Source organism: Coptis chinensis, chromosome 7 (genome assembly GCF_015680905.1).
Source record: "Coptis chinensis isolate HL-2020 chromosome 7, ASM1568090v1, whole genome shotgun sequence".
NCBI classification, from domain to species: domain Eukaryota; kingdom Viridiplantae; phylum Streptophyta; class Magnoliopsida; order Ranunculales; family Ranunculaceae; genus Coptis; species Coptis chinensis.
In genome coordinates this window covers 20,708,204-20,780,292 of record NC_141462.1, presented here as the reverse complement: position 1 = coordinate 20,780,292, position 72,089 = coordinate 20,708,204, and the positions used below count along the sequence as shown (strand labels likewise).

At 36.4% G+C, this 72,089-nt stretch overlaps 3 protein-coding genes and 2 long non-coding RNA genes across 7 annotated transcripts; all 5 read left to right on the top strand.

Moving 5' to 3' along the window:
* Positions 1-25,618: 25,618 nt before the first annotated feature.
* Positions 25,619-26,077, top strand: LOC147486551 (uncharacterized). Its single transcript, XM_086573768.1, has one exon. It carries the CDS (start codon positions 25,619-25,621, stop codon positions 26,075-26,077), a length of 459 nt encoding a protein of 152 aa, XP_086429894.1.
* Positions 26,078-32,012: 5,935 nt separating this feature from the next.
* Positions 32,013-36,193, top strand: LOC147486550 (cucumisin-like). The gene is made up of 10 exons (XM_086570983.1): positions 32,013-32,163; positions 32,939-33,027; positions 33,169-33,263; positions 33,347-33,590; positions 33,706-34,219; positions 34,300-34,400; positions 34,560-34,778; positions 35,020-35,131; positions 35,224-35,437; positions 35,553-36,193. Exons 1-10 carry the CDS (start codon positions 32,074-32,076, stop codon positions 36,089-36,091), a joined length of 2,217 nt encoding a protein of 738 aa, XP_086427109.1. The 5' UTR covers positions 32,013-32,073; the 3' UTR covers positions 36,092-36,193.
* Positions 36,194-45,046: 8,853 nt separating this feature from the next.
* LOC147486549 (DNA replication licensing factor MCM4-like) lies at positions 45,047-47,144 on the top strand. 3 transcript variants are annotated; one of them, XR_015201507.1, is made up of 7 exons: positions 45,047-45,211; positions 45,289-45,382; positions 45,838-46,015; positions 46,109-46,229; positions 46,326-46,462; positions 46,550-46,600; positions 46,689-47,144. XR_015201507.1 is itself a non-coding variant. In XM_086571631.1 (3 exons), exons 1-3 carry the CDS (start codon positions 46,337-46,339, stop codon positions 46,761-46,763), a joined length of 252 nt encoding a protein of 83 aa, XP_086427757.1. In that variant the 5' UTR covers positions 46,328-46,336; the 3' UTR covers positions 46,764-47,144. The 3 variants fall into 3 exon arrangements, 1 of the variants encoding a protein (XP_086427757.1); XR_015201508.1 differs by lacking the exons at positions 46,109-46,229; positions 46,326-46,462; positions 46,550-46,600; positions 46,689-47,144 and having other exon boundaries at positions 45,655-45,975; XM_086571631.1 differs by lacking the exons at positions 45,047-45,211; positions 45,289-45,382; positions 45,838-46,015; positions 46,109-46,229 and having other exon boundaries at positions 46,328-46,462.
* Positions 47,145-63,710: 16,566 nt separating this feature from the next.
* Positions 63,711-65,588, top strand: LOC147486548 (uncharacterized). The gene is made up of 3 exons (XR_015203229.1): positions 63,711-63,827; positions 64,067-64,098; positions 65,217-65,588. It is a non-coding gene; the product is annotated as an uncharacterized LOC147486548 (long non-coding RNA).
* Positions 65,589-65,716: 128 nt separating this feature from the next.
* LOC147486547 (uncharacterized) lies at positions 65,717-71,617 on the top strand. Its single transcript, XR_015201652.1, has 6 exons — positions 65,717-66,096; positions 66,290-66,330; positions 66,495-66,606; positions 70,600-70,668; positions 70,750-70,802; positions 70,919-71,617. It is a non-coding gene; the product is annotated as an uncharacterized LOC147486547 (long non-coding RNA).
* The last annotated feature ends 472 nt before the right edge of the window (positions 71,618-72,089 follow it).

Here is a 72,089-nt window from a genome sequence, read left to right as displayed (position 1 = left end):
TTTGATGTTTGACACGCTTCTCGAGGGATAGTACAATGATGGCTCGAACTGCGTGTACCAACTTTTCGCCGCACGAAACCAACTAGCCGTCACTCAATGGTGGCTTGCAACGCCATTGGAACTTCAAAGACGCCCGACGTGAACAAGACATTCTTGCACCCTGTGGATCCTCCGGAGAAGAAGCACACTTTCTGTATGGTCCATTTTCTGGGCCATATTCTACGAATCGCGGCGTCAAATGTCAGCTCCTCTTGCGGTACTTGTTACTCGGCTTATGCTTAATTTAGATTCGATCCATTACTCCTTTCATTCCAACTAGGTCTTTCGAGAATTTCGAATTTTCGAGACTTGTGTTCGGACCATCGGGACCCAAAGAGCTAGATATGACATTGAGCGTGATAACGCACTACCTCCTCCCCCCTTCACCACCGGTTGTTTTTAATGAGGCTACCATGCACCAATCAACACTCCCATGGAAGCCTTGAGACACATGAACACTAGTATGCGCAGGATGTTTCTTCATCATCGAAGAGATGATTACTTCCCAAAATGACTTTCAAGAAGAAATGCGAAATCGCCAAAGGTCGTTTTCAGAGAATGATGATGGCAAATCAGCTTCAATTCAAGATCAATTGCTCTGATCTATAGGCCACATTCCAAACCCAGTCAAACTCAAAGTTAAGTTCGTGTCGATGACGTAGAAACCCCGGGTTCATCTTCTACTAACGAGGAGGATTCCCAAGAATCGTTTATTTCCCTTATGCATTGCATTTTTAGTTTTCTTGTGATAAAAAATATTATATATCGGTTGATTTCTCATAATTTTGTATCTCCGCGGTTTGAATGAGAAATTATTTAAGTTATGCAATTATTGTAATTCCTACTATATTAGTTGTCCTTGATGCATTGGGCCTACTCTCAAAGCCCACGCCGGAACCAAACGGATTGATTCCAACGGTCGGATGCCCAACGGTCGAAATCAAGTTATAAATACAACTCTCCTTTTCCACTTTCACTCATTCCCTTCTCTCCCTCTTCACATATTCTTTTTCACATATTCTCAATTTCTTGAACATAATGAATCAAATAGAAGCGATGGGAAAAGGAGCAACGCTGAATGGGCTATCACAAGATTCGCGGAAAACGGTGTTTATCATTATTCTCCTGTCACTCATGCATAACATGATCCAGAACATCTAGATCTATCTAACCATCTCTTTTTCTGATTTTCATTTTGTATATTAGTATGGTGTGTTAAATAATTCTCACACATTTTAATGCATTACATTATTAAATGGAGAAGTTCAGATTAAATATTTGTGTATATTAGTTGTCTTTTCCTCTCTAAAAAAAATATATAATAATAATAATAATAATAATAATAATAATAATAATAATAATAATAAATAATAATAATAATAATAATAATAATAATAATAATAATAATAATAAAATAAGTAAGTAAATAAATAAACAAACCATAACAAAGAAAGGCCATCCAAAACTCACCAAAATAATTAATTGATACATATGGTGTTCGAGAAGAAGACGCTACAAAACGCGATAACACTTGTCACACACATGCTCGATTATAAAATCCATATTCTATTACTGAGTTATGATCATCATTTCTGAAATTACGTGTAAGTCTAACTACCCTGTGAAACTTTCCTCCGTATTTTTTAACATTGAACCATCTCATTAATTGTATTTGGATATATCGACATGACAAGACTTTATCGTGGATCCCCTATGATCTTCGTTCATAATCACATGGGTCATTAACTACACTTGGAATCCAGATTGGTATGGACTCATAGATTGGTTATAAATCTCTTCTTTTTCAGCCATTCTTATTCAAACAATTTTCACTATCCTTCCCTCAGTAATACTACCAATGGATCAACCAAGAAAAATAACGACAGAGAAAGACTACGAAAACTTTCGAAGATGGCTGGTTTTCTCCTTATTTTGACATCGAAATCTTACGTCCGCGGATGGGCCTTCTTCTATATCATTCAAGAAATTTGGTTATTCCCGAGAATTGGTTTTGATGTTCTACCAATTTAGCGGATCTGAAAATGGAAAATTCTACTTCAATGCCTATGGACAACGTTCGAAATTGACTAAGGAAATGATCTCCGACATACTTCAAATCCCAGTGAATACCCAGGGGTCCCTTTTTCAAGAGTCATCATTTGATTCCAAAACTTTACTACGAGCTATTATCTCATGACGAAGTCGGAAATATACATCACATTGTTCTTCAACGCTCTTTAAAACAGAATCAACGTGTTGTACTCCACTGGTTGGGACACAATGTGGTAGGTACATCACACCAATCAGAAGTCACAAAACCTCAACTTCACCTACTTTGGATTTTGCAGACTCAAAGAGATGACTTTTGTCTAATCCAACACCTCTGGAACGTAATCACCAAGAAAACAAGAAGGTCAGCACCACTACCCACTTTAGTAACGCAGATTATGATGCGTTGGGGTTATCCAGTAATTTCTCTAGAGACACCCCTTCAAAGAGCACAAATAAAAGTACTCCAAACAGATTACTCGTTGGTTTTGGACTCGATACTCGATAGAGGAACGTAGCGACCAAGCTCAAATTGACCATTTATTTGATGAAAATGTCATCTTTGAACATTATTAATCCCATGGAAGGCATTAAACTTCTTCATCATGGTTTGAGGGAACTACGGCTCGTCGAGGAATATCATCATCACAACTCTTCAGATTTCCAAGATCGTCAAGCAATGCATGATGTTTGAGCGAAGGAGATCTTGGAAAATCATTCTCGATCCTTGCAAAATCACGCCTCCTAATGGAAAATCAAACTGTACTCTCTCGCCAAGGGGACATTCAGATGCAACTTGGCCAACAAATGGAAGACCTAAACGGTCGGTGCACAATATGCGTTTCCAAGATCAACATAACAATTCATAATTTTCTACTATTACTAAGTCAATAAATAAATACTCATATATGTTATTACATTTTTCGTTGTATTATGAATTTTGTCTTACTTTTGTGTCTTCTTTTGTATGAAATGCTTAATAGGATTGTCATCATTTTGCGTTGTGACTAATATAATTTAACATGTGCTTACGGGGAGGGTTTATATTCTCTTACATACTCATTTATCCATCCGGTTTGCCTTTGTCGTTACCTATTTCTTTACTTCATCCACTATGGCGTCTTCATAAATTGCATCTTCATCAAACATGGTACCTCCCAAACTCATTCCTGAGCAATCATTTAAGTCTATGATGGATTCCAATACCTATGGCCATCTCTTCCGTGACTACATTACAAACATCGGATGGTCTTCCCCTAATTCTTCAACCCGACCAAACTTATTCTCCGAAGTTTGGTTGCATACTTTATGCTAATATGGAAGACACACCAAGATGCAACCATGCGCATGGTTTCTACTTAGAGCGGGTTCACAATCCAAGTTGGTGACACACCTCATATCTTTTTCGAACAACAACTTGCAATAACTTTGGATCTTCCATATCACGATCTGTTGCATCATGGCATTACATCGATCATAATTTTACCGTGCCTTTTCGGTGGCAAAGCGTTTCGTGAAACTTACGGTGATGGTCTTGAGATTAAACGAGAAGGAAATGGCCATGTGGCATGGCGTGACGTCACCATTCCCTTGGCAAGCATGACCATGAACATGGGGACTGCGATGTTATTTGTACTCCTGAACATTATGGGAGATTGGCATTTTTCTACTGCCAATGAGGCTGCTTGCGTTGTATTCGGTGCCCTAGCTCAAGGTCATTCATTATTTAACATCATACGTTGTGTTATCTCCAACCTAAAATGAGCTCGCACTTTTCAGGATCAGTATATACTTTTACCGGTCACCGCTTGCCGAATCATGAAGACACATTTCCCACAGTTTGCAGCTACTTTTCATGACTTGGTCAAGGTAGATTCTATGTGCCTAGCAAACAGAATCATTCCTTCATTGAGGTTTAGGCAATGGAAGTGTCCCGCTCGGTACCTGAGGCATGTTCGTTGTTACCCGAAGGATGAAAATATGAAGACACATTTGAGGAAAGCTGGAAACGAAGAATGGGCAGAAATTTGGCAGACTATTATCTTTTATTAGCGATGCTAAGGAAATGTATTTCCTTCAAGAGGGCCTTGAGAACTTCACATCCTATTTGGATGGTAAACTTGAGTTTGCCATTGTACATATATCTAGCTAAACCTTATGTTTGGTGTGCTATTGTTTTTCATGTTTTAGTATGCTATTGTTTTTTATTTAGGTGGTGCTATGTTTTAGTGTGCTATTGAACATTTTCTTGTTCTTTTCTGAATAATATATTATGTTCTCCAACCTTTCTGTTCCAAGCAATCTAGCCCTAATTTTTCTCCACGGTTCTCGTACTTTCTCTCTTTAATTATTGATACTTCGAGGACTAAGCATCATTCGATTGGGGGTGCTTTAACTCTATAGCAAATATTAGGCAAATTGCAACCTGTATATAGTTTTTATTTCATGTTAATAATTGTACTTAGTGACAAAGTCTTCTTTCCTTTTCAATGATGAAAATTGTCTAGAAATCTCACATTGGTATCCGAATTAGAATTTGTTTTTTAAGAAACTTAAGATAATATGTATGCAATAGTTTATACATCTTTTCATGAACATTCATGTACTAAGTATCATTGATTGTACATAGCAGTAAGTTTCTGGAATCAACGGTTAGTTACTTAAACTATAAATCCTGTGAGAATCTAACCAAAAACCTTGACATGAGTGATTTGTGTGTGATGACACAGAGGAGTAGTTTTCGATTAGAAAATCACGATCTACTTACTTGATCACCACCCAACCCTAGGTGAGAATTTAGGCCATCTTTGGATCGACATAGCTAAAAAAAATTCCATTTACAAATTTTACCGCTAGTCACTCCAACTGAACCTTTCATCAAACCTTTCACTTTCACCAAAAATTCCTTACCCATCTATTAAACCAAATAAAAGAACCTACCTAAGTGATGAGTATGAGAAATAGGATGAAATGCAGAAAGAATAAAGAGAAAAATTTGTCCCAAATAAAAGTCAATTATTTACTTCAGGAAAGAAAAATAGAATCATGTTCTTAAGCCATCTAAAAAAAAAAAAAAAAAATCCATTAGAGGCTTAAGAACAAGGTTGGAAAACTCAGTTAGAAGAAGGAAAGAAAACAAAGATTTCTCTAGTGTAAATATATGAAGACCCTATTCTCTCATACTCATAAATTTTAATTATCCATTTCCATTTTCTTGTACACTATCACCTAAGCCCCACAATACTTAAGGAAGACCTCTAGCTCAATTAGGAGTAGGGTGGTGTGATAATAAGTAGTAGACGTGATTGATCGACATCGGCTCCTCTGACTGTCATTGAGATGTGAGGAAACGTGTGCCCACTACACACTGGAGTTAACAAAACCTGAGTAGAAAAATTTTGAGTGAAATTGTATTTTGACATATACCTGTGAGAACCCATTTAGGTACACTCTCCATAGGATTCAGAAACAACCCTGCTAGTACATTTCAATGAAAAGTTCACTGCATGCGTAATTATATGTAGATGTTTTAATTATTGAACACATATTAACTTGAGTTTCAAAGAAATCAATCCTCGTCCCCTGCTAAAGAGATGTATGGATATCCGAGATTAATTTAGGAAACGAAGTTTACGTCACAAGTCGTTGTAGTATAAATGAAGTTTGTGAGTATCTTCTCGGAAAACTCTTACGAGACTATAACTCGTCCACTAGGGAATTCCTAGTGGTTTAAGGCCTTGTTGCATATGGTCAATGCAACCGCATCTCTGTAAAACGAGAATTAGTTAGGACTACACATTTTGGCCACTTATTTGTTTTAATGTCTCTTCTTTGCTTGAGGACAAGGAAAGTGCTGTTTGGGGGTAGTGTGATAAGCACCCAAAAGTGTATTATGAAACCCCGTTAAGACATATAAATTTGGTTAACTATGTGTTTAATAATCATGAAATAAATATGTTTTCATACTTTTGCAGGTATTCGCAGTAAACATGGAAATATGGTTTAAACCTGCAATAAAACACAAGGAACGACATGTATATGAATTCTTCCAAATCCGCACAGAAGCATCAAACTTCCAAAGCTCCTACCTCGTGAACCAGGACTCCGAATGCGACAAGTGAGCTGCCCAGACGATCAGAGCGATGAACTCTACGCATGGGCGGGAAGTTGTAAAATTGGCTAAAGACCAGACCGCCACTAGACTGTACATAGGACCCACTATGAGGACCCACAAGATTGGATGAGTCATCAATCATGGAGCATGTCAAGACAAAAATGACAAATTATTGGTGCAAAGTTGACACCTTGCATGTAATTAATTAGATTAGGTGTTAATAGTGAAAAAAAGGCAAGGTGTCACTTTGTTTTAATGTGGTGGATAAAAATGAAGTAAATATGGTTTGATATTTCACATGGGAGGAAATGAGATGTCTCTCAAATGAAGAAGAAAACAAAACAAGGGGGGGGACACTCCATTTACTCCCTTGACTTCTTTTCCTTACCTTGTATTATTTTAGTTCCTTAGTCATTCTTATTATTTAGTTTTTAGTTTTGTAAGAAAAAGCTTGTAATAGTTTTAATGGAGGAAACCTTGGTTTTCTTCTAGGAAATAAATAAAAAGCAAGTGAGTTTAGTTAGTTTTTCTTCTTCCTCTTTCTCTCTCTTTTGTTCTTCTAACTTGTAATTCATCATCCCAAGGATCATGAGCTAACTTCCCTTTTGGGGAGTTAATCCATCTCATGTGAGGGAGCATATTTGTGGTTGGCTTGGTAGGTTGTTAGGAAGAACAACTAGACCTACATCCTATCCCAAAATGATAGATGGTGTAGGGTCTAGTTAGGAATCAAAGTAATGAGCTTAGAGATAAGTCATTGCTTGGTTCCACTTGCTAGCATGTATGAACTCTTTAATGAGCCATACATGTTAGGGATCAAGTTTTCTTCCATTAGGGCTTGTCTATGAGTCTAGGAAGAATCAAATGAACATTTTCAAATCAACAACTAAATGTTATTTTCACATGAGGAGGATTAGCTCTCCACCTTTTCTTTAGTAAATTGTATTTTGTATTAATTGCATGATTTCAAATCTTAATGTTTTTTCTTTAATGTTTGTATAGAAAAGAAACCTAGCATTAGTAGTAAACTTACTCACTAGTTCCCTAAGAGTAACAACCAATTTGTAGTTGTCCTAGACTTTAGGTTGGTTTGAATCCTTATTCCAAATTTACAAAACGAAGATCGTGAGTAAGGAACTTTGAATTCGCTTTTGCACCAAATTAGATAATCAATCTTTAAACGTAGTAAAAGTATAATATCAATCTTAAACCATGAAAACTATATCCTAACACTAACATTAAACAATATGGCTGAATATGCACGTGACTAGGGCTGAATATGCATGTGTATAGTGGCTGAATGAGAAAATTCGAAAACCCCAAGCTTAAACGACCCAGCTAGGTCGTTCGTTGTGCACACCAAATGGTCTGGTCACACCGTCTGGACTGAGTCCAAATTGATGTGGCCATGTCGTTTGGGATTTGGACTTAGAAAAATCCCTAACGATATGGCCACACCGTTTGGACTAAGTCTCCAATGATATGGTCACACCGTTTGGACTAGGTCCCCAACGATATGGCCACACCGTTTGGGATTTGAACTTTGAAAAAATATAAAGTTCTTTTTTTTGGCCTCTTGACCGGTGTGGGCACATCGTTTGGATTAAGTCCTAAACGGTGTGGCCAAGTCGTTTGGGACTTAGTCTAAATGATATGACCACACCGGTAAGTTTTTTTCTAAATCCAAATCCCAAACGACATGGCCACATCGTTTTAGACTTAGTCCAAACGATGTGACCAAACCGTTTGGTTTGCATAACGAACGACCTAGCCGGGTCGTTTAAGCTTGGGGTTTTTGAATTCAACTTTTTGGGACCAATGGCACACTTGTAATAATTGTTTTTTTTTGGACTTTTTGGGACCAATGACACACTTGTAATAATTATTATTTTTTTGGGTCTGCCCAACACAATATAGGCAGACCCAAAAAACAAATACCTTAATTTATTTGGATGTAGTAAGGGATGGTTTTCGGTATTTCGAGTTACTCTTTATGATAGTTTAATTAATTTCTATTCTACATGCTCATTGATTTTGGTTATTTCACTAACCTTGTTACCTATTGTTCTTATATAAATGGTTCAATGAATGTTTCGCTTGTGTATGATGTGACGGAAGGTTGATACACTATCGGAAGTGATATTTGGGTATTGATATATCATAGTGTGATGTTATGTGTAGTGAAAGAATTATGACAGATGATTTAATGGATGGAATTGGTTTCTTATCCTGGATATATTGGCTATATAAATATAGGATAAGGTTATATGGTAAAATGTGATTACGGTATATATGGTTTAGTGGGAGGTACTTGTGTGTGTGCTTGCGGGGCCTTACCTCTCAACTTTCAGGGGGGGGAAGATGCCCGCTTGTGAGGCCATAGGGCGCAAATGACCCCTGAAAGCTTTGTAATATTTTAAGGAGGGTGTATATTATTGTTTGTCACTTGCGAGGCTATAGGGCATTACCTCGTTAGAGGCTGCAAGTGTGGTCCCTGAAAATATCTAGTAATATATATATATATAAGTTAGTATGTGTGGATGATTGGTTTAATTTTATTGCATGGTGGTTATTTACTTGAAGCTATGTTATTGTTTGTTGAGGTTAAGACCTATTTATGAGGCATGATACTATCTATTCACTTCTTATATGTGTTGGGCTTTGGTTATTACTATTGAGACTTTTGTCTGCTTAAGGTAAGTATTGGAAATAGGGTATCACTTACACGAGCCTGTGGCTTATGTTTGTTGTTTTATTTCTTTTTCAAGGGAATTTGCTATAGATGAATGATGGAGTGTCGTGAGTCCCAAAAGTGTTGAAGTTGAGGGGTTGTCTATAGTTCTTTTTGTGTAAATGTGGTTTGGGTTGGTAAACGTTTTGCTGGAGTTGTAGTCATGTATCATATGGAAGACAACATCTTTTGTTGTTTATAAATGTATACTTTGTTTTAAATATATTATGTTATTGTGAGTGCCTTAGGTTATTGTTTTGATTCCATTATATGTACATCGTTTGCTTGATTGTTCTGGCAATTGTAGAGACACTCAAGTAAGCGAGTGCTTTCCAGCTTAATATATCCTGGAGTGGCCAGCTAGGTTATATCAAGTTGGAGGGCGTTACAGTAGTGGATTTCTTACTATAAGAAATCTTCTATATGACCAGGGATACAATGGGCACTGAAAGAGATGACGCCTCACATGGGATGGATTGTGGGTTAGGGTAAACACATTGACCTATGGCAAGACTCCTGGGCTGGCGTAGCTATTGCAAATAAAGTTTAAGGAGTTAATTAGAAGGATTACACTTCTAAAGTGTCAGATATAATAGTGAACAACAACTGGAACATGTTGGATGTGAATAAAGAAAACAACGAAGAGACAGGGACAGTAGTAATAGGCAACAACCAAGGCACGGATTAGGTTGTCCTTAAGGAAAGATTTCGCCCCTTCCAGTGGTGCAGAAAGGCAACAGTGGCGTCTTCTTCACAGGATACAATGAGTTAGCAGGCTGACTTGCACTCAATCAGGCTACTCTCTAGAACGGCGGTATAACTCTCTCTGGTGGCTAACAGTAAGAAGAGAGGAAGAATAGGCTAGGGTTGTTTCGCAAGTTCTGTTTCTCTAGATGTGGAAGTGCTCTATATGGACGCACAATCCTAATTATATAGAGGTAAGGTCGGTCACAGCTAGTCGGTTTCCAAAATAGATAAGGAAGAGAAACTTACTAGGAATAGAAGTCCGAAACTTGCTGCTGAAGCAAAATAATCAAGTTTAGGCAATTGGCCAAGCCACTACCCACTATCTAGACACACACAGTAAGCCCAAGCCCGAACCCGACACGGCTCGATGCGGGCGGGTGCACGCACATGTGGCTTTGTGTGAGTCCTCCCTCTTAACACAAAAGTCTTTGCACCCTAAGGCATGCCCTTATGGTAGAGGAAGTCGTCATATACTTTCATAGCTAGTGGTGGATAACCAATGTGGGACTATCTTCTATGCACAAAAGTGGAGAGAACACTCTATGTTCTTCTCCTCCACTTTGCACACACACACTTAGTACTTTGAAATACAAGAGATTCCAATAATCCACCACTATTTCAAAATACTAATAGTCCCCCACTATTTTGGAATAAGATATTACAAAAGAAATGGGTTAACGAAATGCCAGAGAGAAACAAAAATGCAATGCCTAAGATACTGGTACTTTACGGGCTTAAACCAGTCATAAGGTAACATGTCTTATATCACGTGAAAGTGGTAGATTAAAAAATCTTTGAACCAACATTCTCTTGTAGTAAAATAGATGACATGCACCCACACTGCTTTTTCATTATATGTCAGTTCTGTGGTGTTGCACTTTTTGGCTATCCACTACCTGTGTTTCATGAATGCTCTAGGATACAAGCCTAAATATCCATAAGAACCGACCCAGTTCTACATTCATATAGGTGGATATCCATCAAGTATACATTGCAGTTAAAATACACTATCTCATAATAAAATGGACTATGGATTCCAATAAAAGTAAAATAACTCATCCTTACTCATTACAATTCAAGTTATACAAAGTATATACAAAATACTATCTCGTCATAGGGTGGGACATCTAAAAAAAAGATGATAGTATATCATAGCTATTAGGTGACTTGTTTTTCCCTTTGAACCAACTTCATGGGATCTCCAATCACATAGGTAGGGTTGCCGTCAGTGTCTCCCTATATCTTAGGCAAAAGTCCCATCCCCCTCGACGTTTCAACCACTTGCCTCCTGCTAAGTAGTTTTGTCAAAGGATCGGCCAAATTTAACTCTGACCTCACATAATCTAGAGCCACAACTCTAGATTCCAGCAGCTGCTTTATAGACTTGAGTCTCAGACGTATATGTATGTTTTTCCCATTGTACAGTTTGCACTTTGCCTTTGCTATTGTGGCCTTACAGTCACAATGCATAGGTACAGTTGGAGACAGTTTTGTACCAATAGGAAGATATGCCAAGAGGTTTCTAAGCCACTCAGCCTCAGCACTTGCTTTATCTAAAACAATAAGCTCGGACTCCATAGTTGAACGAGCTATCAAGGTCTGCTTAGAAGATTTCCAAGCGACTGCACCTCCACCAAGGGTGAATATATAACCACTAGTGGACTTGATATCATGAGAATCAGATATCCAGTTTGCATCACAATAACCCTCTATCACAAGTGGAGTTTGTCTAAAATATATGTCATAATTCATTGTTCCTCTCAAGTACTTGGCTAGTCTCTCTAAAACACTCCAATGTTCCTTGCTAGGACAATGAGTGTATCTGCTTAACCTGCTAACTGCATAAGCAATGCCAGGTCTAGTGTAATTCATCAAGTACATGAGACTACCAATAATTTGAGCATATTTAGACTGATAGATACTATGTTGATTATTTTTCTTAAGTTCATTATTTGCCTCATAAGGTGTCGACACATGCTTACTATCATAATAGTTAAACTTTTTCAAAAACTTATCAACATAATGCTCTTGTGAAAGCATATAGCCATCACTGTTTCTGATGATTTTGATTCCAAGAATCACATCAGCTTCTCCCAAATCCTTCATTTCAAATTGGGAGGATAAAAACATCTTGGTGTTTCTCACAACATCAAGGCTAGGACTCATGATTAACATGTCATCCACATATAGATAGATAATCATATATGTATTCACATCAAAAAATTTAAAGTAAATACATTTATCAACAACATTAATTTGATATCCATTGGACATCATGACACTATCAAATTTTTCATGTCATTGTTTTGGCGCTTGTTTCAACCCATATAAAGACTTAACTAATTTGCATACCTTATGCTCATTCCCTAGTACTATAGTTACCTCAGGATGCATCATATATATTTCTTCATCAAGATCACAATTCAAAATGCAGTTTTTACATCCATTTGATGAATAAATAAATTATGAATAGCAGCTAGAGCCATTAGAACTCTTATAGAAGAAATCCTAGTTGCAAGAGCATAAGTATCTAAATAGTCAATGCCTTTTTTTTTGGGAGAATCCCTTGACTACTAGTCTAGCCTTGTATTTATCAATGGAACCATCTAGTTTTAGTTTGCTTTTGAAGATCCACTTGTAATGTATAGATTTCATCCCTAGGAGGTAGATCAACTATCTCCCATGTGTGATTAGATATAATCGAATCTAGTTCTGAGTTTATAACATCTTTTCAAAAAGGTGCATATCCATAACTAATTGCCTTATTATACGTCACAAGATCATCATCAATGAGAAATGTGTAAAAGTCATCACCAAAATTGGTGGATTTTCTATCTCTTTTACTCTTCCGAATTTCTTGTTCAGAAATTTCAGGATTTGTTGATTGTTGTTCACTAGGAGTAACCAACCTCTCAATGCCAATTTTCAAAGGAAACATATTCTCAAAGAAATCATCATATTTACTCTCTATAATAGTGTTAGCATCGACAAGGTTATTATTAGATTTTACTACTAAAAATCTATATGCAGCACTATTATGAGCATAACCAATGAACATACAATCAATAGTTCTAGGTCCCAATTTTCTCTTTTTAGGTTCGTTCACTATAACCTTTGCAAGACACCCCCACATTTTGAAGTATTTCAGATTAGGTACATGACCTTTCCATAATTCATATGGTGTCTTATTCCTTATTTTCTTGTTGGGTATCTTATTCTGTATATGGCAAGCAGATAGGATTGCTTCCCCCCACAAGTTCAGGGAAGCTCCAAAACTTACAAGCATAATATTCATAATCTCTTTTAGTGTTTTGTTTTTCCGTTCTGCTACTCCATTAGACTTAGGAGAGTATGGTGGAGTAGTCTCATGAAAAATGTCATTCTTGTCACAAAAGTCCTAGAAGGGGTTAGACTCATATTCTCCACCCTTGTCAGACCAAAGTCTTTTAGATTAATCTTACAGTTAAGCTGGTTTTCAACTTCAGCTTTGTACTTGAGAAACATCTCACCTACCTCATGCTTGTTTCTAAGTAAATATACCATGGTGTACCTAAAGAAGTCATCTATGAATGTAATATAATAAAACTTCCCTCCTCTAGACATGATACTTCTGAACTCATCCAAATCCGGATGAATAAGGGTTAATAATTCAGTTTTATCTCTAGAAACAGTTCTGCAAGGTTTCTTTGTGGCTTTAGTCTCAGCACACATTTCACATTTATTATTAGAAAAATCAGAAATATCAGACAATAAACCACATGCTTTCATCATTTTCATATACTGAACATTCACATGTCCTAATCTATCATGTCATATATTAAAAGCGTCAAGCAAGTAAGCAGAAGTAGATTCATTCTCATTAATAATAATGTTGTTCATCAAGTACATTTAACATGAAAAGACCATTGTTATTACAATAACCTTTTCCAACAAAACTCTCATTCTTATTCAGAACGAACTTGTCACTTTCAAAAGTGACCTTAACGCTAGCTTTTCCCAGTAATGACACAGAAATCAGATTCTGACGAATCTCAGGAACATGGAGAACATTACTAAGTGAAAGGGTTTTCCCTGAAGTTAACTTCAGAAGAATCTTGCATGTTCCCTCAACAGGAATAGACCTTGAGTCACCCATATAAACCTTTTCATCTTTTACTAATATGTAGTCTGAGAAGGCTGCAACATCACCACAGATATGGCGGGTGGCACCAGAATCTAGTACCCAATTCTTCTTCCCAGTGGCCATGAAAACCTGTGACACTACAGCAGCCATGATGTCCTCTCCCCCAACTAAATTAGCGTTGGGAGGATCATTAGTGCCCTTCTTATGCCTGCACTAAAAAGCCCTATGTCCCGGTTTACCACAAACATAACAATTTCCATTGCCAGTACCACTCCTTTTAATAGAAGTGTCTTTGACCTTGAAATTCTTATTTTTGTTGTACTTTTGCTTTTTAGAGTTTTTGTTGGATTTGCTAGGATTGCCTTCAACGATATTGGTTTTGGAATTGAATTCCTTAGACAACACCTCACCCCGAGTCTTGTTCTTTTCCCCTATGTGAACGTAAATGATCACATCCTCAAGAGTCATCTGTTTGCATTTATGCTTCATACTATTCTTATAGTGTTTCCAAGACTTAGGGAGTTTCTCAATTAAACATCCAGCAATAAAGGTCTAGGGTAAATCAATACCCTCAGTTTTCAAATCATTAACTAGCATATGAAAATCATGGATTTGAAACTTTACATCTCTATCCTCTCTCATCTTGAACTTTAGAAAATTCCCTACAGCATATTTTTGAGTACCAACATCCTCTATTATGTATTTTTTGTTCAAACTCTCCCATATATCATGTGCATTCTTGTTTGAACAATAAATATCAAAAATTTCATTAGATAAGGTACTCAAAATAGCATGATGACATACCTTATTCCCATTGAGCCCTCTATGAATGCGTTATCAGTGAGATACTTTGCATAGTTGAGTACATCTAGGGCTGAGAACACCCTTTCTCTCCATCACTTGAAGTGTGAACCGCTGAAAGATTCAATCTTTGACACATTGGGTAAGTTACGAGCATTCAGTAGAGGTGCAACATCCCTCATATTCAAAGTAACCTCCATGACTCCTTAATTGATTTCTTTATTCAGTGTGTATGGTGGTGTAGACATCTCAATTCTTTCCTTAAGATTGTTGGATGCGAATAAAGAAAACAATAAAGAGACAATGACATTAGTAACAAGGAACAACCAAGGCGCGGATTAGGCTGTCCTTAAGGAAAGATTTCGCCCCTTCCAGTAGTGCAGAAAGGCAACAGTGGCGTCTTTCTCACTAGATACAATGGTTTAGCAGGCTAACTTGCACTCGAACATGCTGCTCTCTAGAACAACGGTACAACTCTCTTTGACGGCTAACAGTAAGAAGAGAAGAAGAAGAGGCTAGGGTTGTTTCGCGAGTTCTGTTTCTCTGGATGTGGAAGTGCTCTGTATGGACGCACAGTCCTAATTATATAGAGGTAAGGTCGGTCACAGCTAGTTGGTTTCCAAAACAAATAAGAAAGAGAAACCTACTAGGAATAGAAGTCCAAAACTTACTGCTAAAGCAAAACAAGTTTAGGCAATTGGCCAAGCCACTACCCACTAGCTAGACACACATAGTAAGCCCAAGCCCAATCCCGAACCCGACACAAATCAGTGCGGGCGGGCGGGTGGACGCGTGTGTGTGGCTTTGTGTGAGTCCTCCCTCCTAACACAAAAGCCTTTGTACTCTAAGGGCACGCCCTTATGGTAGAGGAAGTCCTCATATACTTACATAGCTAGTGGTGGATAACCAATGTGGGAATATCTTCTATGCACAAAAGTTGAGAGAACACTCTATGTTCTTCTCCTCCATTTTGCACACACACACTTAGTACTTTGAAATACAAGAGATTCCAACATAATATACCTAATGATGTCTCTGAAGTCTTCTCAAGAGTAGGTATTGATGTGAATTCGCTTTTTCTACCATCTGGAGAGGATCTGGACACTAGGATTTGGATGTCGGCTTAAGATGGGGTCTTTCTTGTGACTGATGCTTTTGAAGTAATCAGAAAGAAGGAAATGAAGGTCAACTAGCATAAATGGGTGTGGAATAGGCATATACATCCAAGGAAAGCAGGGCTTGTGTGTAAAATAATTCAAAATGCTATTCCTATTGATGATAGGGTCAGAAAGAAGGGCATTCAGATTGTTTCTAAATGCAGGTTATGTGGCAAAGATGAGGAAAGTTCAAGCCATATGATGTGGGAATGTGAGTTCACGAGGACATTGTGGTGCTGGCTTTCTTAGATTTTCAAAGTGGCATTGCCTCTACTGGAACTTCAAGCGGTAAGAAAAGCATGCAATCATCAGAGTCCAATTAAACAAGAACTTTGGAATGTAGCATCAGTGGAACTAATGGTGGTGGTTTTGAAAGCAAGGAACAATATTTTCTTCAAGGAACAAACTCTCAACCTAGCGGTGATTAAGAAAGACATTCTGCAAGGAACTACAAGGCGGATTGCTAGCCATAGGAATAATGTTAAATATAGTGGATAACCTGAGTTTACTTTCTCAACTGAATGTGAGAGGCAGAGCTAAACCCGCAGCCAGAATTCAGGAAGTATCATGGATACCACCTGACATGGATGTGGTAAAAACAAACACAGACGGTGCATCTATTGGGAACCCAAGCAATGGTGGAGCAGGGGTAATATTTATAGACTCAAATGCAGCACTTCTAGGATTCTTGGTCAAGGTTTCGGGGTTGTCACAAACTTTGTCACAAAATGACAGCAGTGATATTGGCAGTGGAGAAAGCAGTTCATATGAACTGGAAGAAATTGTTGATTGAGTGTGATTCAATGACAGTTGTACTAGCAATCAAGGGTGAACACCTTCAATTCCATGGTCATTAAAGCCTACGTGGGTCAGAGCAATTCAAAAACTTCAGCAGTGGAGGATAACACACACACTAAGAGAAGCAAATTTTGGTGCAGATGCAGATGCTGCAGCAAAGAAGGGATCTCATTTGAGTTGTAGAGAAACACTATGGAGCTTAAACAGGCCTTCCTTTATCACATCTGTTGAATGCCTGTTTAGGACATACTATCGATTTGACTGGGAACCTCCTGTAGTTAGATGAATAGTTGTAATTCACATCTCTAGCTATAACATTCTTTATATTATAGATTAATAATATATCCTTACTTCTGTCCGAAAAAAAAAGGAGGAAAATCCTTTCGACAAAGTTACCATAGAACTGTTCCTAATGTTGACTCACCATTTTCAACCTATAAAGCGTCTCTGACTGCTCCATCCAATATGGAGGTAAGCATTGTACCTAGGGGTCCTAACATTCAAGTTGATAGGTGAGAAACAATATTTTGTGTTGACGGTTGGAGCCACAAATAGCTCTCTGTTGTATGCTTCATTAACGTGGCACGATGGGGTGCATTATGTGAAAAGCCCCATTATTGTACATTCTGATGGTAACTTAATAATATGAAACAACATGCTGTTGCATATTCGACAAAGATGTAAAACATGTAAAATGTGGTAGAGCAGCCGTAGACAGGTCTGCTTCAGATTATGTTTGTTTGTCAGTATTTCGTTTACTCATAGATCTACGGTTGTAACGATCTAAACAAAGGCATGAATATTATGTTTGCATAAAGTAGTTAATGATGACATGTGCCCATGAAAGTATTTGCAATGTGATAATGTGATAGTCCAACACACCCTGCAGCGTGCAGCGTATCACTTCCTCTGATACATTGATCGGGTTGTCTGTGCGTTTTGCCTTCTCCAAACCCTGCTGCCAAAATTAAATCTCGCTACAATAATATGTATGCATTCTAGAACAAGCCCAGCTGATATACCTCTAATGTTTCTTAGTCATTACCAGTTTACCACTCTGCAATACGATTTAACAGGAGAAAACATAGTATGTCTGGCTTGTGCACTTCATTCCCAATTAGGTAATGGTGACAAAATGGAGTCAATAGTCATCAAAATCTACACCCACTTCACCAAGTACAAATTATTGACTGATATTCCATCTTGTTCTTACACCATCAATAGTTGGGCCGCGGCCTTGACTGAATTTCAAAATTATTCTAAGGCATGCATGGACAATATGTTGATGAGACCTCTCCTTTTGGAACTTTGTTAATTTTGAAGGACTCAATCTTTTCTTCTAATTAATGTTTAAAAGACTGTTTAACCCCTAATGGTTTGTCCACTGGATATGTTCTAATGCGGTAGACAACAGAGTTTATGAATTTTTTTCACATCCTTAAGGATTAAGAGCTAAGGCTAGTTGATGGGGGTGTTGAAAAAAATGGATACGAGGTGGTCTTGTTTGTCTTTGTATATATTTTCTATTTTCAATATATCCATATGCACTAATTGTTGAGGAATAACGATACCAATCGATTCCCACTACACAGATAATTTGTACTTGAACCAACTATTACTCCAAACAAATTCTAAATATCCACTAGAACTAACCTAGCATGCCCAACTCTCTAAACAACTATCAACAACAAATAATAATGCAAAAAAAATAAAGCATACCACAACACAAAGATATACCGTGGTTTGGCCAATGATGCCTACTTCCACAAAAGCTAATCCTTTTTTAACGTGGGAAAGAATATTATAATCACTCCTCTTAAGTCTCTCCACCTTACTAGATCACTCCTCTCTCTTTACAGGCTTTTCTCTCTGCAAAGATTTTCTCTCAATTTTGATAGCTCTCAAAATTGGGTCTCTATTTAAGACTTAGGTTTTCCAAAATCTTGTTTCTGTTTATATAGTAAACCGCAATCTTGCGGTTACTGTAGAAAAATAGAAACTGCGAAATTAGACATAGGCGCGAGCGCGCTCTCGACAAGGCCAATGTCGAGCGCGCGCGCCCTCAAATGCCTGTTTTGTTTTCCAGTACCAAGGGCGTGGGCGTGCCTTGGATTTAAACCAATCTGAGCGCACGCGCTGTCACAGCCCGAATTTCTAAATAATTAAAAAAAATGAATAATTGAAATATAAATATCTCAACCATCACTTGGTTCAATTGTCTAAAAACCCAGGCTATGACGGGGTGGATACAACACATGTCAAAACCTAAAACCCACATCATAAAGAATCTTAACAACAAAAATCTCCAAATTCCTCAACTATCACTTTATTAAAAACTTTCTTCCATCCCAATACAAACATAAACAAACTTTAAGAATAATAATTTCCAACATCGTATTCTCATGTCATATGAAAATGTAACCTACGTTATTACATACTTCCAAAAGATCAGACCTAATAAACTAAACTCCCAGACTGCTCCAGGCGAGAATCCAAATCAAACGCCGAGGTTCCACTGCCTTCCACCTATGTTCCCAAGAACACACCCACGTTGCCAAAACAAATCAAACATGGGTCAGCAAAATGGAATTTGCTGGTATGAGTAAACTAACCACATATAAACATTATCATACTTTAATTATCCAAACAATCACTTTATATTTTCCCATAACTTAATCATTTACAGCTTAGAAGACAGGTAGTTCCGTCATTTCAACCGGCATAACTTCTTCCCAAGCAAAACTTCCATCTTATTAACTCATTCTAATAACTTGTTTTAATATCTAAATCATTGAATTAAAACTTACCGATATCCACTGCTGTATAAGGGTAGGACCGCGTCCCTGCACAAAATGTTATTAAGTCCTACCCTCCTGCAAAAGAAAGTTAGAACTTCTAACATTTGTCGATATCCTATAGGTATTCAGAAGTAAACCCAAACACACTCGCACAATCAACTTAATTTCTCTTATTAATTAATCAATTTCTTTTCTTATACACATATTTCACAAACTATGTACCTTAGGTCATTCCCGCCACATTCAAGGAATACCTATCATATCACTAACGGGCCATTCATGATACATTCAATGAATGCCCTAGGTCATTCCTGCCACATTCAAGGAATACTCAATCCTACATTCCCGTACACTCAAGGAATACAACTAACCCGCAAGGCGAATACCTTAGTTCCTCTTTAGGGCAGTCCACTACAATCTGGTCATTCATGGCACATTCAATGAATACCCTTATATAGCGCTAACGGGTCATTTATGGCACATTCAATAAATGCCCACCTAACATATGACATCATCAGTCATAACCTCAATTCCAAAACTTGAGGCGTGGAGAGTTCTAAAAGAGTGCGGTAAATTTGTTTACGCATTATTGAACTTTATTTTATATATCATTTTAGAGAACGAATGAGTATCTTGATTCCTGTATTTTTTGATTTACGCGTTATTAATTTCAGGGATGTCTTAGTGTCATAACGTTGCATATCATAAAATACTGCAAAATCACATAGTAGTTAATACACATACACACGTATATATAGAGGTCTTAGCCTAAAGTCAAGTATGCTAATAGTCTTAGACCTATCTTAATAACCCAAATCATAATCCGAGTTAAAAGGTCAAATTGGGTCAACTGGTCAAAGTCAACCCTGGTCAACAGTCAACCCTGGTCAAAGTCAAAGTCAACCATCATGGTCGAAGTCAAACTGTCGTTTCCATGTTCAACAGGTTGGGGTCATAGCCATGGTTCATGGCTAAGGTCAATAATGCATGGCTCAAATGCGCCATGACTAAGGTAATGGTTCGGACCGCTGCAAGCCCAAACCTTAGAACCCGAAAGTCTAAAACCAACTTATTTATTCCACGACCCAATTGGATCTATATTAAGTCATATATGCCCTAAGCAATATTATTAAATTTGCCCAAAACCTTTTAAACTGAATCGCCCAAAACACAACCGAAGTTCGGCCCGAAAATTAAACTGAAACCGGCCCAACAACTAAAATAGAATCGGGCCTAACATAAAATATAAAGTTTTGGCCCAACAAAACTAAAACATTTCGGCCCAACTAACAATAAGGTTTTGGCCCAACCAATTTAAACTTGCTAAGGCCCAACCCAAAATTTACTATTCATCTTCTCCAACAGCCTCCACCACCAGCCCAAATCGACCACCACCAATTCCAAATCGCCACCCAAAAAAATAACCAACCGATTTTTTTTGATTCAAACCCCTACAACTTTAATAAAAGCTAATAAAACCTCAAATCCTTAAATCTAGATCTAGAAATTTTTACTGCCGCCATTAATAGTTTCTCCAAGCTTTTAAACTGCCCCTTTACTTTACATAAAGACTCACTCACTCGCTACCACCAACTATAACGCCACCACCACGAAGTTCAAACAAACAAAAATATAATAGTTCAACCCACGGTATCCACGAGTGGGACGTTTTTCTGGGGGAGGAGGAGGTTTGGGGCTCGCGCCTCCATTGACGCTCCCTTTAAGCTTCCACAGCCCCCTCCAAACCAACATTCAATCACCAAACAACAAGTTCCAGCCCAACACAAACCACCCACGCACAGCAGTTAACATAAACGGTACTGACCACCATTAACACATTTATACAAAGCTTAATAATACAACCTCCATTAACACATTATCTTGTTTTATTGTCTCTGGCCGCCATTAACACATTATTCAAAGCTTCCAACAGTTAAATCCCCATTTCCGATATTTAGCGAAGTTTAATAATACGACCGCACGACGTAGAATAAAACAAGATAATAAGTAGTATCCCTATGCAGAAATCTTATACAGTATACCCCGATACACGAAAACGATAACTTCGGTGAAATAGCAAGAATAGCTACTCACCTTTAGCGCGCTCCTGTTCCCAGCAAAATCTCCAGCAAGAAACTTCTCTCTTTCCTATCTGTGAAACTCTCTTTTCTGAAAAACTCTGCGATTTCTTGACCAACCTATATTTTTTTTTTTTACGTTTTAAAAAACAACCCCCGAAATAGGGAAGAAAGTTTATCCCATACCCACGTCTCCTATTTCCACTAACACTTATCCTATTTTTATTATATCTATTATCTATTATTATTATCTTTATTATTATTATAGAAAAAAACAAAGAATAAAAACACGGGGTGTTATACGGGCTCTCAGACCTTTTTCTCGCAAACAGAACTTCTTTCTCATCCTCATGTGAGGGATAACTCCAATATTAATGCCATCAACAACAAAAAATTTACATTTTTAAGGATCAAGAGCTAAGGCTAGAAATAAATATAGCGTGCTGAAAACAATGGATACAAGGTGGACTTATTTGTCTATGTACATATTTTATTTGCAATAGAGATCCAAATGCTTTATCCAAAGAAATAGTATTTCTACACAAGTACTTGAGGAAATGAAAACAAATCCAAGCGCCAGCTTAGGATGGTTATGTCTGTTGGCGTTGTTAACTATAGGAAGCTAGATCAAGAACATAATGGACTTCGATTGATTAGCACAACAAATAAATTCACTATTATAATGATGCGGAATAAACGAGATTTAGAAGAAAATATGCAAAGATCTTCAAAAGGGAGGATTGATTTAAGGAGGAAAAATATTGAATAGAAGAATTGTAGAAATTGAGAGAGAAAAGTATAATAGGTTTTGGAGATTTGATAGTTTGATAATTGAATGAATGAACTAAACTACAATGACCTCTTTATATAAGACATACTTGATTAATAAGGAAACTAGACTTCTAAATCTAACATAGACTTCTAAAACTAATTAAACTCTAAATAGAAAATAATAAATATTCCAAATTAAATAATAGGGTTAACTAGTATTAACACCACCCTTCCTGAGCCAATTAGGACCCCCATACTTGATTAACAAGGTAACTAGACTTCTAAATCTAACCTAGACTTCTAAAACTAATTAAACTCTAAATAGAAAATACTAAATATTCCAGATTCCTAATAAATAATAAATAATAGGGTTAACTAGTATTAACACCACCGCACAAAAAAAAAAAACACACACACACACACACAAAATTCAAAATTGAGTTGACCGTGTTATTTTGTTTTTTTTGGGCTTAACCCTAAATAATAATTTTAATTTGAAAATAATAATCTTAGCGCAAACAAAAGGAATTATGGTAAGAAAGAGGGGCTAGTAATCCTACATCATTCTTCCCTTCTTTTGAAAAACTCGACCTCGAGTTGATGATAAAAAAAAAAAAATAACATTGTTTTGTCAAAAACAATATTTTCACAATCTTTCCAACACTTCTTTCGACTTCTTTGGTAAAATTTTTGTAGTATTTTGTTTGAAATAAACACATGTCCAAAAGAAGCTTCAAATGAATTTTCAATGAATTTCTTTCGACAACACTTCTTACAATATCTTTTGCGCTTCTTCAAATAATATGTAACTATTGGAGAAGAGAACAACACAAACAGATCTTCATAAGATAGAAAGATAAAAGTTGGTGTGCACTCTCCTTCTTGAAAAAACTCTATCTTTTGAAAAATCTCACATTTTTGTCCAATTTGTAGACTTCGAAAATTGGAATCTTCAAAAGCAATGTGTGGAGTATTCTTTGTAACTTATGGAGAACCAACATAAGAAACAACATCTTCTTCGTTCATAGTTTTAACTTCTTGGAGAGTATAGACTGGTGTTGGTGGATGTGAGATTGGAGGTATAATTGGAGTGGTAAGGAAATTTTTCGATGGGTATATAGGAACAATGGTCTTATAGATTATTGCAAAGGTGCTAGGGTTTGCAAAAGTTATAGTGTGAGGGAATGGTTCTTTGAACATATTCATAAGTCTCGTCTTCAAAGCTTCAAGCTTTGAATCAATGCTCAATTCTAACTTAAGATTGTTGATAGTGTCGTCGATAATGTCTACTAGTTCTTTCTTCGTAACATATTCAACCATTGAGAGAAACAATTTTGGGGGTTTGTTGAAGTGGTGGTGGTGGATCGCTTTCTAGATTAGAATCTAAAATGTGGGGCTCTTAATACCAATTGATGCAGAATAAATGAGATTTAGAAGAAAATATGCGGAGATCTTCAAAATGGAGGCTAGGATTGATTTAAGGAGGAATAATATTGAATAGAAAATTTGTAGAAGTTGAGGGAGAAAATTATAATAGGTTTTGGAAATTTGATAGTTTGATAATTGATAATTGAATGAATAAATTAAACTAAACTACAATAGCCCATTCCCTGTGGACTTTGAATGATTGATAATTGATAATTGAATGAATGAACTAAACTACAATTCACATTATATCTGAGCTTTGATCTAGACTTTCTAAGAATTATGGTGAGAAATTCGGAAATTAGGGACCTTCAATGCCCATTCCCTCTGGGTGATGGAGCCTCGAGCGAAGACAACTCGCGATGGAAAAGGAGAAACACAAGAAGAGAGGAGAAGATCAGTAATGAACCAGAGATAAGGCAAGCACTTCTGGAAAATAGGGTAAGAAAAGAGAATGCAACTGAAGATGACAAAATTTCGGTGGTTAACTATGGAAAGGATGATCGCCATTTTAAAAGCTTGGATTTCACAGGCAAAGTAGGATCTTTACAGGACACAAAGGTAACAGTGATTAATCTTCTCACAAGTGATGAGAAAAGCAACAGTGAGCCTGAAGAGGACAAAGGACAGACAGAGAAGGACAAAGGGAAGAAAGTTGTGGAAGACCTTGACACCTGGATGAACCAAGAAGGGGAGTGTGAAAAGGATGAACCATGGGAAGATTGTGAATCTGATAATTTCCGGTGTAGTGGGGATTTACTTACCTCAAACTAAAATAATTGAAAAGATAGGGGAAGGGAGTCGCAGGTTGCAGTGTGGAGGGTCTTTTACTATGTCTCTAGGGGAAGAGGAGGAGGATGATAAGCAATCAAGGGTTCAGTGAAGTATAAGAAAGGAAAGAATAAAGTTGGTTTTGTGATGAACTTCTCAGATGAAGAGGAGGCAGATTGGGATGACAGTGGTAGGAAAGATAAGATATCAACTTTTGCTTCACCAAGTGTGGATCATGGTCTCGCGATGGCTGTTCCTCAACAACCACCTCTATTTTAATGTTAGCATGGAATTGTCATGGTATTGGCACCAACACGGCGGTTCGATCTCTAGAGGGCCTCATCCGAGAACACGAACCAGATGTTATATGTTAAGCTGAAACAAAGGTAAATAGTAGGAGGATAAAGGGAGTAGGGAAGATGATTAAATATGGGAGGAGCTTCTATGTGGATGTTGATGGTAGTAAAGGGGATTTGGCAGTTTTCTGGAAGGAGGACTGCGACATCGAAATTTTGGGAGGTATAACAAATCAGATCACAGGTAAATACAATAATTTCCATTCTAATATCAGTTAGTACTTTACTTTTGTATATGGGCATCCTGTGGCACATCATAGAATCAAAGTATGGGATGAAATAAGGGATCTTGCTCCCTATATTCCAGACCCTTAAGTTATGTTTGGTGATTTTAATACTATCACATGCCTAGATGAGAAGTACAGAGGTAGAAATGTTTATACCAAATATATGCATGATTTTAATAAGTTCATTAATAATCTCAGTCTTTTTTACTTAGGTTTTTCTGGTCCTAGATATACTTGGTCGAATAATAGGGGGCTTAAGAATCATATTCTTGAACGCCTGGATAGGGTTTAGCTAATATAGACTGGTTGATGCTTTTCCCTGATGCACATGTTAAGATTCGATCCAATGCCTCATCTGATCATTTGTCTTTAACAATAAATTTGCACAAGCATGTTAAATTACCTCCTAAACCCTTTAGGTTCTTTAAAATGTGGTTTGCTGATGATTCATGCAAGGAGGTGATCCATAAAACATGGAATAAAAAGGATTTACCTGCTAGCTGCAGTAATACTTTGTATAAGATCAAAAATACCTCTAAAGATGTTATAAAGTGGAATAAATAGGTGTTTGGTAACATTTTTAATAATATCAAGGCCATTCAGGATAGGCTTGACAAAGTCCTCTCTGAAAACATGGGTGAGGAAAATTATGCCAAAGCCCAAGAGCTGAAAAAGGAGCTGCTCATGTGGACAGAGAGGGAAGAAAGTTTTTGGCAGCAAAAATCCAATGAACACTGGATTAAGGAAAATGGGAGGAATACAAGATACTTCTACCTTTCTACTCTCTATAGGAGGAGGAAGAATCTTGTGACCAAGCTTAAAGGTGACAATGGAGGTTGGCTACAAGGAAGGGATCAAGTGGGAGATAACATTAACCACTTGTTCACTAACTTGTTCACTTCTGACTCTCCTGACCCTAATCAGGATGTTCTGTCTCTTTTCCAACCTTGCATCACAGAAAGGGAGAATAACTTACTTATTGTTATCCCTAGTGAGCAAGAAGTATGGAAGGTTGTCCACAAGATGGGCAAAACTAAAGCTCTTGGACCTGATGGTTTTCAAGAAATCTTTTACTATGAATGTGGGGAGTGACATTACCCAATTTGTCAGAGATTTCTTCATGTTTGGGTTTATGCACCCTAAAATGAATAAAACTTTTATCACTCTTATCCCAAAGATTAGCAATCCAGATCAAATCTCTAAGTTTAGGCCTATTAGCTTGTATACTTTTGCATACAAGATTGTATAAAAAAATACTTGCTAATAGGCTTAAACCTTACCTAAACAAAATTGTTTCACCATTCCAAGGTGTTATTGTTAAAGGAAGAAATATTGGGGACAATGTGGGTTAGCAAGTGAGATGTTCTACAATATGGATCATATGACAAAGAAGAAAGATGGGTGGATGGCTCTTAAAATTGATATGGCTAAGGCATATGACAGAGTGGAGTTGAGTTTTTTGGATAACCTTTTTGAACAACTTGGTTTCTGTGGGAACTGGATGGGGCTGGTTTAGAGCTGCCTCTCAACTGTATCCTTCAGGGTGTTACTGAATGGGTCCCCATTGTCACATATTATCCCACATAGGGGTATTAGACAAGGAGACCCATTATCACCCTATTTTTCATTATTGTCACAGAAGCCCTGTCAAGACTGATTCTTAAGAAGGAGAATGAGGGTATTATACATGGGATCAAAATCAAAAGAAATGCTTTCTGCTTTATGCAGATTATCTTATCATCTTCTCCAAAGCAACTATGGATGAAGCTGTGGCTTTGGAAGATATTCTGGAACAATATTGTAAGGCCTCAGGCCAGCTAGTCAACAAAGATAAGTCTAGCATTTTCTTTAGTAAGAATGTGCATTTGGATCAACAGAGGCATATCAGGAGGACCCTTAATATGAGGAAGTTCTCTAGAAATGATAAATACCTTGGAGTCCCCATCATTCTTTCTAGAAAGAAAACTAAGGATTTCAACTATTTTGTGGACAAGGTCCATTCAAAGATTCAAGAATGGAGGGCAAATGTCCTTTCCCAAGCTGATAAGACAGTGCTTATCAAGGCAGTGGCTCAGGCTATGCCTTTATATGCAATGTCTACCTATGTTATCCCTCAAGGGATTTGTGATAAGATTGATGCTGCTTGTAGGTCTTTCTAGTGGCAAGGGTGAAATCCAAACAAGGTTATACACACTGTGAGATAGGACAAGTTGTGTAAACCTAAAGACCAAGGAGGGTTAGGGTTCAAGATGGTTAGGTAGATTAATAACTCTCTGCTATCAAAGCTGAGTTGGAAAGCATTGACTCTCTATAGTATAAACTTTCAAAGCGATCTATCATAAATGGTGGCCAAGGGGAGGTAGAAAAAACCTTCCTTATTCTGCCTCACCCTTTTGGAAGGGATTTTATAAGAATTTCAGCTCCAATGATAAGGGGCTTCTGTGGAATATTGGGGATGGGTGTAGTACAAATGTGCTTACTGACCCTTGGGTAACAAGATTGAATAAGCCTATCACCCTAAAAGAGTATTGCTTAAGAGATGACATAGATCCAAATATGAAGGTTAAAGACCTTAAGACAGCTCTGGAGAAGGCTGGGATTTGGCTAAGCTGGAAAACTTGTTTCCAGCTAATATCGTCCAGGATATTCAAGAGATTAAGGTCAGAGCTTTGAATAGCCCTAATAAACCCATTTGGTTTGGGACAAAAAATGATAATTTCTCTGTTAAGAGTGCTTACAAGCTAAGCACTCTAGAGAAAGGGGAAGGACAAAGCTCCAGCTACCAACAGAGATCCATCAATAGAATATGGGGTAGGGAGCTGACAGCCACATGGAAACTCTTCATATGGAAACTATATATGGGGATGTTGCCTACTGGGGATATCCTCAAAGCTAAACAAATGGTAGGTAATTTTGATTGCCCTTTTTTGTGGGAAGGAGGTTGAAACTGGTACACATCTTTTCTTTAAGTATGACTGGATCCGGGGGATCTGGTTCAGATCAGAGATAAATATTAAAATAGATGTGTATGACTAGGACACAAGAGGATGGATAGATGAGATTATGCAATTGAGTGAAAATTGTGATAAGAATGTAGCCAAGTTGGCTAACTATGCTTGCATCTTGTTGTATGGTATTTGGGAGTTGAGGAATTCATGTAAGTTCGAGAAAGGAAGCCCAAATGGAGAGAAGCTGCTGAGGAAGACATACAAACTATGGCTGAAGAATTTCAAGGCTTTTGATCAGGGAGTCTCTAGTCCAGCTTCTAATACAAACACTCATGATTCTACTTAATTACTATGATGTTTATAATATACTACAATAGATTATGAGGAGTATATATACTTAGTCTAATATCCATTTTGATGCTGCCTATAATAAGGATACAAGGGAGGGAGCTGCTGGAGCCATTCTATGGGATGGAGATGGAAGGATTGTGGCAATAGCTTGCAAGGAGTTCAATGCATGATCTCCTGAAGAGGCTGAGTATATGGCAGCAGAGGTGGGTACGATGCTGGCAAAGAAAGAAGGGCTAAAGTTTGTCAGACTACAAGGAGATTGTAAACAAGTAATCACAAGACTACAAAACCCAGAAAAAGCTAATTGGAGGATGTAGAATGTTGTCAAGGGCACCATCAGGGTGTTAGATAGTTGCTCTCCCTGTAATTTCTTTTGGATTCCTAGGAACCTTAATACACTACAACAGAATCACCTAAGAAAAACATGTACAGTGTGTCTTTTATCCTAAAAAACCACGCACAAAAAGTGATTGATGGTGACCCGTTTATAAGCATGTCTTAAATTTTAAACCACGCTTTGGTAAGCGTCTTTTGCCTTGGAAAATACAATAGCCACTTTAAGAAAGAACCACTCCTAAGTTAGTGTGGTTTTTTGAACAGACACTTCTGGGGCGTGGTTTTTGGGTTTCATTTTTTTTTTTTTTTTTAAAAAAAAAGAAATTTGACCTAGACATTCAGACTCAGCAGAGCTTTTTGGTGAGGCCCAACTAAGGCCCATAAAATATTTCTAAAGGACTCAAACTTAACCCAACTGAGTCCCTATTTAACCCACTAAATCTGCAGCACAATCCAACTAACAGGAAGTAAAATTCAACAGGGATGTAAATTCAGGTTGTAGACTCCATGCTATTTAAGTAACAGAGAGAAACTCTAGAGGACAAATCGGCCGAAAGAGAAACTCTAGAGGACACGTTATTTTTGTAATCACTCACAAGGACCGGGTGGATGAAAGTTCAAGTTTACCCTTGACGCGAAATAAGAACGGCTTAGGTAGATGAAAGGTCAAGTATACCCCTGAAGAAAAAAAATAAACGGCCCGACCCAACTGAAACAACCCGGTTATGAACATTGATTGTTCATACCCACAATAGGTATGAACAATCATACTTATCCATGTATGAACAATAGCTATGAATATTGATTTTCATACCCCCAATTATGAACATTAGCTATGAACAATGAGTGTTTATACCTATTTGAGCTATGAACAAGCATTGTTCATACATATCAATGTATGAACATTGATCCAGTTATGAACATTGATTGTTCATACCCACAATAAGTATGAACATTGATTGTTCATACCTACCCATGTTGAATATCAGCTATGAACATTGATTGTGGCTATGAAAACATGAACCCAAAACAGATATGAACAATAACTGTTCATACCCCAAATTATGAACATTAGCTATAAACAATATGTATGAACAATAAATGTTCACACCCAAAACAAATATGAACATTGATTGTTCATACCTTCTTTAGGTATCCAAAAAAACATGAACCCAAAACAGATATGAACATTGATTGTTCATACCCAAAACAGATATGAAAAATACGTGTTCATACCAACAAAAAAACATGAACCCAAAGTAGATATAAACAATAAATGTTTATTTCCAAAACAGATATGAACAATACGCGTTTAATAGTAAAAAATGAACAATCATTGTTTGATTAACATTAAAATTTTAGAGGATTTTGGTGGAATCGAACCACCATCACCTTTGGATATCACTTTTACCCAAATTTGAATAAGTTATTCACATTAGCTATGAACATTGATTGTTCATACTCCCAATTATGAACATTAGCTATGAACAATGAGTATTCATACCTATTGGAGCTATGAACACTATTTTGTTTGATAATTAGTCTGGTGCCGCCATCTCTAGCTTTGTTTGATAATTAGCCATTGATACTATCGTATAAAAAGCTAGAGTTATTCTTTGCAAGGAGGTGTTATTATCGTCTAAAAAGGGTCTGGTTGGTTAGAGAAGGAGGAGTTTTGGCCTTTTGGGTTTTCTCTCTCGTAGTTTTGTTTTATTCACATAAGGGTAAAAAGGGAAATAAAATTAAAAATTAAAAACCGGGAGAACTTATTTTGTCCTTGAGGGTTATTTTAATTAAAATACTGGGTCCGTAAGTGATTAAAACATGAAATTTGGTTTTGTAAGTGGTTTCTAAAATAGGTTGTCCTCTACCGTGATTTTGGCTCAAAATTGGTCCAGAGGACCAATTTCTTGATTTAAATAATATATAGTATTTAGGAAAAAAAAAAAAACTACAATAGCATATTTATATAGATAAATCATACTTGATTAACAAAGAAACTAGACTTCTAAATCTAACATAGACTTCTAAAACTAATTAAATTTTAAATAGAAAATACTAAATATTCCAAATTCATAATAAATAATAATTCTAATTTGAAAATAATAATCTTAGCACAAACAGAAGAAATTATGGTAAAAAAGATGGGTTAGTAATCTTAGGTTGCTCTTGGGAGAAGACGCTTATATTCTTTCATTCTTTTTTCAATGCGCACATACTCACCAGTTGAGTAACATATACACCAATTTTTTTTTTTGGATAACAATAGACACCAATTCACCATGCGTTGGGTGGATTATTTCAACAGTTGGGTGAGTTTCATTCACTCACCGAAGTACAAAACGTCCACAGCTGGCATTAGCCATTAGGCATGCCAAATGCAGGAGTAATTTGGGCCAACACCCAGTCAGTCTAGTATGACTGTGTGAGAGCAGGAGATCCAAGCTTTGAGGTAAAAGGCCCAAATGAATGGGTCTACACAAATGAAGCCCAGTAAGTACAGACTGCTTCGTTGTACTTTCGTACTTCAGTAGTCAGTACCCACTGCAAGTCTCTAAGGTAAAGAGAACAAAATTTAATTTAATAATTTGTTATTCGTATATCTGACCATAGAACTATTTAAGACAAAAGTCAATTTTCCCTTGTCAATCCAATCATAGAAGGGTTAATAAATCAATACTTATCAATAAAATGGTTGATGCTACACTAGCTAAATCCGTCCATTAGTTCCAAATGACATAGAGACTGAACTCAAGTGTGCAGGCAAATATATTGGAAGTTTTCTATAGTAACGTTGAATAAGATAATTGTATTGAAGTAATTGGGCTGATTTTCAAAAAAAAATCGCTCTAAATTCACTTGAATTTTAATTTTGTCCTAAGTATAAAAACACGAGCTGACGTCACTATGTAAATTTAAATTTTCACTATGTAAATTTAAAATTTTATATGTAAAATACTATGTAAATTTATATTTTCATATGATGTAAATTTACATAGGTAAAGAAAACTATATAAATTTTAAATTTTCATGTGATGACGTTAGTCCAGTTTGTTTTTGAGCCGAAATTATTAATGAAAATGTGTCTTTGAGTTGAAATTATAAATGAAAAATGATAACGTGTGATGACTTCAGCCCGATTTTGGACTTAGAGTGAAATTAAAATTGAAGTGGACTTATGGCGAAATTATTATTGGGCTTTGTCCTTGGGCTGTAATCTCTGTATGTGACGACGAATGAAGAATGTCTCAACAATAACCTTGTTTAAAGCCGGTTTCTGGATACTTGTATTTGTTGGCGGGGAAAACCATATACAAGCAGATAACAGCGTTTAATTATTTCATTTTTTATTTGTTAGTCTCAGTGTCTCACTATATTCACTTCTATAAAAGCCAAACTTTATGTACAGGAATGAGAATATCAGAAGGTACCATAGCCTGAAAAAAAACAAGAATGGCTCCTTCTACCTTATGCCTACTCTTTCTCTGCCTTGTCGTAGCACTTGGTGCGAATTACTGCACAGCTACTGAGGCTGATAGCAAGGCAAATTTTTCTACTTATCCCATTTTTATTTGTTGTTACCAACTTACCATGCATGCATGTTGCACAATCTGATGCCAGGAAAACATCATAGACTAGTGATTCGAGAAACGAAACTTGATTAAGTAACACTTCATAATAGTGCAGCGATTGCTAGATATTCTTTCAGCGAAATTTTGCATCGTACTTGCCATCATTGGTGTACACTCTGCTCTGTAGATGCCTTTATAGTTTAATTATATGCATGCCTGATAGACATATATTGCTCTAATCATGCTTTTAAATTTTCACACCGAGCAGGGTGATACTAATGCCAACACTATGCTCATTATTTATCCATGTAGAGAAAACTTATAACTACATTTAGAACTTAATTGAACTTCCACTCCTTGGTGATACTAATGTTATTTGCCTTATAATTACTCCAACTAAAAGATGCATTCTGAAGTGTACTGTGTACAACATTCACAATGGCATACAAAGTTTTCCAACATTTGATAATCTCTGATAATTATCGAAAATGTGAAGTAAATGTGTTCTGAAAGAAATTTACAAAAACTTGGGATAATTGATACAAATTTTCCAGTTATCAGCGCTACCACCAATATTGTAGCGCGAGGTGCATGGAGTATACCACCAATATGTACATGGTTGTCTATGGAGTGTGCAGTCTTTTCTCCACTCTTCAATATTTGTGCAGATTTATGCAAGTTCACCAAGAAGGGTGATCTTTAGTCTCAGTGCCTGAATTTTGTTTACTCTGGATAAATTAATGCAGTCCTACATCGTGTACCTGGGTAATCTCCCAAAGGGTGATTTCTCAGCATCATCAGTTCACACTAGCATGCTTGAAGCAGTTGTTGGCAGGTACGGTTACTTGTTTTCCTTTTAACTCTTGTAAATAGAATAGATTACAACTTGTTAAGCAATTCATTTTTTTTTCCCGCTAACCTTAAGCAATTCATTTAAGGTCTTATGGAATAAAATTCTGATTCCGACTGAATGCAGTAGTCGCGCACCTTCAGCCTGGCTCTATAGTTACAAGAGGAGCTTCAACGGATTTGTAGCCACACTCACTGAGGAAGAGGCGAAGAAAATGACTGGTATGTATGTCCAAATATAGAGAAATAAGATGATTGTAAATTATGATTATGTTTCATTTTATGACTTGAGCTTGGATTATTAGGCATGGAGGGAGTAGTCTCTGTTTTCCCAAACGGAAAGAAAATACTTCATACAACACGTTCATGGGACTTCATGGGGTTCTCCCAGAACGTGACGAGGGCAATTGTCGAGAGCGATGTTGTAGTAGGGATGATTGACACCGGCATCTGGCCAGAATCTAAAAGTTTTAGTGATGAAGGATTTGGTCCACCACCAAGCAAATGGAAGGGCAGCTGCCAAGGCTTAACCAACTTTACCTGCAACAAGTAAATATCGCAATTTCCCCTCTTTACCTGTATTAGTAGCTTTACATTTAAGGGACTCAAATTGACTAGTAAAATATGTAGACAAAGTCCTTAATAAGACGTGTTCGAAATGCAGCAAAGTTATTGGTGCTAGATATTACCGGGCTGACGGCAAAGTACCTCCAGGAGACCTTGCCTCACCTCGAGATTCAGAAGGCCATGGAAGTCATACAGCCTCGACAGCAGCTGGACGTGAAGTGAGCGGTGCGAGTCTACTAGGCCTTGGTCTAGGTACTGCAAGAGGTGGTGTACCATCCTCTCGTATAGCTGTCTATAAGATATGCTGGGGAGATGGATGTTATGACGCAGACATCCTTGCTGCATTCGATGATGCAATTGCCGATGGTGTAGATCTTATATCTCTTTCAGTAGGAGGATCTTTTCCATCAGATTATTTTGATGACTCCATTGCAATTGGAGCATTTCACTCAATGAAGAATGGCATCTTAACATCAAACTCTGCTGGTAATTCTGGTCCTGATCCTTCCACAATTTCAAACTTCTCTCCATGGTCTCTGTCTGTAGCAGCTAGTACAATTGATAGGAAATTTGTCACAAATGTGGGGCTGGGTAATGGAAAGGTGTATGAGGTAAGCTAACCTTGTCCTGTTTTGTCACTCTTATAACATGTTCTTGATTGGTGTTAATAGATATTCTTGTGTTTTTAAAGGGAATCTCGATTAATACCTTTCCCGGAGATGACACGTATCCTATGATTTATGCTGGAGATGCCCCAAACAAAGCAAAAGGATGGACCGGTGACGAGTCGAGGTAATTTCAACTAATAGTCCGGAATTTAGATGCAGATAAGATGTTCAAGGACTGAAGTAATGAACTGAGTATATCTACCAAATTTATTCAAAACCTTTTCACTTGTAAGACTGTGACTTTTAAAACCGCTGATAATGGATGGATGTTGAACAAATGAAGGTACTGTGATCCGGATTCATTGGATAAAAATTTGGTGACGGGCAAGATCGTTCTCTGCGATTCATTGAATTCAGGAGCTGCTGCAGTAGCTGCAGGTGCCGTTGGTACTGTAATGCAAGATGTACGCTTAAAGGATGTTGCCTTCATTTTTCAATTGCCTGCAACCTATCTAAGCTTGGAAGATGGAGGAAATGTGTCCCAGTACATCAACACAACAAGGTCTCTCTCTCTCTCTCTTGCAGAGCGACCACCACCTTCAAAGACTTAAAAAAATAACCCCGCCAGTATAATCGACTAATCGTAATCACCGGCCTATAAATATCCGCTGCTTCGGGCCCCCCACCCCCAACACACACACACATCACTACCGTAAATGAAAGAGAAAATCGGTTGTAGCTCTCGAGCTTGCTATAATTCTTTGTTGCACAAATCAATTATTTTGTGTTTGGTAATTTGACAGTAATGCGACAGCCGATATATTCAAGAGTATCGAAATTAAAGATGAATCAGCCCCATTTGTAGTTTCCTTCTCTTCAAGAGGACCTAACCCAATCACAAGTGACATTCTCAAGGTAACTTTCCCTGCCCTAGTTTATCCTTCTTTTTCGTGTTTACTTTTTTCTTTCTCATAATTTCTTAGTGAGTACCTTTACGTCGTTTGCAGCCTGATCTCACTGCCCCAGGAGTTGAAATTTTAGCTGCATGGTCAGAAGGTACAACACTTACAGGATACCCGACTGATAAAAGAGTAGTACCATACAGCATAATCTCAGGTACATCTATGTCCTGTCCACATGTGACTGGTGCCGCTGCATATGTTAAGTCCTTCCATCCAACGTGGTCTCCTGCCGCTCTTAAATCTGCTCTAATGACTACTGGTAATCTTACAATTACATTATTCACATTTCTAAACTTAAACTAGTGGACAGAGATTCAAATTGTAATGAATTTACAAGCTGTTAACTAAATACAATTCCATGTATTGCTTTGCAGCTAATACTATGAGTGTTGCTGGCAACGCTGACGCCGAGTTTGCATATGGAGCGGGTCATATTAACCCTGTGAAGGCTGTAACTCCTGGTTTACTATATGATGCTGGTGAGGCTGATTACGTCAAATTTTTATGTGGTCAAGGTTACAGTACTAAGAGTCTACAACTCGTAACTGGAGACCAAAGTACATGTTCTGCAGCTAATAATGGAACAGTATGGGATCTTAACTATCCATCATTTGCTCTTAATGTTGATGCTAAGACATCATTCACACAAAGTTTCAACAGGACAGTTACCAATGTTGGTTCACCTGGTTCCGTATACACAGCAAAAATTAACGCCCCAACAGGCATCAATATACAGGTTGTACCGAATGTCTTGTCATTCAAAGCAATAGGGCAGAAACAGTCCTTTGTGGTGACTGTTACAGGAAGTTTAAGTGGAACTATGGCTTCTGGAGCTCTAGTCTGGGATGATGGCTTGTATCAAGTGAGAAGTCCTATTGCTGTTTATACTTCCAGCGAAGGTTCTTTGAATTAAGACAGTGCACATTTCCTATAAAATTTAGAGTGGGAACTCTTACAAGTATGTTACATGTCATGCATTTCCTTTCTGTCAAAGAATAAACAAATTTTTGCGATATTTTTTTCCTATGTCTATAAGCAAGAGTTCACAAAAAAGATGCGTCCTAGTTGGTAGGATATGATTGGAATTATACTGAGCAGCCCCTATTTTCTGTAATATATTCCTACTTGTATTTAAATTTTGTTTTGGATAACCTTCAAATTAAACTACATCTTTGGTCTGCTGACATGAACCTTTGAAATAGATAACCCAATCTGGTAAACTTCCTACTATGATGCACATGACACATTGACACCAGGTGACCTGCTCCCACTTCGAGACGAGGCCACAATTTGTCGACTTGCCCAACATTTAAAAAAAAAAAAAAAAACTTAAGCTGGGGTACGGTTAAGGCAGACTCCCCACCTGTTATTATTGCAAAAAGTTAAACCTTACAAGTCTCCTAAGAGTTAGATCATTAAAAGGAAGAACACGAAAATACTATACCGACAGACTTCAAGCCTAACATACATAAGATAGCATACTAGTCATCTTACAATCGAATCTAAGAAAGTAGTCATACTTCCTAATCATGATCGATTTCTTTAACAATCTTAGGATGATCCTTTTTAAGATGAGTCTGCGCTTTCTCATAGTTGCAAAAGAAACTTTCGCATGCACAACACACATAAGTGAGTCCCAAAGTATTATCCAAATTTTTTTTGGTGTAGTCCTCAAGATTTTTCATCTTTTTATTTTTCGTTAGCGACTTTGCTTTTTTTATCATTGCAAACGTAGGCTCTATTTCTCTTGAAAAATACTCTTGGATCTATTTGCTTCTTTTTTGTTTTACAGTAGTCCATTGATTTTGTTCTATAGAATGCGCTGCTTTTACGCAAAACAAGTGTTGGCGCTACATACCTTGCCCAACATTTTTGTTACGCTTAAAACACTAACTCCACTTTCATACCTTATGTCCTTATTCGAAGTACTAGTGCGTCACTACTACTGATCTGTGCATATGTCACATATAAAACATATTTTCTACGACTTTCGGAAAAGAGAGAAGAATGAAGACAAAATTTGTCCTTCTACCCAGTGAATAACTGGATAGAATATGTTTAACACCGTATAATAATATGGTACCATTTTAACCAGCTAAATCCATCCATTAGGTCCCGAATGACACCAACAGTTGTGCAAAAATGATTGAGGATATAATTAAGGTATACCGGACTACAAGTTTTCTTAGGTATACATATGCTTCAAATACTGTTTATAAAGTTCCCTCCATTTATGTCCTGTTAAGTCCTAATTCCTACCTAGCCTACCAATTTTCCATTGCTATAAGGGCATTTCCAATGGGGTGTAAACCGTATAGAGTGTAAAGTTTACACTCCAAGTGTCAAAAAACTCTTTTCAACAGGAGTGGTATACCGTAGGTAAAATAGACTATTAGTTGATAGAGGAGGTGGGGAATCCCCCATCTCGCTATTAGTACGTTGATAAATAGCTCGGGCGACACTTTAACCAACGTCCGAACAAAAAAAATAAATCGGACGTCACTTTAAGTCACGTCCCTTTCTAGTTCTAAAGTCATAATTTGTAATTTTTTAATTCGGACGTCACTGTTTAAATTAAAAAGACGTCACCGAGTTTAAAATCTAATTTTTTTTACACTTCTCCATTCTCCATTGAGAACTATAGAGTGTGAATATTTATAGGCTATACAATAATATGCAATTGGAGTTGTACAAACCTAATGGCGTCTACGTGGAGCTTATGTGGAGGTGTAATTTTGCACCCTCCATTAGATAACATGATGATGTAATATAATTGTACTCGCTACCAGTAGTTTTTACACCTAATAAGTTATGCCCATTCTTCTTCCGTTGATGTAGGATGATAGAATACCTATGTTCTAGATGATTCTAGAATATTATTATTAGTAGTTAAGTTATTTATTAATTTGTGTCAAATTAGAATTAATATTAGTTTTTATTTTGTATTGTTTATAGAGTCTAAAAAACCATATCTATAAATATAACTTCTCTAGTATTTTATGGGCCAACCCATTGTTATTGTTATGAATTGAATTACAATCAAGAATTCTCTCAATTGAGTTATCTTTGTTTATTATCTATCTTTCTACTCTAAAATTTCATCTTCTTCTTATTTATTGTTCTAATTTGTCTATATTTCTTCTTCACTTATCTACTAATTGAGATTTCCGTATCTCTTTTTTCTAAATCTTGTGGGTACGTAATTGGGGAGAGCAAGCTACAAGACTAAGTCAATGGTTAAATTTGGGTTTAGGATAATTGTAAAGTGGTTTACATCCCCTAATACTGACTATTGATCAACTAATACCTTGCCGCGTAGACTATGCTGCCCAAATGATCGTGCAAAGTAGAAAAACTGTGTGGCACATCAGATTTAAGTTTTAAGATTTAACATGTTGTACCTCTTTGTTCTAAAGTTGCACAAGTAACATTGAAGTTCCTAAGGGATAGAAAGCAGCAAGACCAAAATAAATAACTTTGTAAGGGGGGCCAATCAAATTATCCCAAAATTGTTATTTTAGATTTTTTAACTACAAAACGAACCACCCGCGCTTTGTAGTTTGGAGCTCTGTACTCATTCTCCAAATTAACCTTGAAGTTCCTAAATGGTTCAAAATCAGCAAGACCAAAACACCAAAACAAGTCACCTTGACTTTATAAGGGGGTCCAGCAAATTCACCCATTGTTTTAAGTTCTAGCAAAGATAGTATTTGGATTGAGATATTCGAAAGAATCGAATTCTTGATTCGAATTCCTTTGATACAGGCAGCTAGGGGTGTCAAAATGGCCCTCAAACCCTTAGCCCGCCCGCCCCGACCCGGCCCATGGGCCGAAAAAGCCCTCAAAATGAGGCCCTCACACATTCGTGGGCTGGGTGGGCCGACCCGGCCCTCAAGCCTTTGAGGGGAGGGTAAGGGCCTAGACTTCGAAACTTAAGCCCTCCCTTAAGCCTAGCCCTCATTAGGCCCTCAACATTTATTACATGTATTTTAATAAAAAATTTTACAATATATTTCATTTTAACATTAATATGCTAAAAATCACTTAAAAAAATGTTTATCTATTAAGTTTGCCAACCTTATAATTTCATTATAATATTTTATGAAATGAATTTAATTGATCTTAATTGACTAATATAACTTTAATAAGTTTTTTTAGTAGTTTGAAGGTTTAATTGTGAAGTGCATTCGATTTTATCATTTTTAACTAATGTTTCTAAATTTATTTTGTAAATCAAATATATAACATAGGATCCGGCCCTCACGTTTGGCCCTCAAGCCCGGCCCTTCAAGCCCTCTCGAGAGGGTTGAGGGGCGGGTAAAGGCTTCGAGATTTAAGCATTGGCCCGACCCGACCCGGCCCTCGAAGTAAATGAGGGTAGGGCTGGCCCGGCCCTCAAAGCATGAGGGCTTCATTGTTTGAGGGCCGGGCCAGCCCGGCCCAGCCCATTTGACACCACTACAGGCAGCTGGGTCATATCAATATATTAATATTAAAGCTCCCACAAGGGGTATTTTTCTAGCTCTCTTAAAATTCCACGTCATCAACTCGTATTGAAAAGATAAATTCTAACAATTCTAATTAAAATGGGAATCCTTCTCCTATTAAAATGGGAATTCCCCCTATTGAAAAAAATAATAATCCAACACTTCTAATTAAAATGGGAATCCTTCTCCTATTAAAAAATGGAATCACACTTCTAAATTAAAACATGATCCCTCTTCTAATTAAAAAATAGGTTTTTAAAACTTAATTAAAACAATTTGTTGAGAAATTAAAACGGGGTTTTAAAGACTTGATTAAAACAATTTGTTAGGAAATTAAAATGGGTTAGCGACGAAAACATGAATCACAATTTATTAGAAAATTTCTATATGTATAGTTATGATTGTTGAGTAAGAGCCGGTGCGTATGTTAATATTAAAGCTCCCACAAGGGGTATTTTTCTAGCTCTCTTAAAATTCTACATCATCAACTCCTATTGAAAAAACAAACTATCTCACTTCTAATTAAAACATGAATCCTTCTCCTATTATAATGGGAATTCTTTTCCCATTGAAAAATCCTATTGAAAAAGAAAAATCTAGTACTTCTAATTAAAACGTGAATCTTTCTCCTATTAAAAATGGGAATCACACTTCTAAATTAAAATGGGATCCCTACCCCAATTAAAAAACGGGTTTTTAAAACTTGATTAAAACAATTTGTTGAGAAATTAAAATGGGTTTTTAAGACTTAATTAAAACAATTTGTTGAGAAATTAAAATGGGTTTCTAAGACTTGATTAAAACAATTTGTTAGAAAATTAAAACGGGTTTTTAAAAATGGGAATCACACTTCTAAATTAAAATGGGATCCCTCCTCTAATTAAAAAAATGGTTTTTTAAAACTTGATTAAAACAATTTGTTGAGAAATTAAAATGGGTTTTTAAGACTTAATTAAAACAATTTGTTGAGAAATTAAAATGGGTTTTAAAGACTTGATTAAAACAATTTGTTAAGAAATTAAAATGGGTTAGCAACGAAAACAGGAATCACTACACGATTTGTTAGCAAAATTCTATATGTATAGTAATGATTGTTGAGCAAGTTTTTAAAGAACCGGTGCGTATGCATGAGTCTACTTTCTTGCCTGTGAGTATTTGTTGCTCATACTATCATACTATTGTCTAGAACAAAATTGGACATTCTATCTGCCCCTGTTGCATATATTTCAGCTGATGGGCAAACCGGTCAGATTGTAGATATTTCTTTGAATTGGTAACTCGGGGCAGATCTAGAAGTGTTGTCCTTGCCCTGGTGGGGGGAGCTTTTGGATTTCGTCAACAATACTTAACCTTCTAATTGTTTTCAAATAAGTCCTTCAACATTATATATTCAGCATTATTTTATATAACAATGTCACATAGACATAAAATACAAAGATCCAATTATCTACTTCTTTCAATTGGGAAATCAAAATTGTGAATGTTTGTGAAAGAAACAAACTTCTGAGTTTGATGTATTGCTTGGGAACTTTTTTTGCTCATAAATAATAACAATCAATCTTAAAAGAAGAATTTCAAAAAGGCTTTCAGACTACCATTCAGATGCAGATTATATATACAAACAAATAAATAACTTTATATATAATTGATTTGCTAACATACTTGCATAACTTTGCTTGAAACTTTGTAAGTAAGATTATGTCACAAAAAATAAATGTCTTCTATAGGATATTAGATCTGAAAAATCCATGCTCAAGGAAAACAATCTATATAACAAATTCGGGTGGTGTTGGACCAACCACACCACCCCCTAACCCTTAGATTTTCTTTACGACGTGGAGAATCCAAGAGTGTAAATGGGGTGTGGCTAGATAGTTGATACCTCCACATTTACCTCCACCTAAAGATGGTTAGTTTTTGGCAAAATTCCAAATGGTGGAGATAAATATGTAGTTGATACCTCCACCTAGAGATGCTTTTAAACTGAAGGATTAATGTACTAGTGTTATTTATAAGTGTAAGACAAACTTCAATAGGAAACATAAACTCAAACCTAGAAGATATAGAACTTGGAGTTTGGTTGATATTGAGTTTCTACGTACTTTGATAGGAATTCTTACACGGCTTCCAAATTGTAATTCACTAATGCCATATCATATCGCCCAGCAACCAGTGTTCAATTCTAAAAAACACTAGGTGGTAGTCGGGCGGTGGGAGAGTGCCTAGCGCTTAGGCCTTCTAGGCAGCGCCTAGACGAGCTAGGCGCTAGGCAGGTTTTTTTTTTTTTTTTAATTATTAATTGTTTATATATATAAAATCAACTTTATATACTTTTAAAAAATGCATATTAGTAATCCAACCACAAAAGTTAAGTTAAATCATAGCATGTCTCCTAACGTCCTAACTCAAATTAATGACATAATTAAGAGTTTCAACAAACCAAATATGTCTCATAAAGTCATAATCATCCAAATAAACGTACAAAAAGATAACATTATGACTTATGAACTACTCCACTAGGTCTACAATTCTTCCTTTCCATATCTTTCCACCACTCTCTAGCTCTCCATCAGATTCAAACTCATACTCTTCATCTCTCTCATCCTCGCTCTCCCCATCCGACACAAAATCTTCTTCATGAAATTCTCTAACATTATCCGCTCTTGATGATTCTCCAACCATACCACTTGTAAGTCCTGAAATGGGATCAACTTTTTCATCATCCCCACCATGAACAATCCATCCTTGTGCCTTACTAGCTAGCTTCACTAGCAAGTAATACATCTACCTCTTCTCCTTTTTCTTTCCCATTCTTGTCGATGAGTTTGGCATTAAATTGGACATAGACTAGATGTTCCAACCTTATTGTATCAAGTCTATTCCTTTTCTTTGTATGTATTTACACAAAAGAAAATGGAAGTTAAAATACTATTAGTACTCTGACTCTCTTAGTTTTATTTATTTAACAAACTTTATGGTTAGTACTTACTCCCTCAAAAACACTCCAATTTCTCTCGCATCCCGATGAACTTGTAGTCAGTGAGAGGATCCTTGAAGCCATTCTTTGCAAGTTTGGAGTATGATTGTCATAGTTAAACCACCATCCAACTAGTCAATAGATATATAAGGCAATAAACACAAATATAAATAGTGTTAATGTGTTACTTAGTATTAAATAATATCAGGCGGAATGGAAATGAGTAACTAAGTAATGAATATCTTACTTGGATCATACTTATCATCATTCTTGGCGCATCTTGCCACGGCCAAGAGTCTACCAAATGCACCTTCTTGTTTCTTATACACCAACAACTCATTATTTGTGAATTTATTTTGCATATCAAAGTCACCATGGAAGAAGTGCTCCTCTATACAAATAAAAATCCCGTTCATGACAATTGGATCCTTTCCTATACCTTGATCTTTGAAGTAGTAATAAGGATTCAAAAGGTAGCTGGCAGCCAAATGTAATGGACTGTCAAGCCGACCACTGCCTTTTTCTTCGATAATATGTATGACTGGATTGTAGTTAGCCGCCATATTTTTGATTGCCTCTTAATTTGATATCTTTTTTCTGCTTGCTTTAGTTCTCTATGTAAAAAGCCCATAGATGGCTTATCTCCGTCAGCAACACGAAGCACTTTCACTAAAGGAGCAAACACTTTCAAGCATAGTGTTACCCCTTTCCAAAAAGTCATACTCAACACGGTGGAATATGCCATTTTCCCCTTTGCAGTCTTGGACCATTTGCACTCCCCCCATTCATCACTAGTAAACATAGTTTTCAACTTCTCTTTTTTATCCATCAAACTTTGTAAAGTCAGGAAAGAAGGAAGTTGCAGATCTAGTAACTCCCGGCCTCACTATGTCACTTTTTTTTTTGTAGCTTTCCTCATCATCGACAATGTTTTATGATGTGAATGAATAAATGAAGATAGTGAACACCTTTGCCTTATCAATCACTTCTTTGAACCTTGGTAGCTTTCCAATCCCTTCAAGCATAAGGTTCAATGTGTGAGTGGCACATGAACTCCAAAACAAGTATGGTACCTTGTTCCTTAGTAAAACCGCCGCGGCCAAATTGTTCGAAGTATTGCCGGTCACAACTTAAACTACATTTTCTGCCCCAATTTCTTCAATACACTTATCAACATAAGAAGAAAATAAAATTCTCCAGTGTGTGACTCCTCTGAAACTTCCTTAGAAGAAAGGAAAGTTGTGCCTAGCTTGCAATTGACACATAAATTCATGATGCTCCTTCTTTTTCAATTGGACCATGTGTCCGTCATAATAGAACACCCACTAGTAGCCCATTCTTTTTTTTGCTTCTCGAGTGAACTTTTGATTCGCTCATATTCTTCCTTCAACAATGGCTCCCTCAATTGGTATTGGCTTGGAGGTAGGTAACCTAGGCCAAATTGACCAACCACTTCGACAAATCTTTTGAAGCTATCATTGTTAATAGCATGAAAAGCAATACCGGTTTCATACACCTATCAAGACAAATATTGATGCACGCTATGAGTTCTTTCCTTCCAAAGTGCATCATTAATATTTTGTTGGCGCATCTTTTTCCTTGCATCAATTGAGGAATCAGGAGTGATAGCAGATGCAAACTTATCCATAGGCCTTAGAGTGTGTGGCCTTTTCCTCGACACCACCTCGTCATCTTCTTCATTAATAATTTGAACTTCTGTTGTTACTTCTGCAAGGTGCTTGTCATTCTTACCTTTCTTAACTTTTGCTCCTTCTAGTGCAGCTTTACACTTGGCTTTATCTCGTCGTTAGACTTTGGACATGCTGTTACTTGTCCATTAATGTTCGCAATGTGTAACTTCATTTGATAAATGCCCCCACTAATTTCTTTCTTGCACAACTTACATCTTAACTTATCTTTGTTGTTTGCATCTCTCAACATCTCATACTTCCAACCAACATTGTCATAATCACGTTTCAAAGGATCGGATTCGGATTCAGGCATGACATTTGATGCCGCAGAAGAAGCAACATTACCAACCATTGAACTGAAAATATCACAGCATCATACAACAATTAATAACCCATATATCAGAAATATTGTTTGACAAAATGAAATAACAAATAAGTGAATAACTAAATAAGTATCCCATGTTATAGCCTTACAACCTTATGAAACACTAACATACATATATATATATATATATATATATATATATATATATATATATATATATATATATATATATAGCCACATTCTAGACCACATTCTAACGATCCACCGATCTGTTTTCGATATAGTCTATTCTCGCCCTTTGGATATTTTTAGAGTTCAAAATCAAAACATTTCATTATCAAAATCGATAATCTTTACGAAGGGTTTTTCTCTCCTTCTCTCTCCCCAATTTGCTCCAGATTCAAACCAACCCCTCCAAATTCAACACCTCCAACACAAACTCAAACAACGAATCTGGCATGTGTGCTTCTCCATCCATCTCGCATCCACCAACAAACTTGAAATAGGAAAATAATTGAAAACCCTCACTCTCTCTCCTCGTCTCCTTTAACAGGTTCGTTCCTCGATTTATTTTCATCTCTTCTTGTATATAATTTTCTAATAATAATTACTAAATTCATGTTATTGCAGGTCCTAAGAATGTAATTGCGTGCTTCATAGTGCAGCAGGCAAATTTGTGGGGAGCTATGGTCAGCTACACGATTACTTCTGCTACCAGCATGAGGTACGTGAATTACACTAGCTAGATCGTTGATCTGTTACTACAATAATGACTCGGAGCAACATCCGGATGAACATCAAATGCAACACACATTTTATGCTTAATTTACATGATAGTATTCAATTCAAATGCAACACACATTTTATGCTTCACATGATAGTATTCAATTCAAATGCAACACACTTTAAGGACAAGATACATAGATAAACTGAAAACAACACATGTAAATAACCAAAAGCCTAATATTTATGTCCTCAATTATTTTTTGAAAATAGGGCAATAGCGCGATCATATTGTTTCCACAAGCATGAGACCACGGGGTGTAGCGCTTCAGGGAATTCATTCATGATCATGTTTGGGGCAATCAATATTTTATTATCATAGTTTCCAAACTTGGAAAAGATTACATGGCTTTCAGTTGTGGCTGCGGTGATGTCATTTGGTTATTCTATTATTAGCTTTTGCTTGTGTATGGCAAAATGGATATCTCATGGCGACATTCGAGGGTCTCTGATGGGAATCATGTCTAGAGAGGATGCTACTCTTTCCTCAGCTTCTAAGACTTGGTCTACATTTCAAGCTCTAGGGAATATTGCTTTTGCATTTACTTATGCTGAGGTCTTGATTGAAATCCAAGTACGTATATGTTATTTTCTAAAGTAAGAACATTCGTATTTCTTGAACCTTTGTCTTTTTCACAAATTATAGAAATTAAAGTTTTTTGTGCAGGTTGTGATTAGAGTTGGTCTGCGTATTTGTGCATGTTGAAAAACCGGATGTAGCAGAGGCGTTCCGACTTTTGGAAGTTGCTCAATAACAGTCGGCCACAGATCACGCCACACTGCCATAGGTAAAGTACATTTTCTGATAATATTTAACCCCATATATATTTATCTCCTACCATACTCTTAAGTGATGTTAATTGTTTTATTTTGCTTCTAATCAGGAACAATAGATATGGATCTCATCACAACTGGAGTTTCAGCAAGTGAAAGGATGAGACGTGAAAATCTGTTGTCAGCAGCTCGAAACATAATAATGGAGAAGATGCAACTTGGAGGACCCTCGACTCATACTTTGGAGGTAATGTGATTGTTCTTTATTTCTGAATCAATAGGACAAGTCATTCTAAACTATTTGAAGATGCTTAAAATGTCTACTCTTCTGCAGTTACTGGAGGAGCTGAAGAAGCAAAGTTCTCCTGAAGCCCACCTTACTGATGTAAGTTATTTATTCATCACGCACACAAACTTGCATATTGTGGTATTAGCAATGCATACTTATGACCTGGCCTTTCATTCTTCTGCAGCTAAGAAATGCTCTTTCAACTCTTGCAAGTGAAGGGTTTATTGTTGTTCAAGGTGACACTATAAAGCAGATATGATGATTGGTTGTGTACCACATGGTGCTGGGCAGTTATGAAGTTGCCATATTGGATTCTGTAGTTTCGCTTCAAATAGGGCTTAGATGATGTATAAAGGAAATTGGATTGTTTTCCTTAACTAGTGCAATTGTCTAGCAAGTGTAGTCACTTCAAAGTTCACCTATTCATTCGACTCTTTATCATAGTATGATGACTTCAAGAAAACTTGTGATAGAAAATTGAACTCGGTGGGAATATTTATTTGAGCTTTCTATTTATTTTGTATTTGTACTTGTCAAATTTTGAAGATGTAATTGGGATAAACGAAATACTTCAATAGAACCATAATGACCTTATAACTTGCTGCAAAAAAGCAGTAAGTTTAAAAAATGTATTATACCATTATGGGCTTTTGTGATGGCATAGTTTCAGAACACTGCAACACTATAGTGTAGTGTACTAAGCAAGAATGTCTTGAGAATTTAATTATCATACATCCAACCATTTAGTATTTACACAAGATCATGCACAATGCATGTATAGATCTTTAACCAAAGCATAGTTTATGAACATTGCATAGCTGCTGCGTGTTTAAAGCAAAGCATAGTTTTCATAAATAAACTATAAAACACCCAGCTATTTACACAAAGATCATGCATCTGTAGATCTTTAGCTGATAACTTCATAATTTATTTGGGAGTGAGTTGAACAGCAGCCACGGTTGAGACCATAGAGTCCACACCACACACGTCGGGCCCCATGCATATCTTGTAGAAACCATCCTTTCCCCAGTTTTGTCCCCAGGAATTGAATTCGTCAGGATCTAGTACGGTTTCTCCTTTAGCCTAATGGGAGCAAAGCCGGTGAGCGAATCCCACCAAGCAATATTGCATGATCCAACCTCCTCTTAGAACATATGTATGGACATGAGACTCCTCAGATGTGCAGATGTAAGCTGCATTGATACCCACTGCAATCAAGCATATCACCAAGTTATTAATCCATAGAGCAATATCAGCAAAATGAATGATAAAAAGACATTGGCAGAATTGGCTAACAAACCTGCAAGAGGACCATTTTTCACTAGATTTGCAGCTATTTGCTCTTCATCAATGGAGATAACACTAAAGTTAGATACAGATGCGGCAATCTTGGTCTTATCAAATTTGCATTTACCATCTTTCCCTGTATAAGGATAGTCTTCCTCTCATTAAATTCCAAACTTGAGCTTACTATCACTTCATCCGGAGAAAATGAAACTACTCAGGGCTAGGTGAAAAGCAACAAAACAATATGCGAAGCTTGTATTTCACCAAATTACAGTCATATGCTAAAATTGTGCTAAAACAGTCGAGCTTAATAGATCGAACTTCAGATGTTCCCCAACATGACACGTTAAATAGTAGTAAAACCACTAACATGACACGTTTACATGTGTTGTTTTCAGTTTATCTATGTATCTTGTCCTTAAAGTGTGTTGCATTTGAATTGAATACTATCATGTGAAGCATAAAATGTGTGTTGCATTTGAATTGAATACTATCATGTAAATTAAGCATAAAATGTGTGTTGGATTTTATGTTCATCCGGATGTTGCTCCGAGTCATTATTATAGTAACAGATCAACGATCTAGCTAGTGTAATTCACGTACCTCATGTTGGTAGCAGAAGTAATCGTGTAGCTGACCATAGCTCCCCACAAATTTGCCTGCTGCACTATGAAGCACGCAATTACATTCTTAGGACCTGCAATAACATGAATTTAGTAATTATTATTAGAAAATTATATACAAGAAGAGATGAAAATAAATCGAGGAACGAACCTGTTAAAGGAGACGAGGAGAGAGAGTGAGGGTTTTCAATTATTTTCCTATTTCAAGTTTGTTGGTGGATGCGAGATGGATGGAGAAGCACACATGCCAGATTCATTTTTTGAGTTTGTGTTGGAGGTGTTGAATTTGGAGGGGTTGGTTTGAATCTGGAGCAAATTGGGGAGAGAGAAAACCCTTCGTAAGATTATCGATTTTGATATCGATTTGTTTTGATTTTCAGAACTCTAAAAAATATCCAAAGGACGAGAATAGACTATATCGAAACAGATCGGTGGATCAGATCGACTGTGTCTAGAATGTGGCTACAGTGACTGTGCCTCTATCCCACCCCTATATATATATATATATATATATATATATATATATACATATACATATATTTGGTGTTGTTACTAATAATAGAATGAGAAAAGTGATGCATTTTAAGTTAGTTACATGGTCGTAAAGCAACATAAAGTTGTGATAAAAAGTTTTGAAAACATTTCCAAAAAGACAATTCAACCATGTAAGTTATTAGAATAGTCGAACAGAATATAAGAAATAGCTAAATGAGTACGATCTGAAATTGAATAAAAAAAATGAGTTTGTTGGTTTGGTATTTTGTAACGCCCCAAATCTCAAACAATTATATACCTAAATTACATGACTTTTTGGAAAATTTTGGCAAAGTCTCTTCTGTATTTTCAACATTTCATAAATATGATAACCTGTCATAACCTGAAAATTTAATAAGAATACATCCAAACCAAATATAAAACCTCATACCTCAGTCGTAAATTCAACTACTAAAAGATATACTGAGTCGTAGAACCAGCCACTTAGCCATCTCGACCAATGTCAGTTAAGTCAAGTAACCAAACCTCAAATAAGAATAAAATTATAAATATTCAAACATCCTAAAAACCCTAATACACAACTTATGCAGTGCAACTAACATACATACATCTAAGTCCCATAACTATCAAAAGGCTTACGCCCTTAACAATAAGTACTTACTATAAAACTTTCTAAAAGAGATACAAAAGAGAAAGATAATAAAGCGTCTTGACAAGTGCAAGATCACTTGAGTACAAAACTAATATCGGTTAAACAAACTAAACAAATAAAGATATCTCTAATATAACAACTGGGTGGACACAAACACAACTAGAATTAATGACACTCATAGCAATAAATATCTAAGTTATAGTAAAACTTACTCTCGATTGCCAATTTCTCGCATCTGGCCGATTCAGAACCAAATGACATAATGCATAATATTAAACCTGAATCACTTAATATCAGTTCTTCCAAGCAAAATACGTGAGGACCTAATATTAAACATATCACACTAAGCACGCTCTAACATATATAGTTATGAAATAAAACAACGATCAAACATCGAAAACAAAGAACTCTACGGGGTGGGTATCTACCTACGGAAGCGGCTGTGCCAGGTGGCTACCTACGTACCCTTTCAGGGATCAAGCCATACGTAGTTTTTCCTTAGAACTCAACAGTTCAGCCTCTATCAAACAAACGTTACGACAAACAATATATTGCATAATAGAACTATAGCGTTCATTTACAGATAAAGATTTCAAATCATACCAGATAAAGGTGAGGTCAGAACTATAAAATCAACAACAAGTACCAATTCAACTAGACAAAATCCAAATTCAAACATAATTGTTCGAGCAAACAATAGCGTGACCAAACACACAATTAATCATTCATCCATCTACTGAGTTCTTGCATTCAAGGCTAAATCGGAATTTATACATAGAGATACCTGCAATTCACTTGAACTAGTTAAGAGGAGGGGTAGATGTACTTGCCTTCAGCAGTATTAACAAATTAAACTTCTTGGTATCGAATATCTCTTGGCTTTCCTCCATTATACATAATGGCTCCAATCCCAAGTTGATTTCGACTGAAATCAAATTAATCATAAACCACCAATTATCCCCATCAAAATAACTCCAATTCGACACCTCACAAATTAAACACTACTTTGTATTTCTTAGAAATAGTGATGATTAGGAGTCCTTCAATCACACAACTAGTCTGGAGTGAATTCTTCCCCACGACAAAACCATAATATTTTCTTTTGAAGACTTTAGAAAAAGAGATCGAAGTCAGAGAGAGAAGAGAGAGAAGGTCGAGACTATTCCCACTTTTTCTTTTCTTTTTTTTTTTTTCATGGGCCCAACCATGGTTCATGGGTCACCACCCGTAAGCCCAATAATACGGAGTTTTACATACTTGGTAGAAGAGAAGAAGAACAAAACAAAACAAAAAAGAAGTGGTAGTAGTAGTAGACTAGTGGTTTGGGCAGGGAATGGGTCAAGTTCAGGTCGGATATGGCTATATCCGAATTCGAAACCGAATAGTTTGACAATATCCGAACCCGAATATGAATAAATCTGAAATTTAATATCCGAACCCAAACCCGAATTCGAACCCGACCTAAATAAATAAACGGATATGAAAATCGATCTGAACCCAAACTATTCGGATTTAAGTCGGGTCGAGTCGGATTCGGGTCAAACCCGACCCGATTCCCTACCCTACTAGTGGTGCATTACGTTAGTACCTTATGGTGGGAGCTCCTGCTGAACGAAGTTAGAAGACTTGGATACTAGCTACTGAAGGAAGTTGGAGTTGTTAAAGAAAGTTGTTGTTCAACCTTGTTGAATACGGCTTTGAAGTTTGATATCTTAAGCATACTGGGTTTAATTAATCTTATAAGCTCTATTGGGCTTTTATTTCATTGAACATTTTCTTTTTTTGAAAAAAAAATACGGACCCGGCTAGACCGATTAGCCCGCCTAGTAAGTTAACTGACTTGTCCACCGATTATAGGCAGGTTATAACTTGCTCGCCAAGTCGCCATAACCTGTAACACAAACTGTGGTCGAGCCTGTTCTTCATTAAAATTTGTTTAAAAAATGTGTCCACTTGAGCTCAACTCACTCAAATTGTAGCACTAATGAATAACTCCTATTGAAAAAAATAAAAGAAAATAAAAATAATACCCAAACCATTTAGGGCTATCCACAAATATCATCTAAATCATCAGATTGAAACAATTAGAGGGCGACTAATAATTGTTAACATTATGATGCTTGCTATGTGGGTAAGTAATTGGGCAGAGCAGGCTACAAGACTAACTCAACTATTAAATTTGGGTTTAGGAGAATGGTAATGATTTTTACACCCCTAACAAAGTGACTATTGACCAACTAATACCTTGCCACACAGACCATGCAGCCCAAATAATTGTGCAAACTAGAAAACTGTACGTTCACTCTGTCGAGCAACCGAGCCAACTATGTGGCACATCAGATTTAAGTTTTAAGATTTAACATGTTGTACCTCTTTGTTCTAAAGTTGCACAAGACCACAAGTAACCTTGAAGCTTCTAAGGGGTCAAAAGCAGCAAGACCAAAATAAATAACTTTATAAGGGGATCCAAGCAAATTAACCCAAAGTTGTTATAACTACAAAATAGAACTCCCGCGCCCTGTATTGTGGAGCTCTTTACTCATTCTCCAAGTTTCTTGCTCTTCACTCAATTCTCTCTTTCTGTCCCTCCTCCATCAACATTAAAACCGCCTTCTCTCTATCACTTTCTAACTCTCTCTCTCTCTCTCTCTCTCTCTCTCTCTCTCTCTCTCTCTCTCTCTCTCTCTCTCTCTCTCTCTCTCTCTCTCTCTCTCTCTCTCTCTCTCTCTCTCTCTTATCCCAATTTTAGCCTCATTGATTCTTGGCTCTAATTCTTTGACATGTTTCGTGCATTACAACTGGTTGCAAGAAACACTCCTAATATAGGTGTGTTTCTGACCAATTTATTGAAAGATTGTGTTCATTAATTGGGTCACTTTAAGTTCGAGTTCTTATTGATTTTTCTCTCACTTTCAATAGGTTTGCTGATTCCCTTCTTTTTACAAACTTCTTACTGGATTTCAAGAACATTGCCATTGTTTGAGGTTAGTTTCAGTGCCGACCCTAAGGCAAAGCGACCCAAGCAATTGCTTTGGGCCACCAAACCAAAACAAAAAATAGGGTCACACTATTATCGGCCACAAAACAATAAACTTTCTAATAAAGAGTTCAGTTAGTTGCCACTTATTTAAATTATGACAAAAAATAAGCCAACCATATTTTAAAAAAAAATAAACACACGATTTCAATTAATCCCTCAATACCTTCTGAGACCCAACTCTTTATATTAAACTCTTTGGCAATACTTACCCCACTCATTACAAACAATTAAAAAAAAAAAAAAAAAAAAAAACACTAAACCAACTCACAATTAAAAAACCTAAACTTTTATCTATATCTAAAAAAACAAATAAAACTCTTCTTTCAAATAACAAAATCACTCACAATCCCCAAGAACCCAACTCCTTATTAAACTCTTTGACAATACTTACCCCACTCGTTACAAACAATAAAAAAAAACAAATAACACTAAGCCAACTCACAATTAAAAAACCCAAACTGTTATCTATATCTAAAAAAACAAATAAAACTCATCTGCCAAATAACAAAATCACTCACAATCCCCGAGAACCCAACTCCTTATTAAACTCTTTGGAAATACTTACCCCACTCCCACTCGTTACAAACAATTAAAAAAAGAACAAAAAACACTAAACCAATTCACAATTAAAATATCCAAACTTTTATCTATATCTAAAAAAACAAATAAAACTCCTTTGCCAAATAACAAAATCACTCACAATCCCTGCGAACCCAACTCCTTATCAAATTCTTTGGCAATACTTACCCTACTCGTTACAAACAATTAAAAAAACAAAAAACACTAAACTAACTCACAATTAAAAAATCCAAACTTTTATCTATATCTAAAAAAACAAATAAAACTCCTCCGCCAAATAACAAAATCACTCACAATCCCCGAGAACCCAACTCCTTTTTAAACTCTTTGGCAATACTTACCCCACTCATTACAAACAATTAAAAAAAACAAAAAACATTAAACCAACTCACAATTAAAAAACCCAAATTTTTATCTATATCTTAAAAAACAAATAAAACTCTTCTGTCAAATAACAAAATCACTTCACTCGCTCTCTCTTGGATTATATTGGATTAAAAAATGATAACATTAACGCATATAAGGCCACATTTTATTGTCTTGCTTTAGGCCACCAAAATGTCAAAGCCGGCACTGGTTAGTTTTAGTAATTGTTTATAAGGTTTCTTCTCATAATTTTGGTTTTACTGATTCTTGCCTCTCTTTATTTCAGTTCTTGCTTTTTGTTCATGTTCTAGGAAGAAAAACTGTTGGCTTTTGCTCATTTAAGCAAGAAACACTGTTAAAGGTCCATTTTTCCAATCAACTTGTTCAAAATCTATGTTCTTTAACTCGGTAAGTCGAAAGGCTTAAGTTCTTAAACTTTTTTTTTCACAAGTTCAACAAGTTTACAGATTCTCTTCTTGGTGCATTTTTTCTTGCGAATATATTTAGGACACAATCATTTGAGGTTAGTTTCTGTGCTTTAATGGAAACAGTTTTTTCGTAACTGGGTATACTAGATTCCAATAGTAGTTTTTTCTGATATTAACAACTTTTCTCTCTTTTTTGGATGTTTTGGAAAAAAGTGGATTTTCTGCTAATTGTAGGAACTAGATTTCATCAGGTATGTTATTGATGAATTCTTAAAAGAACTATTGGTTTGAGAATTTTTTTTGGGAAAATTGATGTGTATTTGTGATTGTGTTTTCGGATTTTTATGACAAATCTACTGAAGGTTTGGGTTTTTAAACTATTTTGCAGATGATTCATGGTATCTTGTAGAATATAATAATGACTTATGAGTACTAGACAGATGAGCCCTTCACCTGGTAAATTCTTGTTTTGGGAATGGATGTAGGAAGATTTAATTACTGCAACGATCAATTCCTTGTACCAACAGTTAGAAGTTGTTCTTCACGTCAAAGTGAAGAGCGCGCCCGCACCTCGAGTGCGCATGAAGTACTAGAACACGTCAAAGTGAAGAGCGTGCCCGCGCTTCGAGTATTGTTTAGAAACCCACTGCTTGTTTTGTATAGACTCTCACTGTGTGTATTTATTCCTATTTTAGGAACTTGTAATCTCTATATAAACTATTGTAATCTCTATAGAAATCAATCAAGTAAATATTTTCTCAAATCAATCTCTCTCTTTCTAATTTATCATGGTATCAGCCTAATTTCGATCCAAACCCTAACCCTAACCGCTCTAAGCTTCCGTCTCATCTCAATTCTCAATGGTCGATGCCTCAAACACCAATAATGACTCTCTTCCAGGTTCCAATGATACTTTCTTTGTACACCACTCAGATAGCCCCACGGCTATTTTCGTATCTCCTTTGTTATCCGGTGACAATTATTCGACTTGGTTACAGTCTATCTCTAGAGCCCTTCGAGCAAAGAATAAGTTTGGTTTTGTCGATGGCTCTGTCATACCACCCAACACTCCCAAAGAAAAATCCAAGTGGTCACGATGTGACGACCTCGTTGCTTCATGGATTCTCAATTCTATTACTCCAAATATCTATGGAAGCATCCTCTATGCCGACTCTGCATCCGAAATCTGGAAAGATCTAGGTGATCGTTTTTCACAAACTAATGCACCCAAGGTTTTTCAACTGAAGGATTCCATCACTCTTCTCAAGCAAGACAATTGTCCGGTATCTATTTATTTCACTTTGCTTAAATCTTTATGGGATGAATTAAGTTCTTTGTCTACTATGTCTGCTTGTACTTGTGGTCATGCATCTATTTTTACCAAAGAGGTTGAAGACGGTCGTTCTATGAAATTCTTGCAAGGCCTAGATGCTCGTTTTCAATCCATGCCACAGTCAAATTCTCTTAATGGACCACTTTTCCTCGTATGTACAAGATTTATTCTTTAATCTGTCAGGAAGAGAAGCAACAATAGATTCATGCACTCTCTCTTCCTTCTGCTCCAGACACTGCTGCCCTAAGTACTCACTTTCAAAAGACCAACTGGGCTTCTTCTTCGAAATCAAGCTCGTCTAAACCTCCGTAGCACAACACTGGTTCGCCTCAGTTTAGAGCGTGCGCGCCCTCAAATACAGAGCCACCAGAGCGCGCCAGTGCTCGTCCATTCTATAATCACTGTAACCGCATTGGATATCATATTGGTACATGTTACAAACTGCATGGTTATCCCCCCAAGCCTGCTCAAGCCAATTCAGTTGCTACGGACTCTAATTCTCTTGTTTTCTCTACTGAACAATATAACCAACTTCTCAGTTTGCTTGATCCAGGTAGTACCACTTCACAAGCAAATCTGACAGGTATATCTCTCTTGTGTTTTTCTAAATCCATATGGATCATTGACTCTGGTGCTACCAATCATGTATGTTCATCATTACATATGTTTTCTCATTATCATACTTGTTTAACACATTCTACTCTTAAACTTCCGGATGTAACAGACCATTTAATTACTCATATTGGTAGTATTATTCTCTCTCCTCTTTTGCGTCTTGACAATGTTCTATTTGTTCACACCTTTCATTTTAACTTGCTTTCCATTAGTGAACTAGTCAAATCTCACCCTATCTCTGTCACGTTCACTAATGATTCTTGCCTTTTTCAGGACCAGTTAACGAAGAAGAAGATTGGATTGGGACGGCTTAATGGGGGACTCTACCATCTCCAACTAGCTTATGTTTGCAGATTTTAGCTAAGCAGTTTCCTTTCATTTCTAGTTCCAATAATGCTACTTGCACTGTATGTCCGCAAGCTAAGCAGACAAGTTTATCTTTTTTTTTTATAGTTCAATAAAAACTATTAGACCTTTTCAAATGATTCATTGTGACATTTAGGGTCCTTTTCATTTACCATCATATTCCAATGCTCGTTTTTTCTTAACTATTGTTGATGATTTTAGTCTTGCTACATGGATTTATCTTATGCCTGTCAAATCTGAAACTGCCATGCATTTACAATCTTTTTTTGCCATGGTTCATACTCAATCTCATTCTATAATACATTCGCTCATATCTGGCCATACCAACATTGATGACCATTTTCATGAAATCCAAGTCCTTTGATCCGACAATGGATCCAAATTTATATCCCATAACATGCAACAATTTTTTTCCAAACATGGGGTTATCCACCAACGTAGTTGCGTTGCTACTCCCCAACAAAACGCTATTGTTGGAAGAAAACATCATCACTTACTAAATGTTGCACGAGCATTATGTTTTCAAGCTTATCTCCCGTTATCCTTCTGGGGTGAATGCATTCTCACCGCCAGCTATCTCATTAACAAAATTCCTAGCACCTTGTTAAATGACAAATCACCTCATAAGCTTTTGTTTACAACTAACACCTCCCACTCTTGCCCATCTTCGTGTTTTTGGTTGTTTATGTTTTGCTCACAACACTTCCATTAAAAATAAGTTTGATCACCGCGGGAAACCTGACATCTTCATTGGTTATCTTTATGCTTAGAAAGGCTATCGCATTTATGATTTATCTTCCAATAAAATTTATACTTCCCGTGACATGATTTTCAATGAGAATTTCTTCCCCTATCAACATTTATCTTCTCCACCATCACATCTGCCAGTTTATCCTTTACCTATCCCAGACAATGAAACTTTTGACATTCGATCCTCTCATATCATTCCAGTAGATAGAGTGCGCCCGCGCTCTGATCCTGCACAAATAGAGCGCACCCGCGCCCTCTCTCCTGACAATCTTCCAGCTCCGTCACCTGCAATTTTGGACCTCCCCAGCCACCACACCCCAACCCTCCTACCTCACTTCGATCTACTAGAGTGTGAAACCCCCCACCACTTCTCATCAAAGATTATCATTGCCCTACTCTCACCAAGGCTCCTACAGTCCCTCGTTCAGCCAACCTCATCCAATCGGACTCTAAGGTAACACGGTCTTCCACTCCATATCATATGGCTTTCTATGTTTCTGACATTAATTTTTCTACTTGTCATAACACTTTTTTGTCTAAAGTGTCTTCTTCAGTTGTTCCTACATCTTTTTCTCAAGCTGTCAAAATTCCAGAATGGAGAGCTATTATGGCTGTTGAAATTGCAGCTTTGGAACAGAATAATACATAGACTCTTGTTCCGTTATCTTCTCATCATAAGCCTATTGGTTGTAAATGAGTTTTCAAGATTAAATATCATTTAGATGGTTCTATTGAACGTTACAAAGCTCATCTTGTTGCTAAGGGTTACAATCAGATTGAAGGCCAAGACTATCATGACACTTTTGCACCCGTTGCTAAACTAGTCACTGTTCGATTACTTCTCTCCATTGCTGCTATCAGACATTGGTCCCTTCATCAGCTGGATGTCCACAATGCCTTTCTCCAAGGCGATTTGGATGAAACTGTATATATAATCTTACCTTCTGGATTTGCCAAATAGGGGGAGCACAAGATCTGTCGCCTAAATAAGTCCTTATATGGACTCAAGCAGGCTTCTCGGCAATGGTTTGCCAAACTCTCCACTCTTATCACTTTCGGGTTCACTCAGTCTAAGTCTGATTATTATATTCTCTATTCAGTAATATTTGTGGTTCTAATGCTATATTTGTCCTTGTTTATGTGAACGACATTCTAATCACTGGCAACAATCCATCTCTCATTCAGAACTTGAAGCTTTTTTTTAGAAGCAAAGTTCTATATCAAGGACTTGGGACGTCTAAAATATTTCTTGGATATTGAGGTGGATCGTTCCAAAGAAGGATTATTTGTTACACAGCGCAAATGTCTTTTAGACATTCTGTCTGATTGTGGTACCACTGGTAGTCGTATTTCTGAGTTCCCTATGGAACAAAACATTAACCTCCATACTGATGATGGCACATTACTTCAGGATCCTACTGTCTATCGTCGCTTGATTGGGCGTCTCTTATATCTCACAGCTACACGTCCAGATATCACTTATTCTGTTAATTATCTCAGCCGTTGCATGCAGTCCCCATGGACTCCACATCTAGATACTGCTCATCGTATACTCCGCTACCTTAAAGGTTCGATCAACAAAGGGATTTTTTATCCGCTCATAGTTCTTTACATATCTCTGGTTTCTGTGACTCTGATTGGGTTGGCTGCCCTGTCACTCGTCGTTCTACTAGTGGTTATTGCACTTTTCTTGGTTCTAGCCCTATATCCTGGAAGACAAAGAAACAGAGCATTGTATCCCGTTCTTCTGCTGAAGCCGAATATCGTTCCATGGCTACCCTGGCGTGTGAACTTCAATGGTTGAAGTATCTTCTCTCGCACTTCGGCAATGACCATGTTTTGTGATAATCAAGCCGCCCTCCATCTCTATCAAAATCCAATTTTTCATGAATGAACGAAGCACATCGAATTGGACTGTCATTTCTTACGCGACAAGATACATGCCAAGTTATTATCTCCTTCGTTCGTTCCATCCTCCGATTAGGTGGCTGACGCCTTCACTAAACCTCTCGGCAAGGACACCTTTCTAAGATTAATTCGCAAGTTGGGAGTTCTTGACATTCACTCTCCAACTTGAGGGGGAGTATTAGAAGTTGTTCTTCACGTCAAAGTGAAGAGCGCGCCCACGCCCTATTCACAGTATAATTTAGCGCCCAGCGCCGAAAGCGCATGAAGTCTTGGAACACGCCAAAGTGAAAGAGCACACACAACATAATTAGAGCACCGAAAGTATTGTTTAGAAATCCACCGCTTGTTTTGTACAGACTTGCACTGTGTGTATTTATTTCTATTTTAGGAACTTGTAATCTCTATATAAACTATTGTAATCTCTATAGAAATCAATCAAGTAAATATTCTCTCAAATCAATCTCTCTCTCTCTAATTTATCAGTATATGAGCTGGTTCATTGAAATAAAAAATGAGCTGGTCAGCTAGAAGCTTTTTTTTTTGGTACACGAAGTATGGTAAGAAAATGTACTACCTGCAGCTGCAGGTCCTGAAATTATATTGAAGAAACTCGTAATCCCTCAACTTGCAGGTGGGAGCATCTATATTTTGTGGTTTTGATGTGTCTGATGCACTTCGTCTCCTTTGTTGTTGAACATACACGTATCTTATACACCGATGAAGCTATTACTAGGAGCTCTGTTTGTTTCACTCTGGCTGTGTTTTACGCTGCAATGGGACATTCGTACAAGACTGATGCCGTCAGGCTTCCTGATTGGGCCGTGAAGTTGGAAGTAGGGTCCTCCTTGGTTCACCTGGTTTACAGCTTGATTTACCTTGTTAATACCTGTTTTGAGGCATGGTTTGAACTTCCCTTCCCCGCTTCTGTTCATATTGTAGCATACGTTGTGTGGGGGTACTCTTTGCTTATTTGGTGTTGGCGCGTTTATAAGACCATCACAGTACCTGCTGCCACTTCTGACCATGGAGAGTGAATTGTTACTTATGCTCCTCTTTTGTTGGACAGCACTTTTGGTGTAGTATTTCCTTTTGTTATAGGTTTTCTTTTTGTTGTAGGATTTCCTTTGTAAGAGATCCATCACCCCTGATTGAATCTGTATAGTGGTACTGAAATTCAAAGAATGATAACACTTACGACTTAGTATTCAGCTTCAACCATGTTACCTGCTCTCATCTGCAATATTTGCTAGAGTAACTGTCATCGTACTTATAGATACTGCAGTAGTATATAAGACCAAAAGATGCTCCATAGTCCGGACATACTTTTGATGATTGCATATTTTAAGAATTGCCTTTTAATTGGGCCGCAAGTACACATTACAGAGCTCAGGAAAACTGGAACAAGATGATACAATCCATGATTCAAATGAAGTAGAAGACTAGAAGCCTCTAGTTAGTCAGTTCGTGTCCACCCATGTGAAACGTACCACAAGAAAATTAAATGAGAAACTGCTAATGGAGGATAAAAGGATTCCTTGACATGGAGATTGTTTAAGTCTTTAAGATATCAGAGAACCCATTGAGCCATTGAGGTGCCTCCTATTGTGGTCTCCTTGGATGGCACATGAATTGGCTTAGTAAGTTCACTGAATCACTGAAAAACCAATATCTGGTCTTGTTATCGTGAGGTGAATCAGACGTCCAACTAGTTATTTGTATTTTGTCGAATCTGAGGGAGGTTCACCTTGAGTGGAATCAAGTCTAACATTGTTGAGAGAGAGGTTCGCATGTTCTCTAATTGCCAATATTCTGGATCAGAGTAACTAACAGGTTTAGGGCTAGGTACTTTTGTGCAGAATTCATAAGATGAGCGGATGTACCTACTGCAGAAAGCCAAGGGATATCAGGAGAGCATGTTTATGCACCCGTAGTCCCACGGACAGCCTTTTTTTTTTTTTTTTTTTTTTTTTTTTTTTTTTCTGGAATGCCACGATATTCAAGAACAAATCTAAACTGAGGTGTCTCAAATTAGATTCAAGCAGAATCACAGATACACGCAGAGAGTTAAATTAATGAAGAAGCCTTTTGACACTATAGCATTGAGAGTCTCGTTTCAGAGCCAAGGATTTGAAGTTTCATCCTAAGTCAACAAAGTTACCCGTTGGAGATTGCCATGGAAAAGCAGGATTTGGGTGCGCACACTGGTGAAGCCTTGTTTTTGTACACTAGCATCAAGCAATGTAAAGTCAGTTTTGCAGTTAAAACTATTAGCTATTGACGTTGTCAAGTTGGCCTTATCGAATGTATCAAGACAGGCATTCCTACAAACCACATCCGCTCAGATTCGCAAGCAGTTAGGATTCTGGCTGGGTTAACTAAAGCTCCTTATCATTGTCAGAATACTCTCAATCAACAGGATGAGAGAGAGGATAGACAAAATACAAAGGCAGGCCGTCTGGATAGCTTAAAAAATGTAAGCGATTCACTCTGTCCATTGTTTCACGAGGAAGCATTTTATAGCAAGAAGAAGTTGAACTCAATAGGTGTGGAAGTATGAAGTCATTCATTCACAAGCTAAGGCGAAATATGATGTATTTTCTTGCGAAATATTAAATATTATCACAAGAAATTAAAATCCCAGAGCAATCAATAGGAACCGTAATATAAGGGGTGCAATAGGCTTAATTTTCATGAAGGAAAATTATAGACTAACTAAGCACAAGTGCTTAACGTCTAGTTAATTTGTAGTAAACTCTGGAGTTTACGTACTGGGAAAAAAAATTCTGACAGTATGACAACATTATTAACACACTTTACAATTTGTGTAATCAGTGGCGGAGCCAGGAAATTGGGTGAGGGTGAACCACAACTAGTCACTATATAAAAACTAAAATAAAATAACACCCAATTTGTAGAATTTTTGTTTTCCCTTGCATATTTTTTAAAAGTAAAAAAGAAAAAAAACACAATTCGAATCCCATCACAAAAGACATGTAAATTTTGGAATTACAAAAAACTAGATTTCTTAATAGATGGATTTAGGAGGAAAAAATAAATAAAAATACACGGACATTTAGCTTTAAAAAATTAGGAACTTAAGAAGAAAGTGCCTACAAATATATGCTTCTTACAAATATATATGCTTATGGAAACCACTTTAAAATTCCACAAATGAAAAAAGCAATGAATTCTTTGGAACTGTAAGAAAAATAGTTCAAAAAGCATTGGGAAAAAAAAAATAAGCACTTAGGCGCAATAAAGAATATTATAGAATGTTTAGACATTTTTTTTTGGCTAAAGGGTAATTAATATTAATAGCAAAAAATGGTGTTACAGACTTACAAAGCGTTTACAAATTCTGGATTGGGAATATAATTCCCATGTTTACGCTTTCTCTAAAATCTATAGTGGGTAAGCAAAATTTGGATTTTCAAACTAGTTTGTTGCGCCAACATGGTTTATGATCCCACCATTGTTTTAAACTGTACATGTTTAGACACCAGTACATTTTTTTTTGTGTCACTTTAGCATTTATTTTAATTGTTTTCGTTTTCATTCAATCCCAAAATTCCAACCAATGCCTTAAGTAGATTCAAAAGTAAATTTACTACAATTTTATGCAACAAATTAAAATTGTAATGGACTCAAGTAACCGATGGATTGAATTCATTACATACAAAATTGAATTATAACTAATAAAATTCATTATAAAAAAAACTAAAAAAATAAGAGATTGGGGAATTAAGGTTTAGAAAACATACCAATAAACATACATATGAATTATTGGGACTGAGACTTGAGAATGTTATTATTCTTTTTTTCTCTTTCATCTTTTTTGTTTTTCCAAACAAGGAAAAACACTTGCCAAAAGTGTTGTATCTCAAAATACATAAAATTAGAGATGGAAAGTTTTCTCATGTTAGTTAAGGGAAGGGGGTTTTTATTTTTGGTCGGTTATAGTGAGGGTTTAATAACAAAATCATTTTCACATATATACTAGTCACTTTTTAGGAAGAAATTGAGGGTGAGCCAGGGCGTACTCTAGTCCCCCCTGGCTCCGCCACTGCGTGTAATGAAAGCACCTAACTTCAATCACTACTACAGAAAAGCACTTATACCACGGTTGGCATCAATTCAATACCCACGGTTTTGCCAAAAACAGTGGTATATTACAAATTGCCACGGTATAAGTTTTAAAATCTTTTGGGAACTATTATATACCACTAATTTGCAGAAACAGTGACATAAGAACTATTGTTTACCACGGTTTTGCGGAAACAGTGACATAAGTACTCTTATTTACCACTGTGACCCGTTCCACAATATAATGGAAACAACTAAATCTAAGCCATCTTGGCCCAACCGTGGGAACAAAAAAAAATATATAATTAAGAGAACACTCCTCTTAGTGCTCAACTTGGTCATCTCTCTATCATCTATAGCCCACTCTTCCAACTCTCTCTCTCTCACTTCTGTAGTTGTAAACTAGCCACCCTGTTCTTAACTTGGTGGTTTCACCAAATTATTCAACACCGCGTTTTCAACTTCTATTTCATGTTCTCATTTGATCCTTTCTTTTTTCAGAAACATCGGTGTGTTTTCATCTGCTATTTAGGGTTTAGAAGAAATTTAAGGATAGTTGAGTTAGGATTTCAGGAGTATTTAATGTGATTTAACTTGTTAGGAAAATCTAAGAATTTGGGGATGTGATTTTGGGGAATTAATCAATTGGGAATTAATCCGGTATGGGGGTAGAGGTCAGAGGGGGTTTCCTTAAAACAGTGAAATTGGGGATTGGGTTTCTTTCCTTGTTCACTTTTTGAAGATTGATGTGAAAGAAGATGAAGTGGTGATGAACTTTTCAGGATTCCAATCATTCAGGTGAGCTATTATTTCAGGTTCTTAGAATTCATCGGTATGTATGAAATGTTTGAAGAAATTCTTCATCGAGAACTGTTGCTGTATATATAGATGTCTTTATTTGATTGATTGTTCAGTAGAGATACATCATATAATTTCACTAGAGATTGTAAATTTGATAGAAAGTTGGAACAAGAGTTTCGGTTGCTTATTAAAAAGTACTAAAATCAAATCTATTCTTATCTATTATTTGGTTTCAGGTTAAAAGGCCAATTAAGGGATCCTCGATCAGGTTTGTTTCATTTTATATTTCTACAATCTTTTGTGTACTTAGTTAAATTTATGTTTGAGAACATAAATTTTCAGTAGCACTCAAATCTAAAACACCTGTGGCCGATCCTGAATGTATTAAACTATTAAAGAGTGTTAATTGTGAGAATCCGCGTAACACACATACAATTGAAAGAAAGTGTGGATATACACTTGAATTGCGCACTCTAGGGTTTGGAAAAAGGAATAATTTATTGCAATTTGCATATTGGTACAGGTTTGAGTCAGTAGAGAGGCTCTTTGGTACACGTTTTATGGCATATATGACATTTTTTGTGGATGGGTTGCCCTAGCTTGTTTATGCTAAGCTCTAGTTTTTTGTATAGCCATCTAAGCACCATCCTCGGAGCATGTGACTATTTCATGTAGGTTTGGAGTTTATCCTCAAGCCAACATTGATACCAGATATGTAGTTAACCTTATTTTAGTGATAAAGGGTTTACTCCTTAACCATTAACCTATAAGTGTTTTCCAGCACATGGAGTAATTAATGGTTGTCCTACTCTAGAAAAGAATTCAGTTGGCAATGATGCTCTGTGGGAAGAGTTCTCTCATAGTAGAACTCGATTACTGACAAAGTTGTCTCTACAAAAACTTTGTTTGAAGTGAGGATAATATTTTTCTTCCGGTTGCTTGATTTGTAAAACAAGGGTGTAGTACATGCATTCCTTATTCAGCCCAACTTTTGTTATGCCCGACCTAATGGATAGTGATTCTAATTTGTATGCCCCTCTTGCTAGTATTACAATATTACTTTGTACCTAGTATCTTAATGCTTAGCTTATACATGCATGAGTTAACAAAGTGGGGGGATCGGGACTAAGAAAATAAAAAGGGGGGATTCACCTGGGGGTCACAAGTTTATATTTGTTTTAATGTACTTAATTTTTTCTTAACAATTTTTTTAGTAGCTTTAATAACGTAGTGGAAATCTTGATTTGTACGTGGTGTTAGTATTGAGTAGTTGGAGAAAAGCTATGAAGCTCTTACTATTTTTGCATGAATCCGGCCTTCATATCTTTCAATATGTTAATGAAATACTAATATATATACTTTCTTTGTTCTTATATTTTTATGAAGGAGTTGCTAGGTAGTATGGTTGGATAAAGGGGACATTCTTTAGAAAAGGAAGATCAAGCGGTGTTTTAATACTTATCTTTTCTTTTGCTAAGAAAATGAGGCTTGAGAAGCTAGCAACAAAGGAAAATGGAAAGCAGGAGCTTGGCTAGCTAGAGAAGAGGACCACCCATTTCTTGTTATGCAAAGAATCAAAGCAACATAAAGATTTCAGGTAAGAATTTCCAAACCAAATTTCAAGGTTATACTCTTGTTACTTGAGTGAATATATAATTGTCTTTAAACCATGAGTAAGTCTATCCACTATTAGTTTGATACAAGTGATCAACATGGTACTTACATGCATATATACATGCACTACTACATGGTACTTACATGCATATATACATGCACTACTACAGAAAGACACATTAACCACGGTTGGTCAACTAGTATATACCACTATTCCATTAATAACAGTGGCATATAGTCATTTACCACGGTACAAAAGACTTTTCTAGTTTTGGAACAAACAAATACCACTAATTTTGTAAAACAGTGGTATATAATACGACATATACCACAGTACTATCAGATATAGCCTAATTTATTTTTTGGTGTTAGTATTTCCCACTGTTTCCTTGAAAACGGTGGTTTATATTTTGGGCAAAATTACACCTACCGTGGAGAGAAAGTAGTTCCCAAAATAACAGAGAAAAACTGAAATAGGAAAAACAAACGGGGAAAACCCCGTACGTTTATAGCAACCCCCACTTCTCCCACTCACGCTAAATCTCACTGTTTGATTTCGTTTTCGAGGGGACAAAAAAAATTTTGAGCGGTGAAGAATTTGCGCCAGGGACAAGAGCTCAAATTCGCCACTAATATTGGTCTTCTAACAATGGTATGCCCTCCTCCCACTCTGGCTACATGATTTAATTAAAAAAAATCTTTCTTTTTTCCTAGTTTCAGTATCATTCCCGTCCTTTTTTTAATTAGGGTTTTGATTTTCTTCCCCTTAATCTTTGCTTTCCTTTAATTTTGTGTTATTCATTTGATTAAGCTTTGAGAGTATTAATTTCGTGTTATTCTTTTAGGGTTTGTTGTGGGAACTGCAATTGAATGACGAAAAGACTTGGTTAGTACTTTTTGGAGCGAGTGTTTCACTACTATTGAGTTCTTAATTGCAATCCTTTTACTTCTTGATTTTGTTTCACTTTATAGTTTTTATTCAGTTTCTTTATTGTTTTTTGATGGTGGCTATTTTTAATTTAACAGCTAAAATTCATTCCCTTTTGCAAGTCTAATCTGGGTAATAACGGTTAATTCGTTTATGGTCATGCAATAATGCAAGCTTGCACTGCGATCTGTCAAAATTTCGTTCTATTGCAAACCTAGCATTTCTTTATTTGAGGTAAGGCACATTTGAATGCGTCTCATTGTTTGTAGTTTGGTTGTGTTGCCTTAGTTATTCTTTGGGTAGAACTACTGAAATATAGTCATGTTGTCAATTCTAGATAAAGGAGACAGTGTTTCGTCAAAGTTATTCATTGTGTTTTCTTATTTTGGTATTGTTGGGGGTATATATAGTGATATCTAGCTAGCCACTTATGGATGTTATTCAATTTGTCATTGCTATTTATTTATTTTGGCGAAGGTATGTATTATTCATTGTGTTATATATGTAACCAATGGAAGTGTTCATATGTAAAGCTAATATGCATATATAATACAAAGTCAGATTGGATTTCCAATAACATTCAATTGGATGATTTCTCATCTTAGACTATCCAATTAACTTGTGGGCAAATTAAATCTGTTAGAACATGGCATGGGTTGTTTGATTAAGCATTTGCTCCCTAGTGGCTGTTTAATACATTTGACTTTGATATGCATGTAGTTACTGTAATAATCTGGAAGTATATAGGGTCAATTTAGTAATTTTATGAATATTGTTTAGACTATTTTAGTAATTTCATTTTAGTTGGGAGCCGCCAGATACTAATTTATTCTTAACACAATGATTTTGATTATTGATCTGCTTTAATTATTGTTGAAGTATTTATGTAGTGCATGGATAACACTACACCATTTGGGCTATTTTGCAACCATTGGGATTTTCCATTAGTAACACATATACATCCGTTAGTTAATTTATAACATTTAATATCCACTGGTAATACAGGTATCCGTTAGAAAATATTGTGTAATGTTTTTTTGTATATTTTGTGACGTTTATAAATACATTACAGAGTTGGCAAAATAAGGGAAGAATTACATTGTTAAAATAAAATTAAAAAAAAAAAAAAAAACGTAATAACGAAAACTTAAGCGGGATTTTTTTTCTACTTGTCTAAACCCGATGCCCTAAAAAGAATAATCAGGAAAAAAAAACAGTGGTGCCGACTTTCTCGCTGCATAAGTTGTCATATCAAATATTGATTTTGTTCAAATAAAATTGATTCCAGGTTTCTAAAGTTAAAACTGATCTATGTTCTAGGGTATCAATTCATCTCAGAGATCTGCGTTTTGTCACTAAGTGTTCGATCTACTCAAGGTAATGAATTTACGCCATCAACTTTTTTAAAAGTATGGGTTTGGTCCAAGTTTGGATTTTTCAAATTTTTCGATAAAAGATTCATCTTTTATATAAAAGGTGATCGTTTGATAGTTATTAGTTATTTGATTCTAAGGTTTTTTGGTTTTTTGTTAGATCTATTTACTCCATGTGTTGTGACTTGATTTTCTTAGTGTTTTTATTATTGTTGTTAGTATTGTTAGTATTGGAGGTGCTTGCTTGAAGCAAAAAGAGTGCTACCGACACAATGAACTAGCTAGTGTAGTACCAATGGTCAAGAAGTTTCACTTTTGTTTAGCTATATATCACCACCTCCACGAATCAAAGAAGGGGGAAAACTTTGGTGTCTAGGACCTTGTATTGCCATTATAATAATTAACCATGGAATCTATTCAAGTTCTCAACAAAAGATAGCATGGTATTTGAAACCCACTTTTACAAACTAGTAATTGGGACCAAACATTGACTTGGTAGCTTGTTGGAGTAGGGGTCGCATGATTACTTTGGTTTGGTTTTGTTCTTTCAATTGCCAACCTTTACCTTCACTCTCATGCATTATGTTGGCATGTTTCATAAGCAATCCTACCTATATTAATATCCGTTTCTCCCAAGATGCTCATAGTGAGCCACATCAGCAAAGTTTTTAAAATAGTCCATATTTGAAAAATAATTACTTGCCTTCTTACCAAACTAACCCTGAATTTGGCCTGCTCTCTAATTTAATATAAATTAAAATTGTCCTTTCATGTGTTATGCTAAAACAAAAAACAAAGCTACGCATTATTTCATTATTTCAAATGTACGCATGGGATAAAAAAAAACAAATTCTAAAAAACAATGGATTAGTTAATTGATATGTATTAGTTATTGGATATGGATATGGATATGTATTAGTTAATAGATATGGATATGGATTACTTATTGGATATGGATATGTTAAACTTCCAGGTGCTTCCCTTAAATATAGGCCCAGACATGATGGGTTTAAGAATAACAGGCCCGGCCACAGGTCGGGCTGCATGGCTAGTTAAATGTAGTATTAGAACTAGCTACTTGAGTTACCTTTTAATACTAGTTATAGCTATGGGAGAACAAGGTTGTACTTGGCCAAAAGAATTTTTCACTCGAGTCTTTACATTTTATATGGCCTTTCACTTTTGGGTTATATATGTTGTTTCAAAAAAATTAAAATAATCGACACGTTATAATACCTTTAGTCAATGTGTTTTCTTTGCATAGGACAGAGAATGTTACGAACAGATTGCTTGATTTTTTTATTCATTTTTTTTTTGCTGATTATTCTTTAATCGTATGACATATATATTATATGTATGGATAAACTTCAAGGAGGGATTAATATTATGCACGAATACAATCTTTCCCATTGGTAGTGTAGTGTCCGTGAAATCTGGTAGAATTGCTCAACATTTTACTTTTCCGAGTTTCGTTTTTCAAAAATTGTTTGAAATGTATAGGAACACTAGAAGTCCTAGTCTTACCATCCATTTAGCAATTGAGTAATGTGACGTCCTTTGATCTATCTTCGGGATTCGATTAGAATTTATTAATCCCTTTTGACACTAAATAAGTCTACTTTCTTGGATTATAGACATGTACCCCTTTTGGTTCCTAGTATAAAAATGTAGTGTCCCAGTAGGCGAGTGAGGCACTAGGTTTCCAAAGTAGCGCTTGGGGCTGCCTCTTAGGCGTTGCCAACGCCTTTGGTATCAAGATATAACGTTTTCACTAAAAATTGCCATCTTGTCTGCCTTAGGCATCATAGCACCTTGGCCGCCTCGGCACTTCCTTTGAAAACATCAGGTTTCCGAGTTAATTGACATGGTAACTACTATTTGTGATTGAAAGTGAAATGGTAAATTGTTTTTGATAAAATTTGTACTTTGTTGTTAATGACTTGTTGTTCTACTGTTTTGGGAATCAAGTTGTAAGAATTCTTGAGAGGATATTAGCAGATTTTATGTATTCTGGATGTTGTATTTGTTGGAAAATAATTTTTTGTGGTATCCTCTTTCCGAACAATTACTGGATGTTCTGTTTTGTGTGGACAGTTAATTACTAGATGTTGTATTTGTTGGACACTATTTGTTAGTGGTACTCTCATTCTAAATAAATAATGGATGTCGTATTTCTTGTGGAAATTGCTTGTTACGGGATACTATATTTTTCCTGGTACCCTAATTCACTAGTTCCCATGTGTGGACACTGATTACCAAAGAATTGATTTTTATGTAAAATATGTCTTGTAGTCTTTGTTTTTTCTCCTTTTAGATATACTCCTGCGAAGTTGCTTTTCTTATGGTACTCACACTTCAAAACGAAACATGGAATCCTTATTATTAAAAAGGACTGTGTATTGTATTTGTGGGGTTTTAAATACAGAAACCACAATGGAAAAAATTAATTAAGTGGGAGAAAAGCAGTTAAAACAGGGTACAAATTAAATAACTCTAGTGGTGGAGCTCTGTGGGGAGGGACCTCTGTCATGCTGGGATGGTGGCGAGAACAGGGAACTAAAATAGAGTGGGTGCAGGGACGGGGACGCAATCGCAGTCCCACTCCGCCCTGTCCTGTTTATATCCCTATGGTGACTGGGGATCAATTTTTAGTGAAGGAATAATGTCAAGCATGGCACACAAAGGCCAGGTGATCATCTGTGATTGCACATTTCATGCATAACATACCATAACGAACTAGATAAATTGAAGTTATTGCTATGATATAAATAAGAAATGTTCTTTTCTACCGTGAATATCATGGACATTTCTTGTGTTGCTACCATAAGGATTTACAGATGGAAATTCACTGCAGGAGCCCAGATGGGAAAAGATGTGTAGAGCTGAAGCCAAACTGTCTTTTTGAACATGATAAGAGTGTAATGTAACATCATGTCCTTCTCTCCTTCCTTTTTTGTTTATTCTTTCAGCAAATGCCTAATAGAATCCTAGTTTTGTGTTATAGGTTGGAGCAGTAGTGATTGGACTTGATCCATATATCAATTATTACAAACTCCAGTGAGTTACCAACATTCTCTTTCTGTTCACCATTTTCAAAGCATTATCATATGGTTTGTTGTTGGTTGCTATTACTATTATATTAAGAAATATGGTGGCTCGTGATGGTTTTTCAGGTGACAACTTTCCCCTTAACAAATTGATCTCCAGACCCTTTATACTGTACCGGGCTGGGATGCTAGTTTGCAGAAGAAAGTAAGGGCAGTACTTATGATACCTCCTTATACTTGTTAGTTGAGTTGGGATCCCATTCCCATCCCACCACTTGGGGCAAATTTGAGAAGGTTCATCTTCACTCCAATGTGCTGCAACAGTTCCGATAATAGACCTGTCCAAAACAGAAGGTTTAGCAGTTTGAGATCCTCCACTAGATGTGCATCCACAATTCTGATCCCCGGCATTCCTTGTAGATGATGGTGGCTTCACCTAGTGAGACAAGCTCGTATCATAATAACCTCTTTTCTATATGTATTTTATGTGCCTGTGTAAACGACATACGAACGCGCAGAACTACCACTTTCATTCTGCTCAAGAGATTCACTTTGACTATCAACTTCTTCATGGTTGTAGTAACTGTCTTCTTTCAGTGCCATCAACTGAGATAAATTGTGAACGGGTATCCTATAGTGGTAGAGTTGGTATCCAGGAAAATGGGGTGTTTCAGCCGGAAGCGAATGAGGATGAGTTTTAGCTATGTTCGGACCCCTCCAGTTTAATTTATGAGTCTTACCTTTTTAATTTATGAAAAGGAATTTGAAATTTGTTTTCTTAGTGCACTTAAAAAAATTAATGGAAGTTTTTTTTTATTATTATTAGCTTTTTTTGCAATGTTTGATAATTTTTTGTACATTTTGGAATTTGTTGGGAAGATGGAAATGTTGTACGTAGGCAGGCTGTGTAAATTTTGTTATGCAGGTTCGGTTTTTAAGTGGAAGACTGTTATTAGCATTATATATATATATATATATATACCATGGTTTGGCATAAACCGTAGTATTTAGTATAACTATATACCACGGTATTATAACACATACACTAATATAAACCACGGTTTCAATAGCTTATATGCCACGGTTCTGTTGACAATCGTGGTATATCATGGGCATACAAACCACGGTTCTTTGAAAAACCGTGGTATCTGTTAAACATATATACCACAGTTTTGCTATTATTATATACCACACCACCTATTGTCACGGTTGCATAACATTGGTAAATATATTTATACCACACTTAAAAACAATGGTATAAGTGTCATTCTGTAGTAGTGAATAACTTGGGACTTTT

Coding starts and splice junctions, on each gene's coding strand:
- LOC147486550 (XM_086570983.1), top strand. CDS start 32,074: ATGGCTCCTTCTACCTTATGCCTACTCTTTCTCTGCCTTGTCGTAGCA. Junction 32,164..32,938: donor CTACTGAGGCTGATAGCAAG/GCAAATTTTTCT, acceptor AAATTAATGCAG/TCCTACATCGTGTACCTGGG. Junction 33,264..33,346: donor AGAGGCGAAGAAAATGACTG/GTATGTATGTCC, acceptor TTGGATTATTAG/GCATGGAGGGAGTAGTCTCT.
- LOC147486549 (XM_086571631.1), top strand. CDS start 46,337: ATGGATCTCATCACAACTGGAGTTTCAGCAAGTGAAAGGATGAGACGT. Junction 46,463..46,549: donor CCTCGACTCATACTTTGGAG/GTAATGTGATTG, acceptor ACTCTTCTGCAG/TTACTGGAGGAGCTGAAGAA. Junction 46,601..46,688: donor CTGAAGCCCACCTTACTGAT/GTAAGTTATTTA, acceptor ATTCTTCTGCAG/CTAAGAAATGCTCTTTCAAC.
- LOC147486551 (XM_086573768.1), top strand. CDS start 25,619: ATGGGTGAGGAAAATTATGCCAAAGCCCAAGAGCTGAAAAAGGAGCTG.